General features: G+C 33.6%; 5 protein-coding genes across 5 annotated transcripts; 1 reads left to right on the top strand and 4 right to left on the bottom strand.

The window, feature by feature from the left end:
* Positions 1-7,171: 7,171 nt before the first annotated feature.
* LOC132713025 (beta-microseminoprotein-like) lies at positions 7,172-8,767 on the bottom strand. Its single transcript, XM_060695462.1, has 3 exons — positions 8,621-8,767; positions 8,324-8,456; positions 7,172-7,322 (listed from the first exon to the last, which is right to left on the bottom strand). The coding sequence occupies exons 1-3, from the start codon at positions 8,697-8,699 to the stop codon at positions 7,202-7,204; spliced, it is 333 nt and encodes a 110-aa protein (XP_060551445.1). The 5' UTR covers positions 8,700-8,767; the 3' UTR covers positions 7,172-7,201.
* A 6,627-nt stretch (positions 8,768-15,394) lies between these two features.
* LOC132713023 (uncharacterized) lies at positions 15,395-17,068 on the bottom strand. Its single transcript, XM_060695461.1, has 3 exons — positions 16,908-17,068; positions 16,421-16,553; positions 15,395-15,540 (listed from the first exon to the last, which is right to left on the bottom strand). The coding sequence occupies exons 1-3, from the start codon at positions 16,984-16,986 to the stop codon at positions 15,420-15,422; spliced, it is 333 nt and encodes a 110-aa protein (XP_060551444.1). The 5' UTR covers positions 16,987-17,068; the 3' UTR covers positions 15,395-15,419.
* Positions 17,069-24,717: 7,649 nt separating this feature from the next.
* LOC132713022 (coadhesin-like) lies at positions 24,718-32,701 on the top strand. Its single transcript, XM_060695460.1, has 11 exons — positions 24,718-24,824; positions 24,962-25,012; positions 25,901-25,980; positions 26,545-26,613; positions 28,129-28,261; positions 28,528-28,650; positions 29,843-30,013; positions 30,558-30,728; positions 31,176-31,343; positions 31,730-31,906; positions 32,258-32,701. The coding sequence occupies exons 1-11, from the start codon at positions 24,806-24,808 to the stop codon at positions 32,398-32,400; spliced, it is 1,305 nt and encodes a 434-aa protein (XP_060551443.1). The 5' UTR covers positions 24,718-24,805; the 3' UTR covers positions 32,401-32,701.
* A 577-nt stretch (positions 32,702-33,278) lies between these two features.
* LOC132713019 (neurogenic locus notch homolog protein 2-like) lies at positions 33,279-44,503 on the bottom strand. The gene is made up of 5 exons (XM_060695457.1): positions 42,862-44,503; positions 39,110-39,257; positions 36,000-36,129; positions 35,416-35,513; positions 33,279-34,568 (listed from the first exon to the last, which is right to left on the bottom strand). Exons 1-5 carry the CDS (start codon positions 44,501-44,503, stop codon positions 34,430-34,432), a joined length of 2,157 nt encoding a protein of 718 aa, XP_060551440.1. The 3' UTR covers positions 33,279-34,429.
* A 754-nt stretch (positions 44,504-45,257) lies between these two features.
* Positions 45,258-50,081, bottom strand: LOC132713018 (protein eyes shut homolog). Its single transcript, XM_060695456.1, has 3 exons — positions 49,991-50,081; positions 48,801-49,252; positions 45,258-48,407 (listed from the first exon to the last, which is right to left on the bottom strand). The coding sequence occupies exons 1-3, from the start codon at positions 50,079-50,081 to the stop codon at positions 45,258-45,260; spliced, it is 3,693 nt and encodes a 1,230-aa protein (XP_060551439.1).
* Positions 50,082-62,563: the final 12,482 nt, after the last annotated feature.

The raw sequence follows: 62,563 nt of genomic DNA, 5'->3' as shown, positions 1-62,563 counted from the left end.
TAGGTTTTGTATATTTCATATACCTAAAGGAATAAACAGGTTTCCATTGTTATAGTAAATTGCTGTGATATGTTATATTGCTTAGATATGTCCCTACAAAGTAATGTAAATTCTAATTATAGATTACGCTGAAATTAAAAAGGACAATTGTTATACATGACGTAAACTTTTTAATTCATAGCCTAATGTGACCTCACGCTGTGTTATTAAAAAAAAACTTTTTCGATCTATCACTCTGGAAGCAAATATTGTTTTGCAATATTCCCCAGGGGAAAGTAATCTAAATAGATTTAAGAACAAAGCGTAATGTTCTAGTTCAAATTATCTTCCCTGACCGCTCTGCTCGCGTTAACTTCTGTTTTATGTGCCGCCAGCAAAAGACCGTTTTTGAAACCCAATCTCAGGATCATGTACTACGACTGTTTCGTCTTACAGCCAGGATACACATCTCTCCTTTAGTGGCGTCCGCTCCGAAGTGCGACGCCCTTTGATTATGTGAGAGTACAATCACAACTTTTCGGCCCTTTCCATTGATTAGTCATAGCCGAGGACGTTCCAATTGGTAAATGAGTCATCTCATGGAAACCTTTTTTTTCATTTATAATGTTACATATGTGTACCAAAAATTATTACCATATGTTGAGTCCTTCAAGAGTTATCGTTTGGAAACCATTTTTTACCAAATTCTGAAGATTTAAAAGGGCATAACTTTGTTAAAATTTAGGGGTCTGAACCCCAATTTTAACTTGACTTGTATTTTATGATGCTACGCATATGTACCAAAACTTACTACATTCTGTTGACTCCTTCAAACGTTAAGTGTAGATATGATAATAAAATTTAAGACATCGAAATTTTAGGATCAATATATCTTTAAGCAATACTTGCTACTTTTTAAAGATGGCGTAAAAAGGAAAGGATTTTAGCCGCTATGTAAGATTAAATTTGATTGGCCTAATAAATTTTGAAGACCAGCTTCGACAGGTGAATCAAATAAAAAGCTGGAAGCCAAGCTTCGTTTAAAATTTTGATGTATTTGAAGTTTTAGGTTCCTCAGTAAAATCCTAATGTAATACCGGCTCGCCACGGGATAATTTTTGTACGGTAAGTTGTGTTCCCTTTTACAAGTCCAGAAAAGTGGGTCCTTTCATAATAAATACGCCACTTTTTTAATGATACTATGTTTTTTATATGGTGACCACTATTATCTATTGACTTTGTGTGAACTCAAAATATGTTTATTTTATATTTACAAAGAGAGTGTGTAGCAATTATCAATATTTTCTAATATCAAATTTGAGCATAACATATCTTTTAAAAGATTTACAAGAACATGTTCTTTGAGAATGTTTTGTTAAAACTAAACCATTTCTCCAGTAATCTTATGCTGGGAGAACAAATATATACAATTTATAGTGATTTTGTCTGGCCTTATAACTATGGTCAAATGAAATGAGTGTTGTCCTTCAATCGCTCACTGTAACTGTTTCAGATCCAAAACTACTTTGTTTTTTCCATCACTATGAAAAAAGCAATAAATCTATATTAATTTTGTTGAGATTTTACTTTGAATGAAATTTTATTAAGATATTATCTTTTAAAGCTATCGAAAGATTGTATAACTGTGTTATAATCTAGAATAGATATAATTCTAATAAAAAGATTTAATTTGATGCTGTATTATGCATATTTATGGAACATCTATATTACAATGTTATTAGAACAAATATTACAATTGCAGTTCTGTTGATTCCAAATAGTCTGATTTTGAAACTGTTTTTGCCTAGCTTCATATTTTTTAAGCTTGTATTAAGTGTTTGCTTGCTTAAAACCAAATTAAAAGAAAGAATTTGCGTCATATTTTTCTGAAAGATCTGAAGACAATAACTTCATATATGTTTTGCCTTTAAAATGAAAAGACTACTTTCCGTAGTAAATGTAGGCAGGGAACCAGCCCTGCTTATTGCAAATGACGTCATTGACCAAAATGGAAATTACTCTTAGAATCAAGATACGGTCTGTAAGAGTGAAGTCCCCTTCTTACTGCAAATGGTGTGAGTGGACCAAAGGGAAATAACTCTTAAGAACAAAATAATGATTATCGGAGTAAACTCTCTTGCTTATTCCAAATGGTGTTGGTGCCCAAAGGGAAATAACTTGGGTTAAATATTAGGCTGGATACTGGAACAAACTCCTTTGCTTATTGCAAGTGACGCCAGTTGCCTAAAGGAAATAACTCATAGGGACTAATTTAGGTTTCTGTAGTAAACTCACCGATTTTAACTCTTAGGAAAAAAATAATGGTAGTTTCACTTTGGAAATAGTGCCATTTGCCCAAAGGTAAAGAACTCTTAGGGAAAAATGGTCTGCTAGAGTAAACTCCTCTCCAAAATGCAAACGGCATCATCAGACTAAAGGGAAATAACACTTAAGGAAAAAATTAAGGTCTGTTACAGTGAACATCCCTGCTTATTCGAAATGACGTCAGTGGCCCAAACGGGAATAACTCTTAGGGAAATAATAAGGTCTGCTAGAGTGAATTATAAATGGCGTCTTTGGTCTAAAGAGAAATAACTCTTAGGGAAAAAATAAGGTCTGCTTGAGAAAACTCCCCGGCTTATTGCAAATGGCGTCATTGGACGAAAGGGAAATAACTCTTAGGGAAAAAAATAAGGTCTGTTTGAGTGAACTTCCCTGCTTATTGCAAATGGCGTCAGTGGCCCAAAGGGAAATAACTCTTAGGGGAAAATAAGGTCTGCTAGAGAAAACTCCCTTGCCTTACTGCAAATGACGTCAAGAGACAAAGGGAAATAACTCTTAGGGAATAAATAAAATCTGTAAGAGTGAACTACCCTGTTTATTGCAAAAGGCGTCGGTAACCAAAAGGGAAATACCGTCTGCTAGAGTAAAATACCCTGCTTATTGCAAATGGCGTCAGTGGCCCAAAGAGAAATAAGTCTTATGGAAAAAATAAGGTCTGCTAGAGTGAACTTCCCTCATTATTGCAAATGACGTCAGTGTCCTAAAGGTAAATAACTCTTAAGGAAAATATAAGGTTGTTAGAGTGAACACCCCTGCCTTACTGCAAATGGTATCACTGGACAAAGGGAAATAACTCTTTGGAAAAAAAGGTCCGTTAGAGTGAACTCACCTGCTTATTGCAAATGGCATCGGTGAACACAAGGGAAATCACTTTTGGGAAAAAATAAGGTTTGCTACAGTGAACTTCCCTGCTTATTGCAAATGTCATCATAGGACTTAAGGGAATTATTTCTAAAAAAATTAAGGTCTGCTTAATGCAAATGGCGTCGGTGACCAAAACGGAAATAACTCTGAAGGAAAATATATGGTCTGCTAGAGTTAACTCTCCTACTTATTGAAAATGGTGTCAGTGGCCCAAAGGGAAATAACTTAGGAAAAAAAATGAGATTGTTAGAGTGAACTCCCCTGCCTTACTGCCAATCGCGTCACTGAACAAAGGAAAATAACTATTAGGGAATAAATAAGGTCTGTTAGTGAACTCCCCCTGTTTATTGCAAATGGCGTCGGTGACCAAAAGGGAAATATTTCTTAGGGAAAATAATAACGTCTGCTAGAGTGAATTCCCCTGCTTACTGCAAATGGCGTCACTGGACAAAGGGAAATAAGTCTTAGGGAATACATAAGGTCTGTACATGTGAACTCCCCTGCTGATTGCAAATGAGGTTAGTGGCCAAAAGAGAAATAACTCTTATGAAAAAGATAGGGTCCGTAAAGTGAACTCCCCTGCTTATTGCAAATGGCGTCAGTAGCCGAAAGGGAAACAGCCATAAGAGAAAAATAAGTTTGTTAGAGTGATCCAACCTGCCTTACTGCAAATAACGTCAGTAGACAAAGGGAAATAACTCTAAGGGAAAAAATAATGTGATCTAGAGTAAACTCCCCTGCTTATTGCAAATGACGTCATTACACTATAGGGAAACAACTCTTACGGAATAAATAAGGTCTGTTAGAGTGATACCCCTTGCTTATTGCAAATGGCGTCATAGGACTTAAGGGAAATAACTCTTATGGAAAAAATATGGTCTGCTATAGTGAACTCCCCTGCTTATTGCAAATGGCGTCAGTGACCAAAATGGAAATAACTCTTAGGGGAAAATAAGGTTTGCAAGAGTGAACTCCCCTGCTCTTGCTTATTGCAAATGGCGTCGGTGACTTAAAGGGAAATAACTTTTTGGGAAAAATAAGGTGTTCTAGGGTAAACTCCCCTGCTCATTGCAAATGACGTCATTACACTATAGGGAAACAACTCTTATGCCGGCTCGCGTATTACGTTAGGATTTTACTTAGAAACAACCTAAAACTCCGAATCCATCCAAAAATTTAATCTAAGCTTGGCTTCCAGCTTTCTACAAAATTTATCTGTCTGGGCTGGAATCCAAAATAATTAAGCCAATCAAATTTGATCTTACATAGCGTCAAAAAACCTTCAATTTTCACGCCATTTTTAAAAAGGAACAAGTATTGCTTTGAGCGCAAAGATGATAATGATGATAAAATATTTGTTTTCATGAATTCTTTTCAATAAATCATATTTACACTGACTTTTGATTTAGCGATTTCACCTGTTTTCTCTGTAGTAAGTTAAATAATTAACAATTAATTGGTTAATTAACATAAGTGTACATCTGGTTCTGTGCATATTTTCTTTTTCTTTTTTCCGGTAATTTTATTTTTTCCGGTATTTTGTGTATGTAATAACTGGGATATACTATTCTCCGGTCTGGTCGCTTCCGGTCTCTCCCGGTCTATTTTGACCGGGATTTACGAGACTTGAAAACTTGTACAAATCAAATAATCATGCCACATGAATCTAAATTCGCCCACACCCAAGAGAGTTCTTCAGTAATATATTCCTGTATAGGACTTGTGTCTGTCACTCATTCCAATACTAAATAACATATTACAACTTAACTTTGTATAAAGAGACATCTTTATGAATTCTACATATCTAACATTTTTGGTCAAGGTCAACAGGCCATATAGTAAATGTGCATAGACATAGGGACTTCATTCTTATCTGTTTACATGCATCTTCATATATACTCATATTCCCCTTTGTTAAACTGAGAGAACTGGCTTCCGTAACTTTATGTCACTTTTATTTTGATGTTGGCTGAAGTCTCTTCAGGTACAGAACTGTCATTTTTACATTTAAACACACCCCTGGAATAAAATTACGAAGCGAGTCGCTACTAGCTTTTTTAAAAGCTAACCTTGTGGAATAAATAAGGTCTGTTAGAGTGATACCCCCTGATTATTGCAAATGGCGTCATAGGACTTAATAATTCTTATGGAAAAAATATGGTCTGCTACAGTTAACTCCCCTGCTTATTGCAAATGGCGTCAGTGACCAAAATGGAAATAACTCTTAGGGGAAAATAAGGTCTGCAAGAGTGAACTCCCCGCTCTTGCTTATTGCAAATGGCGTCGGTGAACTAAAGGGAAATAACTTTTGGGGAAAAAATAAGGTGTTCTAGAGTAAACTCCCCTTCTTATTGCAAATGATGTCATTACACTATAAAGAAAACAACTCTTATGGAATAAATAAGGTCTGTTAGAGTGATACCCCCTGCTTATTGCAAATGGCGTCATAGGACTTAAGGGAAATAACTCATATGGAAAAAAATGGTCTGCTACAGTGAACTTCCCTGCTTATTGCAAATGGCGTCAGTGGCCAAAATGTAAATAACTCTCAGGGGGAAATTAGATCTGCTAGAGTGAACTCCCCTACTTATTGCAAATGGCGTCGGTGACCAAAAGGGAAATAGCTCTTAGGGGAAAATAAGGTCTGCTAAAGTGAACTCCCCTGCTTTTTGCAAATGGCGTAATCGGACTTAATGAAAAAAAACTGTTACGGAATGAATATTGTCAGCTATAGTGAACTCCCCTGCTTATTGCAAATGGCGTCATTGCACTAAAGGGAAATAACTTTTGGAGAAAAAAAGGGTCTGCTTGAGTGAACGCCCCTGCTTATTGCAAATGGCGTAATTACACTAAAAGGAAATAACTCTTATGGAAAAAATAAGGTCTTTTAGAGTGAACTCACCTGCTTATAGCAAATTGCGTCGGTGACCAAAAGGGAAATAACTCTTAAGGAAAGATATAAGGTCTGCTTCAGTGAACTCCCCTGATTATTGCAAATGGCGTCATTGCACTAAAGGGAAATAACACTTGGGGAAAATTTGGTCTGCTTGAGTGAACTCTCCTGCTTATTGCAAATGGCGTCAGTGACCAAAAGGGAAATATCTCTTTAGGGAAAAACTAAGGTCTGTAAGAGTGAACTCCCCTGCTTTTTGCAAATGGCGTCATTACACCAAAGGGAAATAACTTGTGGGAATAAAATAATGTCTGTTTAAGTGAAGTCCCCTCGTTATTGCAAATGGTGTCAAAGGACTAAAGGGAAATAACTCTTAGAGTCAAAATAAGGTCTGCTTAAGTAAACTCTCATGCTTATTGCAAATTGCGTCATCGGACAAAAGAAAACTCTTAGGGAAAAAATAAGGTCTGCTATAGTTAACTCACCTGCTTATTGCATATGGCGTCATAAGACTAAAGGGAAATAACTCTTGGGACAAAATAAGGTCTGCTAGAGTGAACTCCCGTTTATTGAAAATGGCGTCATTAGCCCAAGGGGAAATAACTTTTAGGAACAAAAATGAGGACTGTAACTGTGAAATCCACGCTTATTGCAAATAGTGTCAGTGGCCCAATAGGAAAAAGCTCTTGGGGTAAAAATAAGGTCTGCTAGAGTGAACTCCCATGCTTATTGCAAGTGCAAGTATTTTTCCCCAAGAGCTATTCAATGGTTATCTGTATTTCTTATAATAAACATCAGCCATATTTTCCTTGTGCTAGTGCAGTTGTGTATTTATCATAAAACTATAGGACGCTTACTGCAGTCATCAGTTTTATCATTCCGCCCTGAGACATGCACAAGAAAAAACAACGGCACATGGTCAAGTGAATATCTATTAGTCCGCACATGGTCACGTGAATATCCATTAGTGCTGTCGCATGTTTTCTTCTCTGTTAATATTAACCTGCGTACGCAATTTTTATGCCAGAATTTTGTTTTATGCCATGTCTTGTTGTAATTGAAATCTGGATGTAAAAAATGAGATGAAGGAACTTTGATCTTTTCAAATAATTCATTTATCTTTTAATGCACACATGGTTGTGAATGGTCTATGGCTTGAACAATTTTGATTGAGCATCCGTCCTCGCCGGTAATCACTTCACAGCCCGGTGGTGGGGCAAAAACCCCTGCATATTTACCGTACCTATATCGGAGAAAACAAAAATAAACTGTTGAAAATAGTTTGCCTCCAAGTTCACATACTACATAAAGTTAGTTGACTAGCTCAATAAACTCAATACAAGGTACGTAGAAGATATAAAACCGCCTCCTTGGTCGAGGGGTTAGAGTCGATTACTTCTTATCCATTTACCTCTCTGGCGTGGGTTCGATCCCCGGGAGATGCTTTGGTAGTTTAGCACGAAGGAAGGTAGTCTAGTACTGGTGTAACTCTCCAGGAACGATGGTTAGGAAACTACCCGCCTATATGACTGAAATACTGTTGGGAAAAGGCGTAAAATGAAACAAACAAACAAGAAGATATAAAAGTCATGAAGTGATATAAATGACAGAATGAGCCTATAATTACTCACCCATAATTATGATAGATTGACGATGATTTAAATAACTCTCTATTAAGTTTTTATTTAAACATAAGTTTATTTCGAACAAGTATACATATACAATTTACAAATAAAAATTTAAAACACATGAAATGAATGAAAAAGTATCAGAACCGAAAACTTGTGCTTATATAGGTTTTTTTTCTAGTTTTTGTTTGCTAAATTTGGTAGCGTGTATATGTATGTACATGGATATGCTTGAAGATACAATGAGTAATTATTAAATAATAATAAATTTTATGTTATATACAAAACATATGAGTTCGTAGTTGGTTAGTAGAGTGTTCGAAAAATATATTATGAAAAAAAAATAAACCGTCAGAAAAAGAAAGGAAAAGAAGATGTAAGAAAGCAAATATTTCCAGATGGCGCTTACAGTATGGCATTGATTAAAGAGGAATATCGTTCTTCCTGAAATCTCTTGCTTTTGCTGATATAATCTTGAACAGCAAGAAAACTCTATATTTAAAAAACATCATATCAAGTACTCAAATTTTGACTGGCTCTACTAGTGCTCACATGTGTGCTCATAGCATAAACGCAAAGTGTACAAACCTAAACGATAATATTGTATTATACTTACCCGCAGCAAGACAAAAACAAAGAAGATGAACCAGAGTGTCGGGAGCATGTACACTTCTCACAGACATTCGGCATAAGAAGCTCACTTCCGGCTAGCATTGTAATGCCATCTTTAGGTGTACAATGATCTCCATCTAAATTTGATGAGCAAATTTAAAATATTCATTTTACTGGCATATAGGTTAGATGTAAATTAGAAGCACACCAAACGCCAAAAAGCTTTAACAGAACAGACACTGCCAAATTCCATTATAGGTAAATAAATTTCGGAATAGGAATGTCTATAAAAAGTATTTACCTTCCAGTTTAGCGTAACATGCACCAAATGTTATATCTATGCAATAAGCTACTAAAACAAAACCAAACAAAGTCTTCATTTCCCTTCAGAAGTGAGTTAAAATGTGACTCCGCCAGGCTTAATCTTATCGTCTAATATCAAGTTCAAGGCGTGATTAGGTGCATTACTTTATATAGTACTAGCAACTAGTTTCATGTAAAGTAGATTTACCATGACTTCAACGCCTACAGATAATCGATACTTCCATAAAATTTGTGTTCGGTCTTAAGATATCTCACATAACGTGGTTGCCATAAAAAGAACTTAAAAATAAAATATATTCCATTTGGTCAATAATCGGTTTTAAAATCAAAACCAACGAGGCTGTGATGATTTGGGTGGGATTGTGGTTATGGGCCTTTTATTAAAGCAAAGAATTACTCTAAATTTGAATCCTAAAATGGTAGTTTTAGTTACATATTTTATATGAATGATATGTCGTTATTACTGTGTATTTTGAAATGTCATTATCTCTCATAAAGCTGTAATTTACTAATACATGTACATGTATAGCTTTGCGTCACACTGCTCAGTTTCGTTGGTTTTCTGTCATTTTTAGTATATAAGGAACGACATTCAATATACGCAATCCCAAACAGTACCCAGGTAAAGGTCCCGTTAATTATCACGCCTTGGTCCGTCCCATGAACATGATTTCCACAAAATACGCAATTTATATCTATCTTACAGGATATATCATATCAGGGGATAGGGGGGGGGGGGCGACAGAGATGCAGATGATAATGTTTATGATGACGATATTGATGGAAAATATACAATGTTCAATGTTAAGCATATTAAAAACAGTACAAACTTAAAAATCTAATACATGTAAAGTTCCGTAAGGAACAGCACAAAACATATGCCGATGAATGTACAAAGAATTACTCCGTAATTTATTATTTCGCTATTTGAAATTCAATACAATATCTTCTTTGCTATTGTAGTAAGGTGTCGACAAAAAAAGCTCTCCACAAAGTGATATTCGATTGAGAGTACATACCATATACCAAACTTTGAATGTATCACTGACCTTCAACTTTATGATAACAATAACCAAACGTTACTTCTTACAAGCAAACGAATTTACCAACTTAAAGTAATTTTCATTTTTTAAGAGATATAAAATCTTATCACTTTTGTCTTGCCTTATATACACTGTTATCTGATTATTTCAAGTCGTATGATGTATACTTATACATAGGACCACGCACACTGATATTGATAAAGGTTTACACCTTTAAGTATATTTTATACGACAGCTATTAGCAGCTGAAATTCACGGTGTCCTGCTCGTGCCAGTTAAAGGGCATATTTTGACATGCAAGATGTTTTTATCTAAAAGTCTTGTGTAGCCTTTCTGTATCTTTATAGATACAGCAGCAAGATCTTACATTCATTCAAGAAACTATTGGAGCCATTCGAAGTTGCATTTGTCGCATGCTTAACATTAAGCCTCGTGAGAATCAAAATGTAAAATCTTCGCGATGATTAACATTAATTCTTGCATGTTTATTTCGATAACTTTAGCTTACATACAGTACCAGTACTGTCGTGAAAAATCTTCGAAAGATAATGTAAATCTCGCTACCTATCTATAAATAAGTCTCAGTCCTTGCAAATAAAACAAGGGCATAGAGAATGTAGAATTTTCAAAGTTAAAAAAGAGAAATAGTTTTGTCAAAATCCACATTAGAGTTATGGGACTTTGATAGAAACCACCTGTCATGCTCTCAAACAAGTAAGTTCCCCTTCAGTACTTTTGGAGATACCGACCTGCACGCAAATACTTATCCAAAGTGTGACACTGACGCCAACAACGACACCGACTGAGTGATTACAATAGCTCTCCCTATTTTTCGAATAGTCGGCCTAAAACAAAAAGAGGTTTAGTCAATCTTAAATCTTAACAAGCGATATTTTAACTACTTCAAACAGGGCGCCATAGAAACGGACCGAATGTGATAGAGATTAAATACAAATACAAGACATTTATATAGCGCAAAAATGTATTAAATATTCGATTGCGCTGTACTACAGTATTAAGACTTTATACACATATGCTTGATCAAGACACTCCCAAACCCAGTCTCGATGGCACAGCCAATCTACAACTCTAGTTTAAAAACAGTCCAAACAAGTATGTTTTAAGTTTGGCCTTAAACTGATTTTCATTGGAAATGTCCTTCAGATAGTCTGGCAATGAATTCCACCATTTAGGTCCCACAATAGCCAAAGATCCATAAGCAAGTTTAGAATTTGTTGATGGTATATCAAACTGAGTGTGGATAGAGGATGAGATCCATTGCAAAAGTTTAATGTGAATGAATCAAACCGTGAACAAGGATTTCTGCAGATTTCTGAGTGAGATGTTTTCTGATTGCTTTCAAATGTCTTAACTGCATGTGTGCAATCTGACACTTCTTTTGAATATGGATGTCAAAACTTAAAGTGCTGGTCATCTGTACTCCAAGATCTCTCACATTGTCAACACTGTTGACTTCGACCCCGTCAACATTGACACTGGAAATTTTCAATTTCTTCAGCTGATGTCTTGTACCATGATAAATGATGATTTCTGTTTTGCTATTGTTCATTTTTAACTTAAATCTGGTCATCCATGACACAATATCATTAAGACAGTGAGTTTTTGGCGAACGATTTCTTCACTGTGATGGTCACCAGCTCTAATTTTAAATGCCACTTTATGATCGTCTGCATATCCATACAATTCCGCCGGATATTTCTGGACTATTTTGTTAAGGGCAGCTATATAGAGAGTAAATATCACCGGTCCAGCACAAGAACCCTGGGGAACCCCGAACCTCAGTGGTTCAGTATCCGACGAGGACTGTTCAATGACAACTTTCATATCTCTGTTGGTTAAATAAGATTCGATCCACTTTAATAGAATCCCCTATATGGCAAAGTCTTTCTGTAGGATTTCAAGTAACATTGGTATATCGATAGTATCGAAGGCGGCGCTTAAATCAATCATTACAACTATTGTCACATGGCGGCTATCAGCTGTTTCTAGCAGATCACTGTACATTTTCATCATAGCAGACTTACGGTATGCACTTTGGTAAGTAAATTCTTCTTTTTTTTTAATTTAAAAAATGAACCAGACTAAATGGGAAACAAAAAGTCATTATATACAAGCATACAAGAATATTTTGTTTTTATCGCTTTGTTGTGTGGTGTCAATGGTTGTATCTCTTGTCACTTAATATTTTTTCAAGTCCTACGTAAATGAATGCATTTTTGACATGGTTGAAAAATATTTTTTTTTTGTCTTGACAATTTATACCATCCGAAACAATGACGGTTGAAATTCAGAAGAAGAAACATTTGCTTATGAACTAATTGAGTAATATTACGTATAAAGATTAAAGTGAAAGGGTCTATAATGGAAGGCCTGTAATAAAATATGTAATTATGATGATAGTATTTAGTATCATACATTTCGACAAAGCACCAGAGAATTATAGAAAGATGTCGTTGGCAAATGTGAAATATATGATTCGAAATCACATAAAATTTAATTCTTCTAGAACAAAATAGCATTCATCATATCTAGTCATACTTAACAGATAGGGTACAAAATGGTTGCAGTTTGAAGAAACACTTGTCATTTTTCCAAGCGAAACACTAAGTAAACACCTATGAAACGCTTGTAAATGCAGTAAAATTTGTAACAATTTTGGTGAAATAAAGGTTTCACTCATAATGTCCCAAATGGTCTTTTTTGACAAGCTATTTGTTCTTTTGGTATATAAAGTGTGTAAATGTTCGTAAAAAGGACAATAACCTAGATAATCCGGCAAATGGTGTTTTAACAGTTAGCTCTAGAAAATGGTGTTTTTTACGAAAATATATACACTTTATATACAAAAATAACAAATAGCCGGTCAGAAAACGACTATACCATGCGGAAATATCCCGGACATGTTGCTTATGTTAGGGCTTTCGGCTTCATAGTGTGCAGAAAAGAGCCTCCAAACTAGAATAATCAAAAGGCTGCAAGCTCTGTGGTATTTTCTGATCTTTATCTAAATCGAATTGTATATCTGTATGCATTTTCCTGTATCCTCTTTATTTTTATATACTATAATTCATCTTACAGGGCACCGAGATGAAGCGAATTCGTTTAGAATTTTTACTATAACAGTTTGAGTTTGATACATGTTTATTCTTTATGACAGCCACCACCTTATCCTTGCATATCGTGGCTACTTTCTTAAAAAAGACATTAAAAAATAAAAGTTACCTCGACTGGGATTTGAACCTCAGACTCTCACACCATAAACATGCGCGTTACCCCTGCACCACGGGGAAGTAACACGAATAAAGCCTGCATAAAGTCAAACGATTCTAAATTTAGAATTTCCATTTCGGGTTTGTAATCGAGGTATTTTGTTCCCTCCCGATAAACCTGTTGTTGTTGTTTAACACTGATGTAAATAATTTAGCGAAAATTTTCTCGCCAAAACAGTCCGACATGTATATATTCCACTACTCGACAGTCAGATTTATTTGTGTACTACGCTCTGAAGTATTTGGTAATCGACAGCGCTAAGATAGCATTTTTATTGATTAAAATGATATTCATACCCGTAATTTGTGACTGTGCATTTATTGACAATTCTATAAGCCAATGCTACTTTTAAACTTTGAATGCGTTCTTATGTGTTGATTACTTAAAAAAAAATATTTCTTTATTTAACATCGCTAGTTTTAAGCTGTTCTGAGACCTACTAGGTTAGGTTTGTCGTGAAAATCTGTGTCAGATATTGAATGTCAGCATTGTATTTCCTGATCTACGATCAGAAAATACAAAATGCTCCAGAAAATTGTCAGAAAACGGCCAACCATTTTACGCGAAACGCTTGCTATCATTTTCCTAGCGCTAAAACTTAGCCTTATATTGCTCTTAACATCATATTCTAAATTAACGCTATTAACCACTGCTACTCAAAACTCGTTTGTCTTAGTATTTGATGCCTAAATGACGTATAATTTCAGAACGATCAGACATAATTATCAATTTCAGATCTACGACATTTTTACCCTAATGTGACAATTTTATTTCTGTTCTAAGTTTAGTAAAAATAAGGATAAAAGTAAAACTTCATTTAAGAAATAACGACAACCAACGTTTTGATTTATATAATTTAAAACCACGTTTGATTTTATAAAACAAAGAAAAAACAACAATAGTTCAAAAACCATTTGAACATATCTCGTAGATGTTACAATGTCTTTACAAAGTTGTAAAAACATTGTAACCAGTTATACATGAATTGGGAGTGAAATAAAATATGTTACAAGTATAAGAGCATTAGAATGGTTACATAGATGTTACAATATTGTTAGAGAGTCGTTACAGCATTGCTACAAATGTAACGATACGAAAGTTTCATATACATGCGTTACAAACGTTACAATTGTTACAGCAAAAAGAAATATGAATAGATTAAGAGCCACGTGTCTTTCAACCGCGTTGCGATCCGCTAATCACTATGCTATTTCAGAACACGTGGTTATAAGAAAAGTTTTGTAACTATGGGGATATTTCAAATTTGAACATAAAAGACAATTGTAAAACACAAGCAAAAGCATGTTATGGCTTTTCCTTCGTATTCTTAAAACACATTGTAATAGATATAAACTTGATCTGCTATTTGCAAATAATTTGCATATTTACTTCTAAGAAGTAAATTAAATCTATATAGTTTTGTTCATAGAAAGGTATGCTTCGAAGAACAGTTTCATCAAATAAGTGCTAATTATAAATTTTCGTTACGATGCAGGTCAGTAAATATGGGGTTTTCTTCCATTTAAAAAACAACTGTATGAATTGTTTCCCGAGTTTACTTGTTTAATGTTAACTTAATGTGCAATAGGAATAATTAAATAATTTATTCAGTCAGCAACATGTCAAACGTCAACATATTAAACCATATCTGATGGTAGTGAATAGCCTTTTCCACCAGGATATTGTTGGTTACCCAAATTTTGATTTTAAAGTCCGATTTTACTTCGAACAAAATGTTAATAATTCAAGGATGTGTAAATCCTTTTTATAAATTCAGCAGGTGTGTTGGATGTTTAGAAGTCTTTTTACTTATATCAGGTGTACAATAAATATGGTGTTTATAACCTAACAAACAAGTAACTTTAGAGTAAAAGGATATTTCTAAAAAAGATCCATAATAAAGAAAGCAGTTTTCACTGTATCAGGGGGCGCAATTTTTGATCACATTATATATACCTATCGTCACGTGAGTTATAGACGAGTAGGAAACGTTACGTAAATTTCGCAATTATCGGGCGTACACATACAAAGATAATTGATATTTGCCACTATATTTACTTTTTATAAGACAATATAGTTAAAAATATATGATAAGGATGAAAATTGTTTCATCGCTGGAGAGTTTCAGCTAAACTTTTGAGAACTATATTCACTGCCCAAGAAAAAATATTATTCGGATAAATTACTCGATATTTGTTATGTATATGCAAATTTAAAAAGGAGAGTTTGTGTTTTACCAAAACATCTATCTGATTGTTTCCACTATCTATATGTAATTGTTTTCAATTATTTTTTTTTTTCATTCATTCATTCATTCATTCATTCATTTATTAGTTTTTGTGTGTTGTATTTTTCTTGAGGTGGTTTGGGTAGGGTTAAGGAATCAAACTATTTGGATGCAAGAAGCTTCACTCTTCATATAAATAATTTTATTCATGTCTTTTACTGTACACATGGTTGTGAATGATCTATAGCTTGAACCATTTTAATTGAGCATCCGTCGTCGCCGGCAATCACTTTACATCCCGGTGGTGGTGCATAAACTCCTCCATGTATACCATATCTGTACAAGAACAAAAAAATAGGTAAATTGGAGCTTATTCGCATCAGAGTAGACATTCATAGCTTACTTGTTAATTAATTAAGTTCTAGTTTCATACAAGGTAATACAAATGAATATTAAAATGAATCATAATGTACCATACACTAACAAATACAAATTTTAGTCTTAAATTAAACCGTCGAGAATTTGTCCCACATCATGCACATAAGAGAACATTTATGCTGAAGTTATTTTTGTTAAATTTTGTAAAGAATATATTTCTAAATTGGTTATGTTTTAATAATAAGACAATACTTAAAAAAACGATTAAGGTTAGAATTAATAACTACTTACATCAGTTTCATATGCCAGTATTTAATAAAGAAATTAAATAAATTTCATAAATGGTCGATACAAATTACAGTGTATTTGAAACGAAACGAAACTTAACGAAACAATAAAAACAAAATGTTCGATTTTTAAACACATGTATATGGTTTTTACATAAACAAAAGAAATTTTAATTTTAAAGTAAACCATCTTTGTGACAATACTGATTGGTTTTTCAAGCAACATATGCACGTTGGGGCTTTATTTGTAATGTTTGGTTTTACGGCGAACCAACACAATTTAGGTCACATGGCGGCGAAACAAGAAAGATGATTTTGGCTAACCTCGGTTGTTACAAATTTCAGAAACACCAGGGGTCAAAACCACCTCACCGCTAAAGCTTAAAAAATGCACTATCCGGTGCTTCAAACCCATTGAGTCGCATCTTACGATCACACAGATGCAATTTTGATGCCTCAACCCTTAAAAGCAACTTGTCAGCCACAAGAGGTCACGTTTTAATGCGAATGGTGAGTAGGGACGAATGTTATCATTAAAAAATTTTACCTACCCGCAGCAAGACAAAAACAAAGAGGATGAATCAGATTGGCGGGAACATGTACACTTTTCACACTTTTCCGGCATGAGGAGCTCACTTCCGGCTAACATTGTAACGCCATCCTTAGGTGTGCAATGATCTCCATCTAAATTTAAACAGTAATGGATTACAGCTAGACGCATTTTCGGTTTCAGATCGTAATCATGTGACCCATTTTAGAACCCCGACACCACTGTTAAAATTCACAACAATCAAAGTGAAGTCTAGGTAAATGGTGATTTTTGGTTTATTATTTTCGATAAACTGTTGGGCTTTTTTTTTTTTTTTTTTTTTTTAAAAAAATGTCCTGGTTTGAAGACATTTAACGAAACAATTGAAAAAAAATTAAGTGACAATATGGTTTACTAAACGCAAATAGCCCTAAACGAAAATTGTCGAATGACATTACGGATAATTACGATTTATCATTGGAATGAGAATGTCTATAAATTACACTTACCTTCTACTTTAGCAAAACAATAACCAAACGTTACATCTATAACACAAGTAAATAAAACGAGAACGAGAAAGATCTTCATTTCTTTTAGAATTTTACTAAACTGCGACTCAAGATGATCTTATCTTATCTGTTACTGTTCAGGTTCAAAGGTGATTAGGGGTCAGATATATAGCAGCAAGTTCAAATATATAGTTTCACATTTTTTTTAAAAACTTTGGTTTTTCTTCTTGTTATTATTTAGGCTACTTACCTGATAGCGAAGCAAAATGCTTATAGTAACCTCAAGTTTTAAATTTGTGACACCTTTTGAAAAGATAAGAACATGCCAAAATATTTTGTATAGTTATTTCTTCAAACACAATAAGTTTAATTGCATTCTTTAATATAGATTAAATACTGGACATAAATTATAGAAAAAAAATCATTTTCGTTCTTTGATATTGCACACCATACAGTTGCCATAGGATTGGCTTGTGATAGATATGCATTAATGTAACGTTTGTTCATGATGTTTTAATTCTTAACTTTAGCTGAGTATGGAGACCACAGGCATTGTCCGATCTTCGGGGCCTAATTTTTCCTTAACAATTAATCTTGGACATTGACTCTAAACGTCATTCGTCTGTCATAGGTGATTCAGAAATCATATGGGATAATAAGTCGTTCACATACGGCGAAAATATTGGTTGGTTATCCTTAAATGTCTGTACTTTTGATTGCCGGTCGAGATAAGACCAAAACATCTACAATTTTACATTTTGTATAGGCGGCAACAGATATTCTACCAGAGAATGATCTACACGATAACGAAACCTATAATGACATTATGTAGGAATTTTTCTGCTGCCTGCCCGGATGATAATATCAATCCTCATTTTGCCTCAATTTTGACATGACCACAAGTAAAATTTTAAATTTTATTTAGGTAATGGTACGATCCACCTGTAGTCAACCTGTAACAACAAGAACAAGCTTTGCTCTGGTACTATGAGGAGAAGAGTTTCTGTATAGTTTTTGAGAAATGTTTGCTTTTATGTGGTCTTAATCGCACACTTTGTAATGTTACTAATCATCTTAATAGAACAATTACGCAATAACATCCAGATTTTCTGGTTACACCTAATGTAAGCTTGGTCACATATATGCATCGATTTGTTGAGAATTCTTTAATCATTTTCAACACACAGTCTTAACATCTACCATTTTACCTATTCGCCGCGACGTATTCTTCATTTATCAAATAATAGCATATTTGTTTCAATGGGCTATGCATTCCCCGTCCAAATGACTCCTGTACTCTTGTAGTGCAATTAGAGAAGTGGCGATGCATTCGTACTTTGCACAAATGGCATTGCAAATGACCCGTCAAGGGCACCTTAAAATGAAGCAAACAGAAGTGAAAAGAGAAACTATTTCTGTATTTATAGATAAGATGTATCTTTCTTCATCCCATTTCTATGATCAATGAATGAACTAGTTTCAGTTTTACAGATTTATCTAAGGTTTTTCTAATGTAAAGATACATTTCATAATATTCCCTTTGGTGGCTTTAACAAGGGGGAGAATCACGCCGTTCGTTACCCAAACAAACAAGATGGCGGATGCAGCCGAAAAGTAAGTTGTTCCTTTTCTTCTCTGAAATTCCTGGTGTTCTAGTGTAAAGGTTCATATAATAACCTTCTCCACAATTTTCCTGGCACACAGGATTTTATTTTATGATGCTTCGTCCCGTACTTCATCTTAAATGCGCGTCACGAGATTCGAAGCGAGAGAAATTTTTCACCGGTTTGATCGTGGTAACTTACGGCTTCTTCTCTCAAATTCACTGTTTCTTTTACATAAATGTATTTTATCTGAAACCACTGACTTTAAAAGGTTGTAATCTGTTATCAAGTAAGCATCCATGCCCATTCTGGCTAGATTTACCGTTGTAATTATTAATATCATTTTCTGGAAATGATAACGTATGGCGCACAAAATAACAATGATAACGTTCAGCGCATTTTTCAACTAAGTGGATTTCCATTTGTCCAGTCAGCTGATGATGAATTTTTTGTATATAGGAAGTGATAGATATCTGAAAAAAATGTTTGTCAGGTTAGAAATAATTAATTGAACAATGCTGCACCATCGGGTATAAATATCTTTCTAGCTGGCGGCATAATAGATATTCGTTGTTAATATTCCAATTAAAACACACGTGTATAGTTTGAGAATAGTTTGCATAAAATGCAGAATGGAAAGAAAAGCCTCCACTTTCAGGAAACATTTGTGTATTGTTGTTTTCACATTAAATTTCGCCAGTGTTGTGCGATAATTATGGTATTATCCCCTTATCAGAAAGAAGAAACGCATTCAGTCGACCAAAAATATTAAAAGCTACGGACGGCTTGATATATTTTTGTTTTCCAAAGAAAAAGTCTTAAATCATTCTTAACAAATTTCTGATAAGGAAATCTTAATATTTAAACCGCGTCAAACATAAACAAAACAAAAAGAGAATGTGACTAGCTTACACCCAGATGAGATGAGCCTCTTTATTCAATCTGGTCGCTCATTGAAAGAAAAGTAATGAATGAGTGTAGGTTCTATATTGAATTTATTGAATGAGTTAGAAAATAATGTTATCCAAAAAACTTAAACTTAAATAAATTTAGTAAATAAGAAATTTCCTGTTTGTTTGACGGGCGGTTAATATTGAAACGCTACCATTTATATCATATTCCACAAACGCCCCCAACAAAACAACAATTTCAAAAAGTATTGCAGGTATCAGCAATAAAAGAGTGACATTGGAATTTGCTTATTAATTTCTAGTGGTAAACATTTTACATGCCATGAAATATAAAATTTCAAATCAGATTTGGATTTCGATGTTTTTATCCATGCCGGAAAACCCGTCTGAAACCTTTAATGTCAGACCGCTCATGCGCTCAGATGACGTCATTATCTTTATGACAGAACGATTGTAAAAATTATTACGCTACTATTAAAATAGTATTTACGAAGAATATGTTTGTGTTCATCCGTGCTGTTCTACAGAAATTAGAAACTTCGACGGGAGCGATAGCGACCAAAGAATATTTTTTATTTCTTAACAAAAGCTACTGATGAATACAAACATAGTTAGTGTCAAACTTTATTTGGCATCATTAAATTTACTTTATTTCGTCACTATACCTGTCCATTTCCACGAACGCGGTTCTATGAAGCACCATGAAAAATATAAGGATGCTATGAACGGACTAAACCGACTTTGATATATATCATCGACTTTTGTTCTTCTATGAAAATTTACACAAAGAATTTTAAGAAATACAGCCTTTTCATTGGATGACAAATACAGCTGGGAACTTAAATTGTTTATTTCAGTTTCTTTACTTGGTTCTACACATCCTCTTATGTCTGGTAAACGTAACTTTTCTATTATATAGAAAATCCATTAATCAGAAAAAAATGCGCCGTACGTTATCATTGATATTTTGTGCACCATACGTTATCATTTCCAAAAAATGCCCCGATTTAATATTTTCAGCGGTTGTTCTAGCCAGAATGGGCATGCATGCTAAGATGACGACACATTACAACTTTTTAAAGTCAGTGGTCTCAGTTGTAATACATATATGTAAACGGAACATTGACTTTTAGAGAAGAAGCCGTACGTTACCACGGTCAAACCGGTGGAAAATTATCTCGCTTCGAATCTTGAGACGCGCATTTCAGATGAAGTACGGGATAAAACATTATTAAATGAAATCATGTGTGCCAGGAAAATTGTGGAGAAGGTTATTATATGTACCTTTACATTAGAACATCAAGAATTTCAAGAAAAAAAAAGGAAAATAACCTTACTTTTTGACTGCATCCGTCATCTTGTTTGTTTGGGTAACGAACGGCGTGATTCTCCCCCGTGTTTAAACATGTCGGCGTATATGCGGGCCGGTTTCGCGTGCATATGTGCGCACTTTTTTATGCGTGTTAAAATCACCCAGTAAAGACTTACGATTGTGTTTTAAAAACAATTGTGATCTTAATTTCTTTTCTTCCCATTTAAGTTGATATCATTGCTGCTTTTTTATCATGCCTCACATAGATAAGTAGGAGAAAAGGAGAAAAGAGGGTTAACGTACCTGTTTTCGTGCATTCACATCTGCAGAAGTGCGAGAATGCATTTCAAGCTCGAGTCCGCAGGGTGAGTGTTAAAATAAGTTCGAGGGCTTTTCAAGATATAAATGCTCGCAAAAATGTACATTCTCGCTATTATTGCATAAAATAAATATGTACTATGGTAACTCTGCATTTTATTATCTATTATATTTAGTATAAGAAAAAAAAACATTTGTCGATGGTGTTGATGCCATTTGACAGTTATATATTATGATAATAAAAATAGGCTTTACTATATTTGCACTTTTAACATTGCTTCGTGAGACACGCATATAAAAAGGAACCAACAGCCGTAATATATCCAATTATTTGTGTTTTCTTCTCCGTTAATGTTTACCTGCGTGCGAAATTTTTATGCAAATGTTTTGTTTTATGCCGTGTCTGGTTGTAGTACAGGAAATCTGGAAAGATGAAAAAAAAAAGGAATTTTTCGATTTTTTCAAATAATTTTCTTTTACAACACACAGGTTTTTGAAGATCTAGGGCTTGAACAATTTTTGATGAGCATGTCCCGTCCCCAGCAATCATTCGCAACCCGGTGGTGGCCCAAAACCCCTGCGTTAACCGTATCTATATCGGAGAAAAAAGCATACAATTTAATTTGTTTAAAAAATTACCAACAATTTCACTTTGACTAGCTAAATTTACAAGAAAGGTGAAAATTCTACTCGACACAAGTATAATTACATTTTTGGGGAATTTTAAAATTTTTTATTTTAAAAAATTACTTTTTCAACTTGGAAATTTTCGTGAAGAACGATTAAATTTCAAGATTTTTTCATGAATTCCGACACTTCACGAAATTCAATTTCAACATTCACGTCTTTTGAACTTTTGAGATTTAAGCCTCGTGATTTATTATTCCAACTACATAAGAGTAACTGAGAAAATAAATTGATGATGCTTTCAAACATCAAAATTAAAACTGATACAGCTCATTGAAAGTGAAACCGATTAAATGGATGCATGTCCGCATCGTACGTATTACAACAACCATTGATTAGAATATCCCCTGTATTTGTTATTAGGCTTTTATCTACCTGTCCACAGGCTCGTTCAAAAGGCAATATAAATAAATTATTTTGTAGTAAAGAATATCATATTGTGCTTGGAGAGTGTCCTATAATGGTACCCAAACACATGTGTTGGTGCTATTTTCTTCCATGACAGTTAACTGCGGCTAGCCAGATCCTCCAACTTACATCTCTATTCCGAGAAGCAAACTGAAACTGGCACACTACAAAATTAAAAGTTCAATGTTCTACTGATATCAGTATCATACCTACCCGCAGCAAGACAAAACCAAGGATGAGGAATCAGTGTGGCGGGAACATGTACACTTCTCACACTTTTCTGGTAAAAGTAGCTCACTTCCGTCTAACATTGTTATGCCATCCTTAGGCGTGCAATGATCTCCATCTGCAATAAGCGAGGAAAGTATTTAAAAAAACATTTCCGGTACTATTGCATTAACAGCAGTGATAATAGATTGTCGTTATGTCAATACATAGGTAAGTAAGCTTGTTTCGCTAGGTTTTTACTGCTCTTCCTTTTCATATTTCTCTGCACATCACCCTGATGTAGAGAACATTCAAGCCTATCATGAAAATAATCCTTTCAGGGGTATTTGGCGAACACAAACGAAATTGTCTAATATTTGGCGTTGTTAAGGGTGACATTGGCCTTGAACTGACACAGGGGCAGCTGGCGTTCTGCACACCGTATTGAGGTGACCTCTAAGACAAGTTTGAAGAAAAACCTTTAGGGTGTATAGAATTTCTAAAGCGGACATGAACTTGCCTGATTTTTTACTTACAATGATGACATTCACCTTAAGCCGTCATAACGAAAATATGTCCACATCGTCTTGTTGAGGAAATTTTTTTTCAAGGGTAAAGAAGGTATAGAGCGCATGCAAATTTGCTATGGCTATGTTTCCAAAGGTTGACCTTGATCTTGAGCCGACACAGCGGCGGCATGGGTTCTGAACATGTGCTTGTTATGGTGAACTTTTGAGAGAAAAAAAGCTTGAAAAAAACACATTGTAGGGTTTAGGAGTTTAGATACGACACAATGAAGTCGGATAAATCGGCCTTCGGACCGACATGGCAAAATACAGACATGACCCGTCCACATTAAGTGTTCGGATTATGATGACATAGGGTTGAAGTAAAGGGCAACATTTTACAGCTTGACATCTGCTGTTATGATACTAAAATCTTCAAACTTTGTTTGGAGAGCTGGGTCGGTAATGTCATTTATCATTTTTTTGATAGAAATGCATATAAATAGCACTTACCTTCTACTTTACGGTAACAATAACCAAACGTTACATCCAAGAAGCATACAAATAAAACACCAAGAAGCACCGATCTGCATTTTTGAAGGGATCTACCAAACCTGTGACTCCAGTAGGTTTTTTGTCTTCCGTCTGATATATTGTGTTATCTGTTTGTTTGAGAGTTCTAAGGTTCTTTGGTGTAAACCTATACATAGCACCCCAAGTACAATGGCAGATTAGGTTTACAGTTTTTTTGCTTATTTTAATAATTTAGTTTCTTCTTAACATAAAAAGTTAGCCTACTAGAAGTTAAAGTTAGAGATCTATGACACATTCTCTGATAAAAAGGGAGCAAAATCAACGTCGTGACCCAGTACTACAGGACAGAAAAAGTGGTATGCGTCAACAAATTTTACAACTGCGATTGTATATTCATTTGCTTATTTTAGTTTCAAATGAAGATCATTAAATATATACTAAGTATATTTTATATCTATAATCGTGCCGTGATTCTTGTCACTTAATTTGATGTTCCAATCCAATGTCAAAGATGAAGCAAATCTTTAATACAATCAAAGCACAGACCTGTATAAAATATTTTTACTTGGGCCACATGAACAAAATATATAAATCACTATGTTCTAAGAAGAGTTGCTCTTATTAAATCGTATTTTATACCCAGCAAAAAAAATTCACAGGTGTTTAATTGGAGTAAGCACATTCGTTGGATAGTCAGTCTGTTTGCAATTGTTATCTTTTGTGACTGCTTCTCCTCCAACAGTTCATGATGGTTTTTATCGAAACTATTGTATCCTTTTTGTACTAGCATCGGTGTGTGTATGCCGAAAAAGATTTAAATTTCACTCCCTAGTACAGAAAGTATGACCTTTTGAATATTTGTTTGCAAAATCCGCGGACAAAAAACAAACTGAGTAAGATATATTTTGCATGTGTGTAACGTCACCAAAACGAGTGTAATGGCGGCAGTAGCCTAAGTGCAACAAGAAGCGAAACAGCTAAATTTGAATAAGTCAATTCATGGCTGGCGTATTATCATTGCGTTTAAAGAATTTATGAATATTTAAAGAGCAAGTAGAGATCCCTAAGGACCAGTACACGGTATTCAAAAGAGACCTTGCTCACCGAAACGAGAATGTCATGAGAACTCTCGGCATAAAGTATTAAAGTTGTTAACTTAAAACTTCATTGATGTATGGATTGCATACTTATTGTATGAATTGTCAAAAGACCATTATTTTGTTTTGCACTATTTTTGCATTATTATCCTTTGTAAACTTTAAACAGCACTTTTGTCCAGAGCATAAAATTGCAACCCCTTTGATAACCTAGTAAGCAGAAAGTAAAACTCAAACAAACTTAAATTTTGATATCTGAGTCTAGACATGATTGTTGTTCTAAGTTAAAGATAACCTACTAGTTACAATCAATTATGAAGATTTTGTCACAAGGTAAATCTATGCATTTCTTTCTTCTTTAAAGCCTGCATTATAATCCTTTCTTCCTTAGACAATTAGAATATAGTATGTGTTAAGAAATGTAAAGTTACGCAAGTGTTGACTTTAAAGAACCTAATTTAACTTTTTAGTTTCAGTATTTGTGGCAGTGACTGCTTTTTCTTATCTTGTACGGAAAACCGGTAAGTAATTATGAATGTGTGTTATCTATAATACTTGTATATCCAAATTTGGACAAACAATGAAATTAAATGTGGTGAATTTCATGTTAGCCACATGATGTCAAGGGAGGGGGGGGCGGTGACGGTCACTTACACTTTCGAGTACCGTCCATTAACACGCTCAATCAAACCGAGCCTGCAACATTTTCAATGTTCAATTTTCAAACTCTGTCGTTCTTGTTGTTTTTAAGTGATTCCTTATTTCTCTTTTAAATCACATGATCTCGAACCGTATGCTTTCCAGTTGGTATGTATTCTAGTACATGAATTTATCACGAAAAAACTTAACGATTGCATTCCTAAGTAGAGGAGTACAGTATATAACATTACCATTATAATTATGTGATATTTCTACATAGCAAAAATACAAGACTAGTTAAGCTATACTGCTATATGTTCTTAGTAAACAATTACATTATATAAGTTTTTCGTATAAAGTTGTTTTTTCTACGGAAACATTGAACTGTGACAGATGTCATTCGGTAAGGGGTGTTTTTATCATATCCAGGCCATATCACAAACATTATTTGAAATGGTACAATACTTTTATTGTTTATTTCCGCATCACCATGAGGGAAAGTCGCGCTAAGACGAAAGTCGAGAACTTGCCAGTTCGTTGTTTGTTTAACTTCATTGTAGCATATCAATATGTCCGCGGTAAGGACATATCGGCAAGCATATCGGCAAGCATATGATGTATGGAGCTAGGTCAACGTTACAAGTTCAAACACCTTAGTCTGTATAACTGAAGTATTGTGTTATATCTTATACCCCATTGTCTTCTTCTTCAACACAATAAGAGAATAATAATCACAACTAACCTTACTTATCTTGTTACAATTGTTTCAGACTGTCTGGATTGTTTTACCTGTATAAATGCAACTGCAATACCACAATGTAAAGCTACAAGAACATGTTCGTCTGGAGAGGTATACATTCTTTTTATATATTTCTATTGTTTGACACGCATTTCCTCAAATGATTGTATAATTACAGGTATTTCCTAGGAAAAGATATTGTTGGAAATCGTTGGGAGTATTAGATGTATTTGTATGATCTTCATAGCTTACAAACGACGGGCAAAGAAATTCAATTGTACTCAAAATAACTAATCGTTTTCTATATCATGCTTGAACATTTTACCACTGTTATTTTTTTCATAACATGCGGTAATTATTTTAGCAATAATGTTACGAAGCATTTAAACAACATAAATAAACAGCAATTGACTGAATAAACTTGAAAACTTGACACTTGGTCATACACGCGTATTTAGGTCAACAAACAATTACTTAAAGCATAGTTCTACATTTACTTTTAACATTATTTAATTGAATAGTTTGATAAACAAGTATTAAACAAGAATAATTTTAACAGTTTAAGAAAAGGTTATTAAATAATGCCGCCGATGTTTTTGATGATTTGTTCTAATTAAATTTTTAGAAAATTTTCATATTCGCATTTCATTTAGCTTATACATTTTGTACTTGTAGGTATGTTACGCAGAACACACTCATTCGGCAACTGGTAATGTATTTTCGTTTGGATGCAGACCAGCGAAAGTAAGTTATATCTAAACGTTTTCCCGGATTTTCCAATGATTAATATGATTAACAAATGCATATGTGGTATCTTCATATTTAATTATATAAAATGTGTAATTTAATTATTTAGATTTACAGTCCGTGCTAACAATTCCGAAAACCTTCCGTAATATCCTTGTCATTTCAACATTTTGCATATGAATATTTGTGGAACTGAATGAGTTGATATATTAAGATATACAGTTAGTCTTATTATCAGCCAAATTGTGGCAACGCCAAAATGTTTTCCCGCGATATACAATTAACCTGGTCAAAATTAGTGTGTTATAAAACTTTTTTTTGACCCGTACATATAATCAAAGATGTTATATTTTCCGACATTATTGTTGTGTAGTCATGCTTGTTGTATTTTTAGTTTCTTATACATGTATTTGGCAATTTTCAACTTGGGTGGTTCCAGTATTCCTACTTGAATACTGTATAATCACGCTTTGGATATAATGCCTGTTTTTTTTTATAATTGTCTTTTGACGTCTTATCTGTGATATGCAACCTTCACAACATCTGATCCCCTTTCAAAATTCCATTTCATAAAGTTCTGCCCATTGCATGTTTTATATTGGGACCATATGCGGCTTTCCATTGAATGGCACTAACGTGTCACATTGAAGGTTTTATGATGACCGCCGTATGAAAACATCTGCGGATGCCACTAAGTTCAAAATGTTACCATTTCCGTGATTAAATGTTGAATTCTGTTTAAGCCGGTACCAGGGACGTGGACGGTATGCCATTTTCATTGACGTTCATGACCAGGCTCAATCAAACCGAGTCTGCACCAATTTGCAATTTTGCCGTGTTGGGCAATCTTGTTTATCTTTTTTATTGTTCTTACGATCGAAAAACAATATACACCAACCTATGTTTTAAGAAATAATTGTTCAAGAGAATGAATGAATCTACATTTTCAAAACATTATACCATTTCTGACATTGTTTGGATTCGGATTTTCATGATAAATGCTTATATTCTCTAATATGACATGCAAATGAGCAGGTGTAAAGTGTTGTGGGCAGAGGTTAAAGTTGTACCAAATTTTATTTCTGTTTTGTTAGATTTTTCGGGGTGATTGATTCTGATGCCTAATTATGTTGAAAACTGAGTACTGCTTAAGCTTCTGCTAGGGAGTGTGATGAATCTATCTTTCATAATGTTAAAACGTGTATATAAAGAGACAAAACACTGTTTACTAATAACAAGAGACTATATGTTGATCACTTTAAAACATAAATAAAATGACCGAATGTCCATAATCTGCTTCACCTGTTAATGAAGGGTCAAACTGTTCCAATATGATAGAAACCGTTCAAATTATAAAGTGTCAGTCTTTCTATTTATTTTATATGTGGAAGTCAATACAATAAATTTAAATATATATATATAGTAATGTAAAGTTAACTTTGAATATTTCAAATTAAACTGACACATTCCGTGGTAACAACTGATAATGCAGATTAATTTTGGTACATTTAGATGTGTTCAAATTTGATGACAACACCAACCGCAATTACGGGGTCACTAGTGGGTCGGTCTTCTCCTACGGACTCAACTTGCACGGAGTGTTGCATGGACCAAAACTGTAACAGACAGCTGTGTCAGAACTCCTGTATGTGATATTTCACGTATCAAAATACATTTGTATGTCAAATAAATGATGGTGAATTTGTTTAAGTTTAAATAAAAAGAGGGTTGTTAAAAAGAAATATTTCAGTATTTGATTTGAAAGCACGCATCCAGTAGTTCACAGAAATTTTTCCGTTGTACTCAAATTTATATATATTTCAAAAGCTCTCTTCAAATACAAAAGATAAGTAAAAGGAATAAAAATATCGTTTTAAAACGTGCAAATTTTGACATTATTTCATAATCTAGATCCGCACTGTAAAGACAGCCCAAAGGCCAATTGTGCAGTGGTTGGAGCTATGTTAAATATATGTTTGGATACACAGCATGCAAAAATTTCCTGTCGCAGATTTTGTGGATTGTGTAATTATTGTACGTCATCTTATTTTTTTTACTTTTTATCTTCATATTTCTTTATAGTTTGCCTATAAGTAATTTGTATTTTTAATTAATAACCTTTTTGTATCTACTACTTGTTAAAAATTTTCGTCCGACATTTTATCAAATAGATAAGAAGCATTTGTATCTATCATAAAGATTGCTAGGGCGGATGGTGGGATGGACGATAAGGACTCAAAAATACCATCTTTTGCTATGACTGTTATAATTATTCTTGTCCATCGACTACTAGTATCTTATAGTTTGATAAAATGCTGAGATATAAACATGAATAATAATTACTAAACTCTTCACTGTTTGAATATTTGTTTATGGCCAACATCGCTTACGCAAGCCAAGAGGCAAAGTTTTGTAAAAGAATGCGTTAAAATATGTCCTTTTATACTACCAAACTGTTTTGATGCATCATTCACGTATTACTTTGAAACTTAGGTAAAGCTTACTTTATCTTTAAAACATAATTAATGTTTTACTGCACCTGGCATTAATACAAAATGTATTATGTCTGACCTTTTAAAATAGCTATGAAAAGCATTGTGTATTTCCTAATTATGAAATGCTTTTAAGCGTTGATTCATATTCAAATAACCTATGGTATCGTTAGTTATGGGGCACGAGTAAATCTGAGACTCCTGGATTACAAGCCCAGCACTTAACTGCTGGACAACGTACCAGCTCCTATGTTTTTGACTTTTGTTATTGTTAGCAGGCCTTTCAAAAGTAAACGTTCGCGGTCCAACAAAATTAAAAGTGACAGCCTGAGCGAGTACTTTTTCAGACCGCTAAAATTCAATTGTGTGTTACCACTAACCACGAATGATATTTTACTCAGCATGCAATATTGAAATGCTATTGGTTAAGTAATTCATACTTTTCATTCCATGTTAGTTTTATATTTATTTTTCAGTCCGCTCAAGGGCTGTTGGTTGCCTTATCGGAAAGGAGGCCCTCATTGATCTGTTGCTATTTTAGACACCCATAATTATTATTAATTTCCTAAACAGATGTTTGGATGAATATATATGTGATTATAAAAATGTCATTCAGTGATACATTGAAGTGTCATTTATTATCAGCCGCCCGTCATGTTTAACACAAAAATTCAACAAAAAAGAAGAGTAGAGTAATAAAACAACATTATTATAATCACTTTATATTAAAACAGACGACGGCTCTTGGGCAAGTTGGATGGCATGGTCAAAGTGTGACGTTACATGTGGAAAGGGAGTCCAATCACGTTCAAGGACTTGCACAGAGCCATCTCCGTCAGGTGGTGGGTTAGATTGTGTTGGTAATTTACACAACACTAAATCTTGTGAACTATCGCCATGCCCTGGTAATTATAACTCCAGATAAACAAAGATCTTGTTTGACAAAACATGCTTTGCGCATACCTTTCTTTAATATAATTTAAGCTAATAATCTACATGTATTTACATTTCTAAGACTTGTAAATTCCTCAAACAGTCGATAAAAATCTTGAAATAAAGTGATCCCTCCGAAGCATTAATCACAACAAAATTACATAATAATTGCAGACTCGGTTTGATTGAGTGTGACCTAAGGGATAACGAATAAAGTTCATTTTTCTATTTATATAATTTGCTGAAGACCTTTATGCTGCCAATTGCTTTCCTTGATTAGAATGAATAAATGGATATGCTTTCCTTGATAAGAAAGAATATTGAGTAATAAATTTGCAGCATCCGTGTTTTAAGAAATTATAAAAGTGTCGAAAGTCCAATTACTACTGGTGTTACAAATATTTAGTTAAATGTATTACAGTGACGATTATGTATTAAATGCAATGTGGTTGCGTCGTTGTTAAGATTAAACAGTGATCAGGGGATTATATTTATTTGCGTTATTATTTTACTAAGTTCACGGCGGATGGTCTGGTTGGGCCTCTTGGGGTAGCTGTAGTGTAACCTGTGGAATCGGAATGCAACGAAGAGACAGATCGTGCTCTAATCCTTATCCGAGTAGATGTGGAAATCATTGCTTTGGAGAATCAAGAGATGACAGGATTTGTTTAACTAAAGCTTGCCAAGGTCAGTAGTGTCATCAATACTTTTTATGGTCATTAACATAATTTTGTTTTACAATTATTCTACATTGTATATCACTTTTAACATTGACGTCGCTATTGAATTTTTGAAGTAGACATTTTTTTATTCAAAACATGGTTTTATGTCAGGAAAAGCTCGTATGGCTTGCACTTATAGTTATAAAAAAAGTTGCAAAAGTCTATCGAGTACAGTAATATCAAAAGTTGTACATATGTCTATAGTGCATTGTGACTGTGATAAACGAAACCGCATGATTAGTTTTACAAATGATCATTAACAACTTACACATTTGCTTATCTTAGTCAAATGAGTCATTAAGATCAGAATGTTCTGTCAGTTACAATTGTGAAAAAAGATGACATTTCCGACTGCATTTTCAAAATGGAAAAACACATTTAATGTATAACAATTTTAAAATCGATTACACAGACGGTGGGTGGTCATCGTGGAATGTTTGGACCAGGTGTAGTGCAACATGTGGCGAGGGAATAAAAACCCGAACGCGGCTCTGTGACAATCCTTTGCCATCATTACTCGGGCAATACTGTGTGGGGGAACCATTTGAAGTGAGCTTATGTAACGATAAACATTGCCAAGGTAATCTTGGATACATGTTTATTTATTTTGTAGTTTCTACACGGATAGAAATGATGTTGCAAGCCATGATCACATTTATCCATTAATTATAAGCGGACATTCTAATTTGCAACTTGAAACACGGTGTACTAAAATGATAATCGGCCAAACAATATATACGTAATAACAGTAAGGCAAATATTTTCTTAATGATTTATTATCGTATTTTACATTCATTAGATCCGTTTAACAAATAATTATATTTATGTTATCTAAGTAATAAAAGAGTTTTAATCCCTGTTGAACAAATGACGCCGTAAATGAGTTTTAATCGCCATTTTAAATTCTCATAGTAACTCTGAAATTGATGTTTTTTTCTACTTAACAAAGTATCGCATCTATTTAAGTTACAAATGGTGCCTGGGGGCAGTGGACATATTGGTCAACGTGCACTCTAAATTGTAAATTAGGAATACAATCTCGACACAGGAATTGTAATAATCCGGAACCTTCTATTGGAGGAAACATGTGCACTGGCAGCTCATTTGAAATAGCACAATGTGACGGGAAGACGTCCTGTGAAAGTACGAAGCGTATCATTCCAATTTAATGTACATTATCAGTCTTAAGAAAAAGTGAGTATCTGAAAAACAATAGCTTTATGTAAGGTTTTTTTTCTTTTCTTTTTTCTTCAGAAAGAATGAATAATATTTTGGAAAGAAACTAAGAAATTGTAATATAAAAACATCATGATTATTCACATTACATTCGACAACAACAATACATAAATAGTGAAATATACATGTATCCAATCAAATCTCAATTTTAATGTGACACTTGACCTTACAATGAGTGATACATAAAACTTTTTCTTTGTATATTCTTATTTAAAAATAGTATTTATCACTTTTTTATTGTAAATTCTTCTTTTCCAGTTATGGATGGTACCTGGAGTATATGGTCGTCATGGAATTATTGCCACCCAACTGGACCGAGCTATGAAAAGGATCGATATCGAATTTGCGAAAATGGGACTGTGTGCTTTGGAAAAAGTAGAGAGTATAGAGTTTGTGGTTAATGAATAATAATTCACTACTGTCTTAAACTACATAATTATTCAGTTTCATTCGTGAATTTTTGAATTTATAGATTGAGAGAAATAACACATCGGTCTTTGACGAAACGATACATGAGATAATAAATCAAACATTGATGACAATCGCGATTATATGAATGCTTTCGATTCCAGGCATTTAGGTATCTTCTTTTTCCAAACAACAACAACTGGTTGCGCTTAATGCTTTGAAATGTGAGTTATTTAAAAAAGCTCAACAAAACATGAATTTTTGACCTACTGACGCCATGTTGTTTTATTGTCCCGCGGATTTCCTTCTCTCTTCTTCCAGACGCTTGTTTTAACAAGTGATTGTAAATAAGCGTCTAGATGACTAAGAACCTGAGAACAACAAGGTCATGGTCAGCTAGGTGGGAACCAACTTAAAACAGGGAACCAGAATACAAGATTAAACAATTTTATTTCGTTTGTGATGAAGAATTAAGCCGTCGAGAATGTGCCACACATTATGCACATCAGAGAAAGTATTTATGCTGAGCTTATTTTATTTTGTATTTTTGAAAAGATTATATTTCTAGATTTAATTTTGTTTTATTTCAATAAGAAGACACTGATCAGTATAACACATCAGTATTGAGGCTAGGAACTAATAACTACTAACGTCTGTTTTAGCTGCTAATCCTTTTAAAAAATGGATAGTTTCAGCGTAGTTTATCTTTTTTATATATACAGAGGAAACGTAATTTATGAACATTAATATAAGGTGTTTTCATAAACGAAAGAAATGTTATTTTAATGCAAATCTTCTTTCTAAGAGCACCAAGCAAATACATACACGCTTTGGGGCTTTGTTTTGTTTCGTCTTACGCCGCACCAACACAATTTTGGTCATATGGCACTGAAACATAAAAAATGAAATTGGAAAGCCTCGGATGTTGCAACGACGGGATAAACAGTGGATGCTAGTCTGGAGCCTCAACCTTTCAAGGCAACCCCTCAGCTTTTGGGCGAATGGTGAGTAGGAACAGCTCGTTATCATTTAATAACCTACCCGCAGCATGACAAAAACAAAGACGATGAATCATATTGGCGGGAACATGTCCACTTTTCACACTTTTCCGGTATGAGGAGCTCATTTCCGACCATCCATAGGCGTGTAATTATCTCCATCTACATTTGAACAGTGCTTCATTACGACTAGCATTATTTCCGGTGTCAAGTCATAATCGTGTGATCCTTTTTAGAATCTCGACACTATTGTTTGGGAACTCTAGATGAATGGTGAAATTAGACTGTTTTCTATCGATAAAGATTTTTTTTTTTAAATTAATCTCGACTTTTAATGTAGAAAGACTGTTTACGGTCATTTATGATACACTTTGTGATATTCTTTGATATCTTTTCCCTGCTAAGAAATAACAGCGATAATATAGTATATATCTAATGTAAACAACCCGAAGCAGCACAATAATTTACGTTTGTTCATAGTTTTCTCATTTCTTTTTTTAAAGATAGCTGGCTTTGTAATCCAGAGGTCGCTGAGACGTGACCAATAATTTGTTCTTGACCATTGATTTCGGACATCGTCTATTAATGTCATTTGTCTCTTACCTTTTTACTGTCATTTCTTTAGTTTTCATTCTTGTCTTCAGTAAAGGATGAGAAGAAGAAAAGCGTTGTATGATGGTTTGTTTGTTGCTGTTGTTGTTGTTTTACTTCTATATCTGTCGCGCATATAAATTAACATTGCCATTATGTAGACACGTTATCTTTAAACTCTTGAATACTTAATGCAAAGTCAAAACACTGCATTGTAAATAAACAATTAAATTTATTTATTTTTATCATTTAATAACAGAAAATTGATGTCTTTAGATTAAACAGTAGAATAGAGTTTTTACAGTCTAAATTCTTATCAACATGTTAACATATTTTTAACAAATTCATTGCAAAAAAGACAGGCATGATTTATAACAGTTTGTTCGTTTTGATATAACAATCTTTCATCATCATTAGTTCTTGAATGTTGTCCTTAAGAAAATAAAGGATTCGTGAAATATCCGGCGTTTCCTTGGTTACGCTGTCTGGTCCCATTTGGTGGTCTCGGAACTGAAAATCTTTTAGTCAATATTTCCCTTGCTTCACGGTCAACTACAAGTTTCTTTCGAGCTCTGTAAAAGTTAAATATTGCATGTTTATAAATATTATACTTTAACTATTATATACGGTGGCACAGAGGTGACATGTGTGTGTGTGTGTGTGTGTGTGTGTGTGCGTGCGTGCGTGTGTGCGTGCGTGCGTGCGTGCGTGCGTGTGTGTGTGTGTTTTTTATTTACACCACATGTCACCTGTGCCACCGTAATAATAACCCTTTTTCTGGCATTTGAATAGTTAATAATTTTAGCTTACAAACAAAATGTTACACTTAAAACTTGTCCAAACCGTACACTCATATTGTTATCATTTTCTTAGAGTCATATCTGAAAACAGATTTAAAGTAAATTGAGGCATAATGGATGGTCTGTTATCTCATTAATAATATTTATGTTGAAAGTATCTCATATCATGTATGACAACAAACCGTGAAAGAATCATATATGTACATTTGTATGATGAACATTTTCCGATATTTCATATCCGTTCATAACAGATTATGAGTTTTATTCTAGAGCAAAATATTATTATTGACCATTTCATTTTTATACGAAAAAGAAGAAGAAATATTTTAATAGAAGTATTTTTGTTCAGTATAATGTGCTAATCGTAGACCAATTCACTTTAAAACATACTAGAAGTCTATATACGCGTATTTAACGCATACAATTTCAAGAAGAAAAGAAAGAAAAGAAGATGAAACAAAACACTGGTATTCATCATATGCTGTCTGTAGAATTCATGTATTATCTGAAATATGCATCTACTATCTTTAAAAATCAAGGTACATGAGATGTCTCTGAATATATATAATTATATTTTGGTTCCCTTCGATCGATGTTAAAAATATCCTAGAAAACTTACCGCTGAACAATGTAAAAAGCCTGTAGTGTCCCACCTACTGCACCCACCAGACCTATAACAATCCCTACAAGAATGATCCAGTGCGACTCTAACCAACTCTAAAAATAGCAAGTGTAACATTTGTAATTTTTCCACTTGATAGAATCATGACTGAAAATACTGATTACAAATTAATCACAATAAAACTCCCCCTAACGCCTAACTCTGTGCAACAGTCGTCTCCTAACAACAGCCAGTTTTTAATCGCCTGACATTTTTACTCTATAATTATACTCTCTCCAACTGTCACCTTTCAACTCTGGTCAACAGCCACTTATTCCGGCTGCTGGCTGTTGTAGGGTGGCTGCAATGTACGTATTTATACTGATATTGTTTTTCGTAATATAGTAAGAAGAATGTCAAAGTTCGTTCAAAGTCAACCATGTCAAACGCGATAAGGATTTAGATAAATGTTAAAAATCTTATAAATTAATATGAAATATAGTCAATAAGTAATGCCAAACACATTAGATCTATCTTATTACCGACACATATGGTCTAATAAATCCTAACTTCGCAATGCTTATTTCACGTAATTCCAATACCTGTTTTACATGCTGTTTTGCATCATGCGGATGATTAAGGAATATTTCCGTGTGTTGCCCGATAGCTCTAGCCATTTCATCCCGTGTCAAAGGTCTTCCATCACAAATTGCACTGATTGCAACAGAGCCTCTGAGGAAGATAAAACCGAGAAAATTTAAAAAAACAACCCTCTGAATTTCTTTATTCTATCTATGTCTATTCATCCAAATATTGAAAATCTCCCCCTTTTCTCGTTAAACCCCGACATAAATTGACATACACTAACTATATTCTTGTTTCATATGATAATGATTTACATCGAGTTTAAATTTATGATAAAAACGTAATGATGTAAGAAAAAACAAATGAAAACATATGTACTGCTGATTGGTTCATGATGTCAAATCGTCAAAGAATCGTAGAAAAAGAACTGAACATCGCGTAAGGATTTTCCAATTATTACATAATGTTGGGCATATGGCCCCGATACTTAAAGGATATGATAATTCTTAATACTGACCTGTACAACTGTGTACAAGTAAGTATAAAGTTATGTTGTTAACATTTCATGTTTTGAAAATGCCCATACAAATAATTGCTTTTCTGTTTGGTTTTTTTGTGTGATATTTTTGTCTTGCTTTAAATCGGAATTTTATTTACAGGTTTGTATTATTCTACCTCTTAACCTACTTGGCTACTTAAATGGGTCCAACCTCCCTTATGGACCTGTCATTTTTCTAGTTTCAATTTTAAGAATTTGTTATTTTTCATTTTATTTCAATTTATTGTTTTTATCTTAATACATGTTCAATTTTTCAAGTCGGCCAAATGTAAAGTCTGGAAAGAGCTTGGCAGATGTATAATGTTTTGATGACAAATGCTTAATATGTTCGATTCCAGCATGTTAAAGGTTGAATTATTAGAATAATAAGATTGATCAATAATCAGTTAAACAGTCCGATCAGATTATACGGGTTTCTATGCAGACTGGACTGGTTTTAGATATAGAGTTGTTTGGTTTTGTGTAAGATCGGAATATATTTCACTGAGTGAGCACCAAAAGGTATATTTCACGAGTGGCACGGCCACTTTTTGGTGTTCAAGAGGTGAAATACATTTCGATCTTACACTAAAGTAAACAAATTTTCTTTTTATTACACGAAAATAAACGTTTAAAAAGACATTTCTATCTAATACTAAATGAAAATCGCGCCAAATAATAATACATCGTGCCGTCATTTACGACGTTAAGTTACGTCATTAAATTGGCACGCTGGTATTTCACTGAAACAACGTAACGGGCTTTAATCCAAAACAGTGGAACATATCAAAATGATAATTTCACTGTTTCAAACAGTCAAATATAAGTTTTATGTTTCACTGATATATTTCAATAAACCACTGAAATGCATGTAATAAAAGCCATTGTCTCCACTGCCTGTTTAACAAATATACTAAATTCACAGAATTGTGAACTCACATCGGAATAAGAATAGCAAGTATAGACGACTTTCAGCTAATTTCTGAGTATATTCCTTAGTATCTTTTACATATCTTTTTGTTTTAAAAGCCCAAGCTAATGTATGTAAAACAAGAGGGCCAAGATGGCCCTAGATCGCTCACCTGACCAATCGAACTCATCCGAGCAATTGCCTAGACAAGCATTCTGACCAAGTTTCATGACAGGTGGGTCAAAAATGAGACCACTAGAGTGTTAACAATGATTTTCCATATTTGAGCAGTGTGACCTAGTTTTGACCCCAGGTGACCCATATTCGAACTTTACCTAGAAATCATCAAAACAAACTTTCAGACCAATTTCCAGGATATTTGGATCAAAACAGTAGCCACTAGAGTTTTAACATGATTTTTCTATTTTTAGCTTCTGTGACCTAGCTTCTCATCCGAGATGACCCATGTTCGAACTCTTTCGAGCTATTAACTAAACAATTATCCTGACAAAGTTTGATGAGGATTGAGGCAAACATGTGACCGCTAGAGTGTTAACGAACAAGTGTGGACGGACGACAGACGACGAACGACGGACATTCAACGATCCTTAAATCTCACACTGAGCTAGCTAAGATGAGCTAAAAATCAAATTTTATGTTTTTAGGCGTTAGGACCTAAATGGTGTAATTTAAAACATATCAATGTGTATGTACACTGTATATAAAATTACAACCTACAGACACTTACTTTTTAAGTGATTTGGACAAATATGTAATATTCAATACAATATATACATAAACAGAGATTTGTAAGCTTTTTTATATAAGCAAGCAAACTTGTTTAACCGATCAATTCTATGATTAAATGAGATTTCCTTTGCTTAAAAAAACAACAAATTATAAAATATATCTTTATATTCGTATCTTATTTCTGTTTGATAATCAAACTCAAACTTTCTTTTTTGTATGTTAAATAATATTTTGCATTCTATTTAATAAATAATATATGTTATTTTGGTTTTGGGGTCATATATGTGGATATATTACCTGTTAAGATTTTATATCACCCGAGCCGTTAGGCGAGGGTGATATTTTATCTTGGCAGGTAATATATCCACATATATCACTCCAAAACCAAAATAATAATTTTATTACCCTTCCCCTGCCGAGTTTGGACGATTTTTTAAAAAATCATTGCTGTTTCAATTGAAACGTCGAAATAAGATTCCCTTTAGGATACATCTTCGTCACAACATGACGTCACATAAATACATGACGTATTTTTCCCGTACCTTACGAAAGTAAACAAGAGAAAATGAGTAGTCTATTGAACGCACTTTTTGTAATTAATATCAAGCTTTCACAAGGTCATAATTGTTTTCGATACTGATGGTTATATGTATCATTACTCTACTTTGGTAAATATATATCATTTGACAGTTAAAAAGTGCTTTTAAATCGGAATTTACACCGCGTATAATCGAACCGTACGCGCATCACCTCAGCGCATGTTGTTTACAACGTTGGGTACAAAACGGGGAAATTTAGTGTGTATATTACCCGTCTGGCTCGGTTATATCAATTTCTTTCGGGTGATCAATATCCAATCGAAAAGGCGGAAAAAATCTGGAAGAGTAATAAAAATCTATTTGTTTAACTTCAGTTTTTTCATTACTCACTTATACCGTGTCTGGTCAATAGAAACCTGCGCGTCATCACAAATAACTATACTTTGCCTCAGTATAGAAATAACGTTTTGTACTATATTGTCCGTGTTAACGTTAGCAAAACCTTCCATGTAATTTCTTGTTTCCAGCTGGTATAAATCTGTAAATAAGAAATAAACATGTATAGAAAATTTAAAACTCTTGCATTCAGAAATACAAACGCCAGAAATTCGATCATTTACGTAAAATATTAGCGCAATGTAACCTATATCAGCTCAGTTTTAAAGTCAGCTCGATGTAAGTTCAATATCAGCTCGGTGTTAGCTTAATATCAGCTCGGTGTTAGTTTTATATCAGCTCTGGGTTACTTAAATATCAGCTAAGTGGTAAGTTAAATATCAGCTCGGTGTTATTTAAATATCAGCTCGGTGTTATTTTAATATCAGCAGTTAGGTGTTGGTTAAATATCAGCAGCTCAGTGTAAGTTTAATATCAGCTTACTTAAATATCAGCTAAGTGGTAAGTTAAATATCAGCTCGGTGTTATTTAAATATCAGCTCGGTGTTATTTTAATATCAGCAGTTAGGTGTTGGTTAAATATCAGCAGTTCAGTGTAAGTTTAATATCAGCTCAATGCAAGCTAAATATCAATTCGGTATTATTTCAATATCTGCTCGGTTTTAGTTTAATATCAGCTCTGTGTAAGTTTGAAATGTCAGGGCAAAGTTAGTTTCATTGTTATTCAAGAGCGAATCTAAAATCCGTGTTAAATGTCAGCTTAGTGTTAGATCAATGTAAGCAAAGTTTAATGTGTATGTTTAATATTAGCTAAGATTCAATATGATGTCCGCCAAAAATCTATATCTAAGTTAATCCAGTCTGGATAAAGTAAATGTCTGGCCAGTGCAACGTTAATGTCTGATCAATATAAGTTTAATCTATGGTCAGTGAAAGGTTAATGTCTGGCCGGTGCAAGGTTAATTTTTAGCCAGAGAAAGATGAATGTTTGGCTAGTGTAAGGTTAATGTCTGATCAGTGTAAGTTTCATCTCTGGTCAGTCTAAGGTAAATGTCTGGCCAGTGCAGAGTTAATGTCTGATCAGTGCAAGTTTAATCCCTAGTTAGTGTAAGGTAAATGTCTGGCCGGTGCAAGGTTAATGTCTGATCAGTGTAAGTTTAATCCCTAGTTAGTGTAAGGTAAATGTCTGGCCGGTGCAAGGTTAATGTCTGATCAGTGTAAGTTTAATCCCTAGTTAGTGTAAGGTAAATGTCTGGCCGGTGCAAGGTTTAATGTCTGATCAGTGTAAGTTGAATCTCTAGTTAGTGTAAGATAAATTGTCTGGCCCGTGCAAGGTTAATTTCTAGCCAGTAAAAGATTGTTTGCCCAGTGCAAGGTTAAAGTCTGATCAGTGGCGGTTTAATGTATTGTCAGTGTAAGGTAAATATCTTGCCGGTGAAAGGTTAATGTCTGATCAGTGTAAGTTTAATCTCTGTCATTGTAAGATAAATGTCTGGCCGGTGCAAGGTTAATTTCTAGCCAGTGTAAGATTAATGTCTGGCAAGTGTAAGTATAATGTCCGTCCATTCAAGGTTAATGTTTGGTTATTATGTAATATTAATGGCGAAACGATACATGTGATAATTTTGTAACTTATGATATAAACTGAATAATTTAACCTGCTCTAAAAACGGCGTGATATATGATTAGTAAGTTTAAGAATGTTAAAAAGAACTATGGTAAACTTATTATATTTGATTTATTGCTATACACTTATGCTTTAAAAATGTCCAAGAAAATGAAAAGGCGTTAAATCTATGAACAAACGGCCTTCTCAAAAAGGCTCATCTGTTGTTTAAAAAAAGGTGCAAAACAAGATCAATACAGGGTGACATTCAATGTACGCATACCCCAACACAGAACCACAAAAATGAGCCCAGCAGGACAGCAAACAGACCACATGGGCAAACCACGGACAGGATCTCATTATTAATTATTCAAAATTGGATTTAGTTAGAACACATAGTAATGCCTACCATAAGAGTGCGTCTGCGTCTGTGATACGATAACGTTATGCCCCGGTCACATATTCACGGATAATGCCACGGAAGAGCTACGGTCTAATTGTTCACGGATTACTACGGAAATGTGAAATTCCGTAGTCCGCTACGGTTCCAGTACGGACACACAACGGTATGAGAACGGAGTCCGACGGATTTTCCACCAAAAGCCCCGGAGAGACACGGACTGTTACGGACTGACACGGTTTGATACGGAGCGACACGAATCAGGACGGACACACTACGATACACTACGGTCTGCTACGGTATAAGCACGGGTTAGTACGAATAAGTACGGTCTGATACGGAGAAGAACGAATTGATACGGAGAAGAACGAATTGCCACGGATCTATATGGACCTAATACATCCGTTCACAACTTCTTGCATGCTCATTTTCAAAATGCCTCGCAAGAAAAGAACACCTAGAAAATGAATTGCAGAGTTCAATGATTTTGGCGGAGAGGATTCGACCTAACCGCGTCCGACCCCCGAGACATATCAGGTCCGATTAAAGGACGCTGGATCCTCAACAAGTTCGGCCATGAGAGCCTCATACTAAACATGAAGGAGTCTTCGTAAAAGCCCATCTCTAATCCATCAGCTCGTCTGTCTTCTCTTACCTGATTAGATATGGACTAGTAAGCATTAATGAAAAATGTGGATCAATACTGCTTCTCTTTTAATTTTAAAATTTGCTGTTCATTTTACAATTACATTAATTATCGTGAATGTTTATGTTTTAAAAATATGTAAAAAGCTTGTTAATTAATCTTATTATCACTCAAGGGCCAGCGTCCGAGGCTTATGAGACACTTCGTTTTATGTACATATTTACTCCAATTTCACGATCCAATGTTTGTAAAATATGTAACATTAAATGTTATTCTATTACTTATGAATTGTAGTACGATATTAATATATTTTTACCTCTATGCATGTCATCAAGCAGCTCGACCACTGCCTCCGCATTCTGAGCCATTTCAATATAAAGTTGCAGCCAGTAAATGGCAATTATCATTTATTGAATGTTCCCGCAAATATGTCTGTTTTTAACAAGAAGGTAGTATTTATACCCTTGAAAAAGTACATGATACTTAATTCATCCGTACTAAACAGTGGTGGACCGTACCATTCCGTACCGTTTCGTGTTGCAACGCAATAAACCGTATAAGACCGTGCTAATCCCTGCCTCTCCGTAGTACAACGTATTACGATCGTGGTTTTCCGTGACAATGTCGTATAAATCCGTATTAAAACCATAGCTTATACGTCCCTAACCGTACAAATACGTAGTTCTCCGTACTAAACCGTGGAAATCCTTGACAAGTTGGTGGACTACGAATCAGTACGGACTAGTACGGTTTTCGTACGGACCAGTACGTATCAGTACGGTTTAATACGGACTAGCAGGGATACGCTACGGTTGATTTTTCCGTAGCAAATTTTTGTGCATGTTCAAAAATTGTTAAGGATCGCTACGGCTATACAAGGACTACTACGATTGATTACGGATACAATACGGAGAGCTACTGACCAGTACGGGTAGCTACTGACGATGCCGGAATTAATCCGTGGCTCTTCCGTGGGCGTATTCCGTGAATATGTGACCGGGGTATTAGGCATGGATTCCAGGGACATCCACATCGCATATTCAGCAATGATATATCGAAATGTATACTTAGATGCATAACAAAATTAATCTTACCATCACAATGGTATCCTCCATGTTTATTTCTACAGATCTTATCTTTTGTGCAAGTTGATTCATTCTCACATTCATTTATATCATACTCGCAATGATTCCCAGTAAAAAGCTCGTTGCATTCACATATATATCCCCCAGGGTTTGATCCCATTGTTTTGCACTTTCCATTATTCAAGCATGGACCGGAAGCACACACATCTCGTACGTCACAGCGTTCTCCTGTTATTCCTTCCCTACACAAACAAATATAACCTCCATATTTGTCAAAACAAGTGGATTTGTTTCTGCAAGGGTCTGATTGGCAACTGCTTGTACGTTGCTCACAATTTGGTCCTGTAAATCCATCTCTACATAAACATGAGTAGCTTCCTTCAATATCTTGACATGTTGAATTATTGTTGCACGGGTAACTGGAGCAGAAAGTAATAGTTTCACAAGTCGTTCCAGTATATCCAGGTGTACAAACGCAGTGAAAATTATTTTGTTCCTCAATGCATATTGCATTATTCTTACAAGGTTTAAAAGAGCAGTGATTAATTTCACTTTCACAATTTGTGCCAGTATATCCCTGTTGACAGATACATTTATAGTTTGCTTGTTCCTCAATGCATGTGGCATTGTTCTGACATGAAGTGCTTGTACAATAACTGAAATCCGTCTCACAATTTATACCATTGTATCCCGGTGTACAGAGGCATTTATAGTTTGTCTGTTCCTCAAAACAAGTAGAGTTGTTCTGGCATGTATTATTTGTACAATAATTGATATCTACCTCACAATTTAGCCCGGTATATCCCGGTTGACAGATACATGTATAGTTTGTTAGTTCCTCAATGCAGGTTGCATTGTTCTGACATGTATTATTTGTACAAGAATTGATATCTACCTCACAACTTAATCCAGTATATCCCGGTTGACAGATACATGTATAGTTTGTTTCTTCCTCAATGCAGGTTGCATTGTTCTGACATGTATTATTTATACAATAATTGATATCTACCTCACAACTTAATCCAGTATATCCAGGTTGACAGATACACGTATAGTTTGTTTGTTCCTCAATGCAGGTTGCATTGTTCAGACATGTATTATTTGTACAATAATTGATATCTACCTCACAACTTAATCCAGAATATCCCGGTTGACAGATACATGTATAATTTGTTTCTTCTTCAATGCAGGTTAAATTGTTCTGACATGTATTATTTGTACAATAATTGATATCTACCTCACAATTTAGTCCGGTATATCCCGTTTGACAGATACATGTATAGTTTGTTTGTTCCTCAATGCAGGTTGCATTGTTCAGGCATGTATTATTAGTACAGTAATTGATATCTATCTCACAATTACATCCAGTATATCCCGGTTGACAGATACATGTATAGTTTGTTTGTTCCTCAATGCAGATTGCATTGTTCAGGCATGTATTATTTGTACAATAATTGATATCTACCTCACAATTAAGTCCAGTATATCCCGGTTGACAGATACATGTATAGTTTGTTTGTTCCTCAATGCAGGTTGCATTGTTCAGACATGTATTATTAGTACAATAATTGATATCTACCTCACAATTTAATCCAGAATATCCCGGTGACAGATACATGTATAGTTTGTTTGTTCTCAATGCAGGTTGCATTATTCAGGCATGTATTATTTGCACAATAATTGATATCTATCTCACAATTACGTCCAGTATATCCCGGTTGACAGATACATGTATATAGTTTGTTTGTTCCTCAATACAGGTGGCATTGTTCAGGTATGTATTATTAGTACAATAATTGATATCTATCTCACAAATAAGTCCAGAATATCCCGATTGACAGATGCATGTATAGTTTGTTTGTTCCTCAATGCAGGTGGCATTGTTCAGGCATGTATAATTAGTACAATAATTGATATCTACTCCACAAATTAACACAATTAATCTCACAATTAGTCCAGTATATCCCTGTTTACATATACATGAATAGTTTGTTTGTTCCTCAATGCAGTTTGCATTGTTCTGACATGTATTACTAGTACAATAATCGATATCTATTTCACAATTAAGTCCAGTATATCCCGGTTGACAGATACATGTATAGTTTGTTTGTTCCTCAATACAGGTTGCGTTGTTCTGACATGTATTATTAGTACAATAATTCATATCTACCTCACAATTTAATCCGGAATATCCCGGTTGACAGATACATGTATAGTTTTTTTGTTCCTCAATGCAGCTTGCATTGTTCTGACATGTATTATTTGTACAATACTTGATATCTACCTCACAATTTAATCCGGTATATCCCGGTTGACAGATACATGTATAGTTTGTTTGTTCCTCAATGCAGGTGGCGTTGTGGAAACATGTATTATTTGTACAATAATTGATATCTACCTCACAATTACGTCCAGTATATCCCGTTTTGACAGATACATGTATAGTTTGTTTGTTCCTCAATGCAGGTTACATGATTCTGACATGTATTATTTGTACAAAACCTGATATCTATCTCACAATTTAGTCCGGTATATCCCGGTTGACAGATACATGTATAGTTTGTTTGTTCCTCAATGCAGGTGGCATTGTTCAGGCATGTGTTATTAGTACAATAATTGGTATCAACCTCACAATTACGTCCAGTATATCCCGGTTGACAGATACATGTATAGGTTGTTTGTTCCTCAATGCAGGTTGCATTGTTCAGGCATGTATTATTAGTACAATAATTGATATCTACCTCACAATTTAGTCCAGAATATCCCGGTTGACAGATACATGTATAGTTTGTTTGTTCCTCAGTACAGGTGGCGTTGTTCAGACATGTATTATTTGCACAATAATTGATATCTATCTCACAATTACGTCCAGTATATCCCGGTTGACAGATACATGTATAGTTTGTTTGTTCCTCAATACAGGTGGCATTGTTCAGGTATGTATTATTAGTACAATAATTGATATCTATCTCACAAATAAGTCCAGAATATCCCGATTGACAGATGCATGTATAGTTTGTTTGTTCCTCAATGCAGGTGGCATTGTTCAGGCATGTATAATTAGTACAATAATTGATATCTACCTCACAATTAAGTCCAGTATATCCCGGTTGACAGATACACGTATAGTTTGTTTGTTCCTCAATGCAGGTTGCATTGTTCAGACATGTATTATTTGTACAAAAATTGATATCTTTCTCACAATTAAGTCCAGTATATCCCGGTTGACAGATACATGTATAGTTTGTTTGTTCCTCAATGCAGGTGGCATTGTTCAGGCATGTATTATTAGTACAATAATTGATATCTACCTCACAATTTAGTCCAGAATATCCCGGTTGACAGATACATGTATAGTTTGTTTGTTCCTCAATGCAAGTTGCATTGTTCTGACATGTATTGTGTGTACAAAAGTTGATATCTTTCTCACAATTTAATCCAGTATATCCCGGTTGACAGATACATGTATAGTTTGATTGTTCTTCAATGCAGGTTGCATTGTTCTGACATGTATTGTGTGTACAATAATTGATATCTACCTCACAATTTAATCCGGTATATCCCGGTTGACAGATACATGTATAGTTTGTTTGTTCCTCAATGCAGGTGGCGTTGTTGAAACATGTATTATTTGTACAATAATTGATATCTACCTCACAATTTAATCCGGTATATCCCGGTTGACAGATACATGTATAGTTTGTTTGTTCCTCAATGCAAGTGGCATTGTTCAGACATGTATTATTTGTACAATAATTGATATCTACCTCACAATTACGTCCAGTATATCCCGTTTGACAGATACATGTATAGTTTGTTTGTTCCTCAATGCAGGTTACATGATTCTGACATGTATTATTTGTACAAAACCTGATATCTATCTCACAATTTAGTCCGGTATATCCCGGTTGACAGATACATGTATAGTTTGTTTGTTCCTCAATGCAGGTTGCATTGTTCAGGCATGTATTATTTGTACAATAATTGATATCTACCTCACAATTTAGTCCAGTATATCCCGGTTGACAGATACATGTATAGTTTGTTTGTTCCTCAATGCAGGTTGCATTGTTCAGGCATGTATTATTTGTACAATAATTGATATCTACCTCACAATTAAGTCCAGTATATCCCGGTTGACAGATACATGTATAGTTTGTTTGTTCTTCAATGCAGGTGGCATTGTTCAGGCATATATTATTTGTACAATAATTGATATCTATCTCACAATTACATCCAGTATATCCCTGTTGACAGATACATGTATAGTTTGTTTGTTCCTCAATGCAGGTGGCATTGTTCAGGCATGTATTATTAGTACAATAATTGATATCTACCTCACAATTTAGTCCAGAATATCCCGGTTGACAGATACATGTATAGTTTGTTTGTTCCTCAGTACAGGTGGCGTTGTTCAGACATGTATTATATGTACAATAATTGATATCTACCTCACAATTTAATCCAGAATATCCCGGTTGACAGATACATGTATAGTTTGTTTGTTCCTCAATGCAGGTTGCATTGTTCTGACATGTATTATTAGTACAATAATTGATATCTACCTCACAATTTATTCCGGTATATCCCTGTTTACATATACATGTATAGTTTGTTTGTTCCTCAATGCAGGTTGCATTACTTTGACATGTATTATTTGCACAAAAGTTGATATCTTTCTCACAATTACGGCCAGTATATCCCGGTTGACAGATACATGTATAGTTTGTTTGTTCCTCTATGCAGGTGGCGTTGTTCTGACATGTATTATTAGTACAATAATTGATATCTACCTCACAATTTATTCCGGTATATCCCTGTTTACATATACATGTATAGTTTGTTTGTTCCTCAATGCAGGTTGCATTGTTCTGACATGTATTACTAGTACAATAATCGATATCTATTTCACAATTAAGTCCAGTATATCCCGGTTGACAGATACATGTATAGTTTGTTTGTTCTTCAATGCAGGTTGCATTATTTTGACATGTATTATTTGCACAAAAGTTGATATCTTTCTCACAATTACGGCCAGTATATCCCGGTTGACAGATACATGTATAGTTTGTTTGTTCCTCAATGCAGGTTGCATTGTTCAGGCATGTATTATTAGTACAATAATTGATATCTATCTCACAATTTAGTCCAGAATATCCCGGTTGACAGATACATGTATAGTTTGTTTGTTCCTCAGTGCAGGTAGCGTTGTTCAGACATGTATTATATGTACAATAATTGATATCTACCTCACAATTTAAACCAGAATATCCCGGTTGACAGATACATGTATAGTTTGCTTGTTCCTCAATGCAGGTTGCATTGTTCTGACATGTATTATTAGTACAATAATTGATATCTTTCTCACAATTTAATCCAGAATATCCCGGTTGACAGATACATGTATAGTTTGTTTGTTCCTCAATGCAGGTGGCATTGTTCAGGCATTTATTATTAGTACAATAATTGATATCTACCTCACAATTTAATCCAGAATATCCCGGTTGACAGATACATGTATAGTTTGTTTGTTCTTCAATGCAGGTTGCATTGTTCTGACATGTATTATTAGTACAATAATTGATATCTTTCTCACAATTTAATCCAGAATATCCCGCATTGACAATACATGTATTAGTTTGTTTGTTCCCAAATGCAGGTGGCATTTTCAGGCATGTATTATTAGTACAAATAATTATATCTACCTCACAAAATTTAGTCCCCAGAATTATCCCGGGTTGACAGATACGATGTATAGTTTGTTTGGTTCCTCAATGCAAGGTTCATTTTCTGAACATTGTATTTGTGTACAAAAAGTTGATAATGCTTTCTCACAATTAATCCAGTATATCCCGGTTGACAGATACATGTATAGTTTGATTGTTTCTTCAATGCAGGCTTGGGCATTGTTCGACATGTATTGTGGTGTACAATAATTGATATCTTACCTCACAATTTAATCCAGAATATCCCGGTTGACAGGTACTTGTATATTGGGTTATCGTCGTCAAAACAGGTAGCGTTGTTTTTGACCATGGATCGTTGTTGCATAATCTTATGTCCATATCACAGTTAAATCCTTCAAAACCTTCATCACAGTCACATGAATATATGTTCACATCATTTGAACAACGGCCATGTTTGCATACATTATTGCAACAAAAATCTCTCTCGTCACAATTGAAGTTCTTGTATCCATTTTCACATGTGTTATTACTTGTGGACGTGCCATTTAGAAAATGATAAGTTTTGTTGTAAGGAAGTATATAAGTTGAAAACACGTTACATCTGTCGCCTGCAAAACCATCTGGACACTGGCATACACCGTTATTACATGTTCCTTTTCTACAGTGATAGTCTATTTGCATTGACGAGGTTTCGTTATTGTTTGCTTGTGACTCTGAAAAACATATCATATTGATGACCTTACATCTACTATATCTTGCAGTTTGCCGTTGGACAAATATGTATCTACGGATTAAGAGGCCTGCATAGACGTGATTATAAAACCCGGGTGCATTATGGAACAAAAGTTGCATAACAACCAAAGTGATACAATACAATTACAATAGTACTTTGATGTACCTTTTTTATATTATGCAGTCGATAAAATGCACAAATGAGCGCTGCTTGAATCTACGTGCCATTTGAGCCGCGTCACGACAAAACCAACATAATGGGTTTGCGACCAGCATGGATCCAGACCAGCCTGCGCATCCGCGCAGTCTGATCAGGATCCATGCTCTTCGCTATCAGTTTCTCTACTTGTAATAGGGTTTGTAAGCGAACAGCATGGATCCTGATCAGACATAAATTCTGAAACAGTGTTTTTAATAATGAAAAATAGATATAAAAAGTACAATTCACGCATACTCCAAAGTTGCACTGCGTTTTTGCATGAGGACATTGAACGTTTTAATTAACTTCTTACAATCAAAAAAGCTAAGACTCTTATCTGAGAAGGACAATTTAATTTTTTAGTTTATGGCAACATCATGTAAGAGATTTATGAAATGTTTAGCCACTGAATTAATTGCCTGATTTTCAGGTCTGTGACATATTAAGTTAAACCGGGCGTTTGACCCTCGCCGCAACTGTTAGATCGACTATCATACAATAAAAATAGTATAATACATACCTATACATTCTCCAATGTTGCAATTTATGTTGTCGGGAGGACATGTCTCGTTGCACGCTTTACCGTAGAATCCAGTAGAACACCACACCATCATTTCAATATCAACACTTAAAATATTTTGTAATGTATTGATAAAGGTATAGAGGATATTCGTTTGTTTTGCGTGTAAGATTGAAATATATTTCGCTGAGTGAACACCTGATGCAATATTTTCACCAATGGCATAGCCACGAGTGAAAATAGAATAGCTGGTGTTCACGAATGAAATATATTTCAATCGTATATGTACTACAAATAAATTATTCTTTTTATTTCTTACTTTTAAAGTGATTTTTAGCACTTTTTCCTTTTTTTGCCGCGTAACGTCGCGCATTCTCCTTTATGACGTCATGACGTCACATCATAAATGTTGAAATATAGGTCTCTTAAATTTTTCTTATTTTGTTACATCTTTAACATGATGTATGATCTTTAACATGATGTATAATGATCTCAACTTCTTTTCATACAGAAGCAAAATTTACGTATGACGCCTTTTACTTTTGCCTGTTATTCCATTGAGTTATAATATTCTTTTCATACGCATTCAGATCTTGTCCAGCTATGTACAGTAAAAATTATATTTTATAAATTTCACTAGTGGTTTATCAGAATATTATCATCTGATTTATTACCCTTCCAGATTTGTTCAGCCTTTTGTATTTGATATTGATCACCCGAAAGAAATTGATATTACCGAGCCAGACGAGTAATATACACACTAAATCTCCCCGTTGGGTACCCCACGTTGTAAACATCATGCGCTGTGGCGATGCGCGTACGGTTTGATTTTACGCGATGTAAATTCCGATTTACAAGCACTTTTTAACTGTCAAATGATAATTATTTACCAAAATAGAGTAATGATACATATTTTCATCAGTATTGAAAACAAATATGACCTTGTGAAAGCTTGATATTAATTCCAAAAAAGTGCTTTCAACAGACTACTCCTTTTCTTTTGTTTACATTCGTTTGATTCGAAAGAAAATACGTCATGTATTTATGTGACGTCATGTTGTGGTAAAGGGGTACCCTAAAGGGAATCTTATTTCGACGTTTCATTTGAAGCAGCAATGATGTGTTTTAAAATCGTCTTAACTTGGCAGGGGAAGGGTAATAAAATTATTATTTTGGTTTTGGAGTGATATATGTGAATATATTACCTGCCAAGATAAAATATCACCCTCGCCCGACGGCTCGGGTGATATAAAATCTTGACAGGTAATATATCCACATATATCACTCCAAAACCAAAATAACATATAATATTCTATTACAGTTTATCACTGGAAAGCATGAAATAAAAGTTTATTATATACTTTATAAACATGACAAAGCCTCCAAACGAGATTTTTTGGCAGAATATATTTTAATCGATTGATTTATTCACTAAGTTATTATGAACCCATTGGCAGTTTCACATTATTACACACTTACTAAGAATTGCAAACTTTAGACCGCACAATTCACTCAACGATTCTACACACTATACTTTTTATTTTCGAGATACTATCATTTCATGTTTTATATATTTTCATATCTAAATTGAATATACTGGGATCTTTCGTATTACCGGACAAAATATGATGGTTTTTTTCGCTGTAACTTTTATTTAAAACCATAAAAACGAACGGAACTTTACCCATTTGATTTTGGGTTTTTTATACACAAAAACGTTATTTTATCACGAAATTTAACATTTTGACCAGAAAACCGTGTCTTAAAAGAAAGGGTATTATAAGAGAAAAATGTGTAAGGACGACTCAATTTACCGGACATTCATTGTGTTTCAAGTAAATTGAAATTTATCTTTAAATAATCAGCAAGAAAACTACTACAAAGTTAAAACATCCTGTATGTTGTAATAAAGGTTATTACCACACTTAAGTGAATTTTTATTTATTTATGTATATAATTAAACAAACATCAAAGAATATGTAAAAATGTACTGCAAATATTTGTTCACATTACATCATTAAATATATGCATTTTCATTTCTTATTGAAAAATTTGACTTAGACTTTATAGAAAATAAATTTCTAATTATCTCCCTTTATTAACATGAAATGTAAATTCGGTAGTACCTTTACAAATAATGCTTTTTGGAACTTACAATATTGATATTGATAATCATTCATTTGAGCATTATACGTATGATATAAAACCATAAAATTTGAGTTACAGGAACTTTAAGATGTTGGAAAAAAAATGATATTAAAAAATAGACACGGCAGCCATGCTTATTACGAAGTGGCCTATATATATGGGGTGTAATGGAAATTCACTTTATTAAGTCAATCATCGTAAATCATGAAACATAAGCTTTATGTTCACTTGGAATTCTGTTCTTTGTCAAACAGTTTCATTTTCGTCATTATGAAGCCTGTAAAATCCAGTCAATACATTTTACATTTCATGTAGAGTTTCCTCCCATGGTTTGAAAAATCGGGCGTGGCCCGTTTCTTTATATGGTTTTTAATTTGCAATTCCTTGTAAAAGACAACAACGAAATACTATTTGTATTAAATTTAAATATAGTTTTATCATTAAAATGTGTTTTGATTGTCTGCTGTGATAAAGCAGAGAAAATATTAAAGCGAAACTTATCTAAAATAACCCATTAAGAGCCTCAATATTCGGGCATGAGCAGAACACATTATTCCCCCGCATGACCAGGTCATGAAATTAGAAGTACACAAAAGAGCATGTAAGTAAATCAAGAACTGAATCAACAATATTTACATGGGAGTGGTTTTGTTGTTATTTATTTCGAAATGAAAGTGTTTTGGCGATTAAGACCGGATTGCTTTTGAATCGAAACAAAATTAAAGCAATATTAGACAGGTAAAGGTTTTGTCCGGTAAACTGATTGTCCGGTAAATATGAAGGATCCCAGTACGCTTCGGAGAACTTAAACTGATTTAAAATCAAATTTCGAGATTAATATTTCTAATTCGAGAAAAGGATATCGTGAAAAGGAAACCTACTGGAAGTTGATATTAACTCGGCGTCTAATTCTTTTTATTTTATAAGTTGCGTATAAATATTATTATTTTGACTGTAATTTACCATAACTTGTAAAGTGTACTTGAATCAGTGTTTTTATAAATTCATCAAACGATCGTGAATGCGTAAAGAGTCTTCTGCGAAACTTCGCATTTGGATTTATGGTAATCGGCAAGGGATTACGAATGTCAATTTGAATAGGAGACATAATGAGACAGGAAACCAGAAAAACTAATCACCTGCGTGCTTCGAAGGTAACCTGCTGATACTGATTCCGGGCATAGTAGGACCAGGAACCAAAAAAAAACACTTCCATTGAAGAGTGTGCAAACTTATTACGCATTGGTTTAATGTACTTTCGGCAAAAAAGGTTTTCATTGTCTGACATAGTCTGATTGATCGCACATGCAGCCCTTGCGATGAATGCATTTTCAAAATATTTTTAAGGTTTTAAAGATCTGAATTTTAAATTAATACATTATATCACCCCTAGAATAATTCTTAATGAGTTTGCGATATGTACTAAAATTTTATTTATGGTTAACAAAGGTCGTGCGCATATGTACAACACATTCAATAGAGATTGAACTTACCTTACTTTTGTATAATTGTTCATCTTACTTATCAATATAGGTCTTGCGAGAAGATAACTTGAACTAACAACGTCAACACTATCCAATGTAATGTTCATGATCGCAATAGGTTCTTTGTTGTTGTCGATTTGATAGATTTCCAACGTAATGTTGTCATTTTTATCCTGTAGAGAGGTAGGGAGAGAAAAGGCAAACAAAACGTTTAGTACAACTAATGGGATTTTGACTTCTAAGAACATTTCCTGCCGAACTAAAATTACTTCTTTCCAGCAACTTTAAAAGCACTGTTTCTATTTCAATATTATTCCCAATTTTATGAGAATATATTAGAAACTCTCTGCTTAACTAACGAGCTTAAACCTTTTAAAATAATCGAAAAGCATAAAAGCTTTCGTTACTTCGAGTATACACCTTTCCAAATAAAATACATAAATTACTTGCCATTTTTAAAAATAAAACATGTATGTGATCCATGCTCCATGTTATAGATTGCCTAAATACTGTTGGGATTAATCAAAAGTGCATTAATTTATATTCATTCTAAAGACGAATCTAATGCGACTACATGTTTGCTAAATATTAATAAGTCAAAATATTAGCCTAAATTATTTCATACTTACTATAAACCTGAGAGATGAGCTTTAATACAGATGTAAAAATATTCCTAAAATTTTTATGAGTCTTAACTGTAATTGTATAAAATATATTAAATGACAAGCATCTAAATTCATTTTATTTAATTATAATAAACTTAGAATTTCTAAACGTAATGCGTATTATGTTAAAAAAATTCAGTCCTGGAATAAACTTTAATCTCCTATACGATTGATAAGCTCCAACAACTTTAATATCCATGTTTATAAATATTACATGATATATATATATATATGACGTTACGTCACTTCCATTGTTTTGTTTGATATATTTATATGTGAAATAAATGCTGCTGAAGAAGGCCGCAAGGCCGGCCGAAAGCTACGGCAAATTTATAATAGCGTTTTTGATTATATATATCTATATATAAAAAGTGAATAGGAATGAGGTCACGTGCACAAAGAAAACTAAAGAAGAACAGCTACCCATATTTTACTGCTATGCCAGAATAAACTGTTGTTTATTTTGTCCATTGGATTTGATTCGTCAACAAGGTTTCCAAAGCAATCGATAAGTGGCTCCTCAGCTGGAGAATGTTTACGAAGAGTGTGCTCAACACTGCAAAAATATAAATAAATGTTTTATTTCATGCTTTTCAGTGATTACTGATTGATCCGTGAAAATTATATTAGATAATTTCACAGTGAAAATTATCAAAATATAATTTCACTCTTTTCTATGACGAACCTACTTTTTTAAGTTTTCCCCATGTGGTTCCTCAATATTATTTTTGCTGACAATTCTGACATTGTCAGGGCTGTTTAGTAGACGCAAAGCTAAACTTGATAAATAACTTAAATTTCAAAAGTATAAAAGAAGAAAACTTACTCCAATTCACTCAAATTTCCAATCACCAAATATCGTCTCTAAAGTTTTTTTGTTTCATTTTTGCAGTCTGAAAAATACAATTCCTTCCACATGCAAAACTGCTCTTAATAACATTTGGGCATATTTAAGTATCCTACGAGCAATAACTGCCTTATGCAATATGAAAACTTGAAAAGCAATGGCAGCCATCAGCCCAAAAAATAAATAAACAACCCAGCGTTCGTAAGGCAGTCTTTCAACAATTCCATGTTTCCAATTTCCTAGCCGCTTTTTGTACGTTAACACATCTGTCAACTTGTATTTATTGTCTGTAACAATCCTTAAATAAGTTTTCTTTCTTCTTAAAAGATATATGACTAACAAATCTAAATGAAATCCCTCTGAATCAAACGCAATTATTTTCCTCCCGTGAAATACTCAACTTTTAAAAATGGCGGCCGCTTACATTTCACAAGGCCAGGTCTAATATCAATTCGCAGTAAATAACGGAAATAAGGTCGGATTGTGTGACTTCTTTTTTTCTTCTACTAGATTTGTTTGTTTTTATTATTAAAACAAGCGATCATTCATATTTTTTGGATAAAATGAATATTATGACTGCCATTTAACGTTGATTGTCAAACTTATTTTTTCAGCCCAAAACTTCATGTATTTTATGAGAAATTCGACTAATAGAGGCTACAAGTTTGGAAAACAGATTTTAATATTAAAGTTAATATTAAAGAAATTTCGTTTTAACTTGTTTTAAAGCATAAAATAAAAAGAAAATTTGTTTGTTTTTCGTGAACTATTCTAACTCGTGGCTACGCCACTCGTGAGAATACTGTTTTTGAAGCCTACTCAATGAAATAAATTTCATCTTACACACACAAAAACAAATATCCTCTATATGTTCATAGTTCGCCTATTAAAGTGCCATACCAAATTAAACAAGAAGCAGTCACAGACTGCCAAATGCCCGCCGAACTGGAGCAGAGTTGTTACAAGAAGTATCTTTAAAAAAGATTCACGAAAGAGGTTAAATTGCTTAAACTTAAGCAGTGTAAAATACTTCATGTACTTATTGGAAAGAAGTTCACAGATCTCAAATATCCATAAAAAATTAACTAGAAAGTTTGTTTCCGATACTCCTTCAGTTTATTTTATAATCTGGACTTGTATACGTTTCAGAGATATCCTTTAGATCATTATACTAATTTTAGAATGACCAATGAGATTCCAAGAATTCAGTTTGTTACTCTAAAATGACCAATAAAAATCCTTCTAGTATTCAATTCTACCCTGTAAATTTTACAGGAAGCCAAACCGATCACAGACGGACTTCGTCCGAAAAAGACGATAAGCCATAGCACCATAGCACACACTGACATTTAAAAACCCACCCAAGGACAATTACCCAAACAGGACCAAATTATAAATATAAAATGCAAGTTAAACGTATAAAAACATAGAGCAATAACTGAAAAATTATTATGTCGAGATTTGCCAGTCTGCAAAACTATTATGTGGAGATTTGCCAATCTTGTCAAATGCAATCCTTCTTTCTGTGATCTATTTTCCAATTAAGCTTTCAATAACATGTTATGTCTCTTAGCTTTTTATTAATAATGATCTGAATCAAAAAGATACTCGGCAGTGGTAAATCTTCATTTGTTTTTCCTTGCAAAAATATTTTGGATTATTGTATTCTTGAAGAAATGTTAGCAATGTCTGTTTGATGATGTAATATTGACAGTTATAACTTATGCAAATTCAATCTAAATTTAGTCTTTAAAACTGTCCTGCGATTTCATATACATATGTTATGCTTTTTTCTCAATCAGGCAATGTCACCTCTCTACGACTTAATAGGGAATTTTCGATCCAGAACAAAAAATATCCCAGAATCTAGGTATTGATGTATAAATGTTTTGGCTATCAGGCGTTTCTGAATCACACGAGTCAATTACTCTTTGATCAAAGTAGTTTTTTTCATGAGTAAAATCAGTTTTGTTCATGGATTCATGGATCTCAATTATCATCGGTGGATTTCTTACATTTGTTTTTAATATAATTTAGTGCTTTACCTTTCAAAGTGATAAATAATAGTTGTTAAGAATGATAACAATAAAAATATTATAAGATTGTCTGCCTAATTTATTTTGATATATTTGTACTTTTTAAATATTCTGACATGATTCCAATTCATATCACAAAATATTTGCTTTAAATCAGCATACAATATAATTTATATATATAACTGAATAAGCTTACTAGTTTGATTTGTAGGTCGCTCTTTTGATTAATTTATAGGTTAACTAATATCAAAATATGAATTATTGTGTAACGGTATACTTAAAACATAAAAGTACTACAGTTTATCTAAGTAAACGGAAGCTTAGGTGATTCTTAAACCACCCATATATTTAAAAGAAGAACACTATCATGAATCAAGTAGGGCTTTACAGACTCAGTCAAACCGAGTCTGCAATTTTATGTAATTTTGCTGTTTTTAATGCTTCCGAGGGATCACTTTTTTCCCATCACAACAACAGGTGTAATGTGGCAGCAGTAAAAAGTTGCCCGTACTTCACGTAAGTGTTGCTATAAATTTCTTGTTCATTGAGTCCAGCAATTTTAAGTGTTGAGAATAGAGTACCGCGCAAGTCGGTACTATGGGGCATAAGGGATTTTGCACTTTTTCATTATCCCTCATGTACATACTCAATCAAAAGTCTGCAATTTTAATGTATTTTTTCTGGTTTTAATGATTCCGAAGGATCACATTTTTCCAGATATCTTAACAGCTTTATTCGTTTCTTCTACCATTTGATTTTCATTTCTTCAATTTTATATCATTTCACTAAGCATTTTATTGTTTGTGTCTGTTATTCCCTTAAAAGTGCTTTTGTTATTTCATAGTTTTACTTAATATTATTTATTACTTTTTTGATGTTCACTTACCCTTGGTATGTAAAATGGAAGGACGGCGTACAGCCACGTTCTGGACAATTATGCTTTGTTAATCCTCTGAAGTCACTTGTGAAGTATATTTTGTTAGGATTCTCGAATCGTTTAAGACGGAAAAATAGTTGAAATTTACCCTGAAAATATAACGAGACATTTGACTTTTTACAGTATACAGGAAAAATAAGATTGCCCAATCACATTTCTTAATAATACAAATCTGCATATATACTCAGTTGCAAAAGAAAATGTCCACTTTGTTTCAGGAAAATTTCGTATACTTTTGAAAGCAAATGATGTGCATATCTGGTATCAGGAATTTACAGAAATGAATTGCCTTCACGATGGTTTACATTTAATTAAAATTTCATTATCTTCAAAACTTCGACTACGCGTAAAATGCTGAGGGTGAAATATGAAAGTTTCAGAATTGTGCTTTTAGTATAACCGTTTATGCTATCGAAGGCTTGATTGCTTTAATTGTGCATCATTAAATACCATGTCCATATGACATTACTTCCATAAAGTCTCGAACATTTTAGATGATCAGGTTATAAGGTGGACGACACAGATCATGATAAACTATCACGTACTTGGATCAAACAAAGACGATAAAAAAGTCACAATTTCGCAACTTTTACTTTTAGCCATTCCGCTATTTACACAAAACCGAAATTCTGTCAATTTTCAAATCTAAATACAAAATACACCGGTACGTAGTCAATACATTTCTACAATTTTGATACCAAATTGGCCAATATTTTGCTCAAGTTAGTATAAAGAATTTCCAAGCAACAAAATGCAACTGAGTATTTCTTATTATATGGTTTTTATAAACGGAAATGATATTTCTATTGACTGTTCAATTCAATTGATATTTCAAGTTGTTCAATTTTATGATACACGCGTATGTATAAAGAAATTGTTATTTATATTTTAGGCAGGATATATATCAATGTATGAGGCATTACCAGATTGTGATCATTACTGAAGTCATCACGCAGAACAGGGTCTATAAAATATTGTCTCTCCTCATATGAAGACAGGAACATCAGAGCTTGCATTAACTTGAGGTCGGATACTTGGATAAACTTGTTCGCTATAGAAAGTACCGAAGTGCTCAGATTACAGTGGCTGGTAAACACAACTCTTAGTAAATTACTGAAATTATTCAACTTGTATCGTTAGAAACAAAACCACGAAAATCATGTTATAAGTGAATCATGTTTAACTTAGTCAAAAGCAAAGATGATGCAAGGATTCCTTCAAGTACAATCACAATGTTTAACAATTATGATTCAACATTTTTATCGATATGGTGCCAACACAATTATCATTTGACGATCAAAATATATTCCATTTACAGCGCTATGCAGTTGAATTTCATGCTAACCAATGAATTACCGGTTTTCAACCGTGAAATAAAATCCCAATTTGAAACTTGCATAAAAGTTGTGCGTCAGTTTTACTTTCGCTTTAATGACAAACAGTGGAAAATTTTGCTTTTTTTTTTTTTTTTTTTGTGTGTGTGTGTTTTGTTGTTGTTGTTGTTGTTGTTGTTTGTGTTTTTGTGTGTGTGTGTTGATAGCATGCTCAAATTTGATAGTTTGATATATAGGCATTAATTGAAAATAAAATTGTTTTGTTTTTTGTTAAAGAAATTGTATATCTCGGATCGGAAAGAAAAGATACAATGTAAATTGCAATTCCTTTCTTCCCAGTGTGTTTTATACACAGATATATCGTTCTGACATTTTCACTCAAAACAAACAAAATTTCATTTTCTTTCGTTGCCATGTTGCCATTTTTTTTATTTTTTTTTTAATTATTTAAAACATATACTTTAAAAATGCCTGCAACGTTTCATATTTATTATCAAAGTACTTTATCTGCAAACATATTTATATTTAAACAGAATTATTGACATGTACACTGCAAAATTAATTCAAATCTAACTTTCCTTATCAACGTAGGTAGTTATTCTTAATCTTGTTTACAAACCTTTCATAGCGTACACTCTGGATCTGTATGGTAACGTCTTTAGCTATTGAAGAACAGACTCTGTCAGCTATAAACCTTGAAAGTTGTGCTTCAAGAATCTGTTTGGTAAATTTGTATGGTCTGTTGGTTATAAAAGTTATCTTTGACGTTTCTGTAATATACAATAATTTTACATAAAATGTTATTTCTTTGGATGCAATACCAATCAGTTAGGTGGGCACGTCTTTAGTTTTGCTTAGTTTTTAGAGTTCATTTTGATAATAATAATAATAATGATAATAATAATAATAATCATAATAATAATAATAATAAGTTTAATCATATTCATTTAAGCTGATTGCAAAACAAGTTCTTGCAACTTATATAAATCACTTTCTAGAACACTACCTGGAACTAACCAGTACTGGTGCCATGGGACGAATTATGGTCGTGACTGAGTAAAGCTTGAGGCAGACACCTAAACAACTGCTCCGCCGATTCAATATATTTATTCTTTCGTTAAAAATAATCTATCTCTCTTTGAGGTATTCTATATTCTAAACTGAATTTGGCGAAAAATTATAATGCACTTCTATAAATGCAAATATTACATGGACAATTTAGTATCATTTATAAACGTTAATTTAACAATAGCTCTTTTTGGATTATGAGGAAATTTTTTAAGGCGGCAATAAAAGAGTAAAAAGGGATCCATTAGAAAAACGCTCAATTTATTCAAGAAATAAAACGTGTATGTTTGGTTTGCTGAAATTTAGTTAAAGGCGGCAGGGGTAAAATTTATAATCTGACGCATTTGAAGATGTATTTTATGAAGTCAGATATCTCACGTCAATCAGTAAATTTCTACAAGACGCAAAAAGCATTCTGTATTCTGTAGGGCGCAAACAGCTACACTTTCTGGGTGTCATAGTCACTCTGGTGATGCCCAACGACCCCCCCCCCCCCTGGTGAACTTCGAAAAAGAGACTGAATCGAGAAAAGAGAATGGCGGACATTTTATTTGGAAAAAAAATCACGTGACCAGAATTGATACTGCTATGAGAGTTACCTATGTAACAGACAGTACAAATGCCTTAGTCACTGCTACTCCTGCATTAACAGTATGCATAACCCCCAGTAGCCCATGGGAAACAATCATTACAAACAAAGTTAGGGGTAATCATATGATATGTTTTGGGTGTAGATACCTTCAGTAGTACAATCGAGTTCTGCATCAAACGTTCTATTTCTGAAGTTGTAATGAACACCTTGAAGATCATTTGACTGTATATAGTCAATACAATTTTGTCGAGGATTATACCAGTTTGATTCACAAAATGCTATCATTTGTAGATCAATCCTGTAAAAAAAAATGCAGGGGAGATAACTTATTCCTCGACGAGTAGTTCAAACTTTTATCAGAAATTGAGTGTAACTTATATCAAAATGGGACAAAACAAATTTATCATAATTATATTCATGAATTTATAATTTATAATTTCACTATAAATGATATTATTTTGCAAGAAAAAATATGAAAAAAAAGACAAACTAAATTAATAAGAAATTTCATTTTATGGTCATTTCAATTTGCTTTTACATTCAATTTTCGTTAACAGGTAGAGTCCGGTGGTACTCAATATCATTTTTTTTATTTAGGTCTATCTCTAGTAGTTAGCACATTAACCGTTAAGAACTTTTTGTTCTATTTTGTATTTCAGAGTACATTTATTTCTTGAAACAGAATTAATGTTTCATAACTTCTCTAAACTCGAGTTCTCGTGTAGTAAAAATATCTATACTAATATTTTGTGAACGGTAACGAGTCGAAGAAAAGAATTTATTCTCTTTCGATCCAAAAATAAGTTCTAATTTTAACGCAGCTTCATAAAATATCTGTTAATCAAAATTGATAATTGTAGTGGTGTTTAAATGGTCTTACGTGCTGTTATCCTTTCGCAATTGAAATGGATTTATCCTTGATAGCCAGAAACTACCGGAAGGGGGACGGCTATATTTTCTAACATAACTGTATTTTGTCACTTCTTCAGTTTTCCCAGTACTAAGATCTACACGTTTGTCTGTAACGAATATTGTGATATCCTTGTCCTAAAATGCAGTGTATTTATAAAACAAAATGTTATTTACGAAATACATTAGGAGAGAAACAACAACAACAAAGATAAATAATGTACGTCTTACTTCTGTTACAAAATATACTCTGTATCTGAGTAATTATATATATAAATTACAAAATGGATATGTGTAACTTAAACAACATGTACAAGTTTTATTCAACCATATTCCCCTATGCTTAATGATGAAACTAAATGAAGGCATTTTAATTATATCAAAATCTATCGACTAATTTCATTTAATTTGAAGGCGACCACGTCTTTTGTTTACATTGTGTTACATTTTAATTTTATTGAAACATTTAGGTTATTCCATTTTTCAACACAATTTTGCTCGTACATTATAATAGTAAATAAGTAATGGACATTATAAGTTAATGCATGAATAT

Source organism: Ruditapes philippinarum, unplaced genomic scaffold (genome assembly GCF_026571515.1).
Source record: "Ruditapes philippinarum isolate M1 unplaced genomic scaffold, ASM2657151v2 ctg1679_1_1_1_1, whole genome shotgun sequence".
In the NCBI taxonomy this organism is placed as follows: Eukaryota; Metazoa; Mollusca; class Bivalvia; order Venerida; family Veneridae; genus Ruditapes; species Ruditapes philippinarum.
The sequence above is the reverse complement of the archived record's forward strand: the minus strand, read 5'-3'. Positions and strand labels throughout refer to the sequence as shown.

Coding starts and splice junctions, on each gene's coding strand:
- LOC132713025 (XM_060695462.1), bottom strand. CDS start 8,699: ATGAAGACTTTGTTTGGTTTTGTTTTAGTAGCTTATTGCATAGATATA. Junction 8,457..8,620: donor ATGTTACGCTAAACTGGAAG/GTAAATACTTTT, acceptor CATCAAATTTAG/ATGGAGATCATTGTACACCT. Junction 7,323..8,323: donor TTGTTTTTGTCTTGCTGCGG/GTAAGTATAATA, acceptor TCTCCGATATAG/GTACGGTAAATATGCAGGGG.
- LOC132713023 (XM_060695461.1), bottom strand. CDS start 16,986: ATGAAGATCTTTCTCGTTCTCGTTTTATTTACTTGTGTTATAGATGTA. Junction 16,554..16,907: donor TTGTTTTGCTAAAGTAGAAG/GTAAGTGTAATT, acceptor GTTTAAATTTAG/ATGGAGATCATTGCACACCT. Junction 15,541..16,420: donor TTGTTTTTGTCTTGCTGCGG/GTAGGTAAAATT, acceptor GTTCTTGTACAG/ATATGGTATACATGGAGGAG.
- LOC132713022 (XM_060695460.1), top strand. Junction 26,614..28,128: donor TTGGATGCAGACCAGCGAAA/GTAAGTTATATC, acceptor TGGTACATTTAG/ATGTGTTCAAATTTGATGAC. Junction 31,344..31,729: donor TAACGATAAACATTGCCAAG/GTAATCTTGGAT, acceptor CATCTATTTAAG/TTACAAATGGTGCCTGGGGG.
- LOC132713019 (XM_060695457.1), bottom strand. CDS start 44,503: ATGCAACCTGCATTGAGAACAAACAAACTATACATGTATCTGTCACCG. Junction 35,514..35,999: donor CAAAACAGCATGTAAAACAG/GTATTGGAATTA, acceptor TGCTATTTTTAG/AGTTGGTTAGAGTCGCACTG. Junction 34,569..35,415: donor GCTTTTTACATTGTTCAGCG/GTAAGTTTTCTA, acceptor TAACTTTTACAG/AGCTCGAAAGAAACTTGTAG.
- LOC132713018 (XM_060695456.1), bottom strand. CDS start 50,081: ATGGTGTGGTGTTCTACTGGATTCTACGGTAAAGCGTGCAACGAGACA. Junction 49,253..49,990: donor CAACATTGGAGAATGTATAG/GTATGTATTATA, acceptor TATGTTTTTCAG/AGTCACAAGCAAACAATAAC. Junction 48,408..48,800: donor ATTCTGGATTAAATTGTGAG/GTAAGATATCAA, acceptor AATACATGTCAG/AACAATGCAACCTGCATTGA.